Raw genomic sequence first — 72,089 nt, forward strand, 5'->3', positions numbered from 1 at the left:
CTTATTTACGTATTCACTTTGGTATCAATATAGAAGGGATGCACTTGCATCGAGTGATTGTGAAGTGGTGGTCTGCTAATGTGCTGCCTAGGATGAAACCTATATTTTATGCTATTCCTCTTATTATAGTCTGGGAATTATGGAAGAAGAGGAACGGGGATAAGAAAGGAACAAGGTTTCCCTCAGCAGGGTCATTTATCAAGCCTCTACCAATATTCAGCATTTGGTAAAGTTGAGGAAACTAGGTATTCAAACAGTGCCTCATAGGTGGTTTGAAATTCTGAGAATATTAGAGAATTATACTCCAAAGTTACAAGTTACTAAGGTTTGGTGGAACTTACCTTCGGATGAATGAAGTGTAACACTAATGGTCCTACTAGAGGGAATCCTGGGAGAGAAGCTCATTTGAATTTTGTGTGAGAGATTCTAAAGGAGATTTGGTGCATGCAAGGGAAAAGGACATGAATGATAGTACAAATACTGAAAGTGAGGCTATGGCACTTCTTGAAGCTGCTAAGTACTGCTTATCTCAACATGTTTACTCATTCATTCTTGAGACTGATTCACTTTTAATGAAGAAAATATTGGATAGGGAGTGGAAGCCTTCTTGGAATATAGCATTTGTTGTTAAAGAATTGCTAGAGATTATAGAGAATGCCAATGTACAGGTTTTGCATATTTTGGGAGAGGGCAATCAATTAGCTGATCACTTAGCTAACCATGCTCTTGATCATGATGAGATTGTGGTGAATTCATTTGCAGAACTTGATTCAAAGGGTAGGAAAATTCTCAATAGTGACAAATTATAATGTCCCTACTTGAGAATCAGAACTCAAAAGAGATATTAATGATGTGTGCTAGTGGTGTAAAGGGGAGAAGGATGTGCTATCACACTCAAGTCCTATGGGAGGAGAGTTTGGTGGTACAGGTTTCTTCTAACTATGTTTGTTGGTTTGCAGGTTCTAGGGACAACAAAAACACCAGCAGCTCAGAGTTATTTGCTGATGTTTGTGCCAAGGGTGAATATGACTTGGTGCAAATATGGCCCATAGTTGATAATTTCGACTGTTTCATTGATCCTTTGTGTACAGGAGATGATATGGAAATAGAAGTTTTAGTGCATTTTGAAGATTTCAGGAGTGTTGGCAAGTTGGTTTTTACTGGTGTCAATGATCCTCATCGCCTTTGGAAATGAGTTGATATCAAAATGTGGCACTTCTGGTTACTACGATGTGTCTGCAAGTTGTTCATGTAAAGCTACCCATAATCTCTTTATTGACATTTCTCTAGTGTGTGGTATCAGTACATAGTACTCATTCTACTGAAGTTTTGTCAATAGGAAGAAAGTGTAGTGGCTATATATGGTATAAGGTAGTAGGACTAAATATCAGGCTTATTATGGGATGCTCCCTGGTGAGAAGGGTTATATGGAGAAATAAGGACACCAATTTCCAGGTTGTTGGTGTGTTTGAAGGCACCAGGGATGTTATTGGAATCACATAGTTTGTGTTGGCTGCTGGTAATTTGGAAGACAACAGGACCATGTATATGTTGTGCACCACTGAGCTGCTTGTTGAATTGGATTTGGTGACTACTTGGTTGATGATGGTTGATTAGGAAAATCAGTTCACTAAATCATTCATAGCTTCAGGCTTAGTTCCATGGTTGTGCAGAATAATATATGGTATTTTCTGGTATACAACACGAGTTTGCGGTTTGGTTTACAGTTCTTGGTGTGGAGGGTGGAGGGATCGGTGTTGTACTTGCTGGCTACAAGTACATTTGGAAAACATTTTGCAGACTTATTTGGTTTGTTGATGATGGTTGTCTATGTACCTTGGTAGTGCATGTGTAAGCTAAGACAATGGTTCATTGATCCTCTTACAGGAAATGATATAGAATCAGTTTTTCTGGTGCAGTTCATGATGGAAGCTGGTGGTTTGAAGCGGAAAAGGGACTTAAGTATCATCATACTTAAGTCCTTTTGGAGGAGTGTATGGTGATATTGATTTATACTAATCTTGTTTGTTCTTTTACAGGTTCCAAAAAGACTAACAAATATGACAAGTACTGATGTTTGTGTCACTGATCCTATTTCTGGAAATGATGTGAGGCAAAAAAGGCTCAAGGAAGAATTACTCATTTTTCTCATGGATCCTAGATGCATCACACAGATTACAGGATGGCTGCAAACCTCAATCCTGCAGAATCCACAGAAAGTAATTTATTGGCACTGGTAATGGTTAGACAAGGAAATGATATGGGATGGGCTAGTGCAGCGCTTCATAAATAATTCAAAACATCAGGTCATTTGGTTGATACAGGTGAACTTATGCCTATAAGAAATGACCTGATGCATGATTGGTCTTGGTTTTACTTCATTGATCCATTTTCAAGTGGAAATGATATGAGATTGGAGTTTTTCATGGAAACAAGCATTATATGGTATTGGTGCAATTCAGTTTCTGCATGGAAGAAGGAAGCCAAAGCTGCATGGTTTCACATATGCAGCAAGTTTAGAGGCAACACAAGGATTAAGAAATCAGGAATTAGGAAGACTGTATGCATCACTGATCCTACTATTGAAAATGATTTGATGCATTCTTGGTTCAAGATTGAATACATAATACATCCTATTGGTCTTACAGATATAGGACATGATATGGGATTTTCAGGAATCATAGCACAAGATGTATCAAAGGCTGCAGGTGTTGGTATTGATAGCAAAATGCACAGTTCACAAAATCTGCAATTGGTCATACAAGCACTAGTGGCTACTAAGGCACTCATGATCTATTTTTTGGTCTTGTTCAGTACTATGTACTCATTCCTACTGAGGAATCACCAATACATAGAAAGTGTAGTGACCTTGGAAGAGATATGATTTTGATACAATGCAGAATTTAGAAGTATGCCATAGGTCACTTGCACTGTTGCTGGTTTTCTGTTGACTTTTTAGTGAAGATGGAGGAAATATGGTGCACCAAGGGATCAAACTTGAGACACCATTTGATTGACAGAGGTTCTGATGCAGAATTAATCTGGTTCAGCTGCATATTTACAAGAAAGCATCATTTGTTGCAGGTCACACAACTTGCGATTGGATCACATCAAGGAACATATTATGGATCATTTTGTAGATTTGAGAGTCTAACACTAGCAGGTCTCAAGTTGCATTATGAGTGCTATTTTTTGGCATCTGGTGACATGAATTTGCAGTATTATGCAGAATTGCATATCTGCTGCAGTTCATAAGTACCATCAGGACATGAGCAGGACAAAAAAAAAAATAGGGTCATGCATGCAAATATTCATTAAGTGCTTTTGACATGCATAGAACCAGCTCTGGTTGCTGCCTTGCAGGACTTCAATAGTGTCATTGCTTTTATAATTTATTCTTTTCAAAGTTTAGATCAGGGGTTTTATGCATTAGCAATTTGTAGTACCAACTTAAGTCCTCATATAAGACTTAAATTGGCCATTAGTTTAATTATTTCTTTTTTATTAGCCATTTTGGCTACCTTGTATATATAAAAAAAAAAGTCTAATCTAGAAAAATAGCTAATTTCTAAGTCCCCGACAACGGTGCCAAAAACTTGTTACTCCCAGACGCACATGCAAGCATACGCGGTCATACAAGTAATATAGGATTTAAGTCCAGATATCGTACCCACATGGACTTATGATTAACTATTTACTAAATTAAACAATCCTAATTATCAATACAAGAAATAAAATCCAAAAATATAATTATCAACTAACTAAAATATAAAAGAAAGAAACTAATGAACTTCAACCAAGAAAGAAAGGATTTTTACCAGAGAAAAGATAGATGTATGGCTATGACCACTAACAATCCAGTTGAGTCTTTAAACCGTTCTACCTATCAATTTCCTGAGTTACTAGTTGATGGGTTTATGTTAACTTTATGATATTCTTTCGAATTGTTCACAAGCTTGTAGATGCTACCCTTAACGTCTATATTTCTATGATCGCTAGAAGTACCAAGAACACATTTATATCTCCGTATCCAACTAAGTAGGGCTAAAGGGTATATTTCTATCCGCAAGTAGCGAAACGATAAATCGAACAAACTCTATTTGTCTTATTACGTACATGAATTCTCTGTTTCGAGTTCAACTCATGCACCACAGATAGTGTTTAATTAGTGATCAAGTAATCAAACAATTAAGATCAAGAATAAATAAGCAACTCAAAGATTGAAATCAATAGATAGCAACAATAGTCAAACAACAACTTTCATGTTTGATCCAAAACCCTAGAACTAAAGAGTTTAGCTCCACATAGACATGGAGGAAGAACAACAAATCATCCGAATAAAAACGTAAATACAAGTAATACAAAGGAGAGAAGGTAAAACCCTGTAACTGCGACCTCCACGGTGGCTCCCAACTCTCTCTAGGTCCAAAGTTCTCAACTCCCTTGAAAAATAAGGTCTTTATGTATTTATAACTGTACGAAATACTTTAATCCAATCCCAAATCAAATAGAAAAACTTGTCCAAGACACAATTAGAGATTTCCTCACAGGAGCACACGCGTCAGAAATCAGAATAATGCCACACCACTGGAATGTGCACGCTTCTATATTGCTACATAGATTAAGTCTCCACATAGATAAATTTCAAATGCTGTCCTTTATTCATGAGCAATCCCAAGCCAAATCACAATAATATCACGCATCAATTTTATTCTTTCTCCAATTCTATAACTTCACGCCTTTTGTCAAATTTTTGCTCCAGAATTTCTCATCTTACATCGCTTTATTCCTACACATCAAAATATACTATTAAGCATAAATCAATATAATAATACTAAAAAGACGATTAAAAGTACTATGATGTGAGGCAAATATATATATTGCTATGCTTTTGGAAAACCTCAAATAACCCTAAAAAGTGACTCCGGGCCCACAAGGGTCATATGAGAAACTACAAGTTGAAAAAGGTCAATCTGAAGTTCAAGAAGTCCAAATACTAATCACCAACACCAATCAGTCCCCAATTAGCATTAACTTCATCAATAACAGAAAACTCCCAATTTCCATAATTCAAACCCTAGAAATTAAGAAGAGATTCAACTTAGCAACTACATTCCCCAATGATTAGAAGCTTAGAAATTAAGAAACCTTCCTACAAACTCATGACAATAGATAAGAAATCATAAGAACAACTTAGGGTTTCTACCATCTTCCCTAACTTACCAAATGAAAACTAGCATGTATTCCAATCCTAAGTCATAAATAAACCACAACGGAGTGCAAAGGAACTTACTTCAAGTTATAATCACCCAAAAGCTCTTCAACTTCTCCCACGCACTCTCTAAGTTAGGAATTTAGTTAATGGAAGGAATGGTTCGAAGCTAGGAAATAAGAAAGGTTTTCTGATTAGTGATTGCCGTATCTGCGGAAACCTTATCCGCAGATGTGGACTTGCCTCCACAGAGAGGCCTTCGCATCCGCGGAGTCGCTTACCATGTCAACCTTTCACATCTGCAGGCCAAGTCCTGCATAGGTAGGACACAGTAGCGAAGACATGTCCACATAAGTGGGACATCAGAAACCAGCGGAATTCTATTTTTTCACAAAGTCCAACTCAAAACCTGACACTCATCCGAGACCCCCCGGATACAAACCAACTATACATATCAACATAAAAACAAGCTATGAATTCACTCGTGCCCTCGGAATTTTCAATGGAGGTCCATTTGACCCGGTCAACCCCCGAAGTCAAGTTTCCAACCAAGTGACCAAAATGCTCCCGAGCGCCTCAGGAACCGAACAAACCACTCTATCAAGTTATAAACGACTCTCCAAACCTCATGAAATCGATGAAATTCCCAAAAAGATTCGTTTACCCAAAAGTCAACTATTGGTCAACAGTTTTTCACTTTAATTCTCTAATTCCCTCAAAACCAATCCGGATCACCTAGGGAGCTGTGCTACCCATCCCTACGAGTCAAACATGCTCTAACGGAGCTAAGGGAAGGGTCAACAGGGGTAAAAGGGTAAAAAATCCTAAATGATCAGACGGGTCATTACAATTGTATAACATTGCATAGCATGACATTGTATTGCATTGCTCGCTTGATATTTCATGACCTCTTATCGACATCTCATACATTCTTTCTAATCTTATACTTGGACGTGCTTCATGACTATACTTGACTGCTTATCTGTTTACTTGTTGATTTCTTTCCTTTTATATGTGTGAACTAATTGTTGTCGGCCTATGATACCTACGAGTACTTATGTAACACTCATACTACTCTTGTTGCACTTTTTCTTGAGTGCAGAGTTTATCACCGGTTCTAATTCCTAACCTCACGAGTGAGTCCGAGGCCACTTCTAGGAGATCTCGAGGGTGAGCTACTTGCCGGATATGCAGCCCTGGATTTCCTTCCTGATTATCTGTCTACTTTCCACTATTCAGACAGAATTATTATGTTCTATTGAGGCTTGTACTAGTATATAGACATTGTGATAGTATTAGTATTAGAAGCTCTTGTACGAGTTCAAACCTGGTTTTGGGGTGTAGTGTTTCATATTTCCGCACTGAAGATATTTATATATCTATTGTGACTTCGATATATTTCAGTATTTATTTCCGTCTTTCTTGATTAAAATGACGTGAATTAAGGGAAGGGTTCGCCCACTAAGGGGATAGTGTGGGTGCCCTCATGACTCACGAAATGGGTTGTGACAAACAACAATTGAAAAATGCTCACGTCATTGATTAATAACGTTTATGGGAAACCCTATTTATAATTAATAACTTCTGGTTGGTTGTTTTCTAATTTGTAAAACTCCATTAACTGGTTATGACTGAAATTTTATTGAATTAGTTAAGTACATGTATTATAAGATTGTATTTACAAACTGCCACTTTTAAAAAGTAATCTTCTAAGTTTATCCTTAGTAAAATATATAATAAAACGATTTCAAGACTCGTGAGTAGCTTAAAATTATAAAAAAGATTTTTTGGTCTTAAACTATTTACTATCAATAACAAAATATATTTATCAAGTGTTACATCAACTAGAAATCAAATTAAATGTTGATTGCATGTTAAATTTGATAAATTAATTTTTTTCCTTTTAAGCTTTTTTGCTTAATTGCACAAGTGAAAATGACGATTACATCAAATGGTGCAACTGAGGAATTTTGATTAGAGAAGATGGGAAAAATAAAAAATAGTACCCAAATTGAGATTTATGTGCATTAATGAGAGCATTCGACCAAAATAATTTCTCCTCTATTTCACCCCAACTTTCATTACATCCTTATAATATTTCACTTAACCAAAAATATTTTTTAAATTTCCCAAAATTGACTAAAAACATCCCATCTGTTGAATTTCCATCCATATTTAACGGATTCTAATATTTTCACGTAACTTTCTTTTTCCAGAAGGGAGAGCCGTCAACTTTAGCTAGCTCTTCATTCTTAACAAAAGTTTGTTACATCTTTCTCCGTCTTTGGTTTTTTTCAATCTATTTCTCGTGAAATCAATTACAAATTGTTTTCTCTAATTTGCTATTTTTATATCCTTTTCATGTTTTAGATTTCTGATTACTGATCAATCAAAGCTTCTCATTTCTTTTCCTACAATTTTTTTCTTTTTCAGAATGTTAATCTTTTGAATGATTTCAGTGTCTTTTTCTGTATTTGGGTAGAGAATCGTATGCAGAAACTGAAAGACATGCCGATTTTGGTCTGCAGAAACTTAATAATGTATAGTTTTGGTGTGCAGAAATTGAAAAATATGATGTATGATTAACCTATATGTTACACACTTATGTTATGATTTACATGATGATGAATTATGATGACTATATGATGTATGAACTCATGACAGGATTCACGAAATTATATAGAATTGAAGAGACGTAATTGTGTCGATTGACAAACATGTCTAAATTCAAGAATGCCTACTATAACATGAAAAGTGATGTGTAAATGCTCTTTTGTGATAGATTGCTTTCTAGGGCCATGAGTGCTGGTTGAATCTCACCTTTATATATATATATATATATGAAAGTGGGTATAGAAGATAGCACATATATAGTCTGGTAGTGGATGATGCTACCCACCTTATTATGAACCATGGCGCATGACGATATGATATGTAGCATGGTAGTGGATGATGCTACCCACCATACTATAAACCATGGTGCATTGCGATATAGCCTGGTGGTGGATGATGCTACCCGCCATGTCACGACCTGTGACATATTATTCTCTATGATGAAATGAATTACGAACCCTAGTATTGTTAAGTACATAACAGAGCCAATGATAGGCCATGATCAGTTCCATGATAAAACACATGGTATATTATAATAAGTCGACAATTAGATGGCTCCCCCTGTTAAAGAATTACTATGTTTCATGATACTCATGTTTAGTTATGTCTATGTTTCGGTTACGTTATCACTGCATGTCCTTATGTTATTGATTTGGGCTTCCCATTCCCTCGTGCATCCCATTACGTTTATTTCATTCAGTTGGATTTACATACAAGTACTATTCTACAAGTACTTATATCCCTTTTTTTGGGGGCGCTGCATTTCATGATGTAGATACACAGACTCAGGATGATCGGACTTCTCGCTAAGAGTTACTCGTATCAACTTTTGGTGAGCCGCACTTGACATTTGGGACGTTATATTTTATTCAACTTATTTAGTATGTCTAGATACTTGTCCCGGTAAACAATTTATTCATGTCATGTTATAGAGGCTTCATAAATTAGACTAGCATGTCATGTCACATGTTTCAGATATTATTTTAGCCATGGTGGCTACGGGTATTTATATATTGAAATTATTTTAGTATTGAAATTACAAGACTTTACTCAGATTTTCAACATTTAAAACTATGTATGATTTATATTCCGCACAGTCATGTTTCACGTAGTATGTCATGCATATGGTTTGCTCGGTCCAATTCAGGCATCGAGTGCCGGTCCGCCCAGACCGATATTCGGAGCGTGACAATAAGAAGTAACGTCTATAGCTAAAACAAACCAAGATAAACTAAATGAAATAAGACTTACTATTTGAAACCCTAGTTAGGCACGTATCACATATTCAAATTATGAAGTCGTCAAATTTACAATGAAAGGTAGAAACTTCACCAAAGAAGAAGTTGTTCAACCATTAAAAACCGTATCTCAAGCTTTCCAAAAGTGGCTTTTTCTTCTGTCAAAAGGAGGAAGCAGGGAATATTTTGTGAGAAAAAGGGTGGGGGGGGGGTGGGGGGAAGAGAAGTCAAGTGAGAATATAAGATCCGTCAAATATAGACGACAATATTAACGGAGGGACATTTTAAATCTACTTTGGAGAATTTAAAAGATGTTTTAGATTAAGTGAAATATTATAATGATATAGTGAGAGTTGGGGGGAAACAAGAGGGATGATTTTGGTCAAGTTCTCGTATTAATGAATATAAATCTCATCTTACGAATATAACTTATGCCTTGTAATAACTAACCGTTTCTATCTAGTGTTTCTGTTACGCTTCATACTTAAATCACATCCTACAAATGCGTCTTTGCATATTTTTAATACTAGTAAATTTATCCGCGCTTCGCGTGGTGATACTATCGACATAGTCTCTGGTCCTTTTTCTAATGCTCGGAGATAAAAAATAAAACTTTTGATTTAGTGACTTTTTACATTTATATTTTTCATGCTTTAGGCTCTGATTAAAATTTAAAAATCAGCTTTTAATTTGGGACTCTCTCGCTGTCTCGTCCTCTTCTTTCAACATTATCTATTTTCATTTAGCTAATAAACATTACATGCCAATAAATTACATAGCAAAACACTTTAATATTTCTTGAAGGAGTCTTTTCTTAATGATCTTTGTTCTTATAATTTTGTACGTCTTTTTTAGATTTGTTCTCCTTTTATATACTTTATTTTTTACATTCACCCACAAAATAGCCTTATAAATTCAGAAAGCTCAGAGCACATCAAATTTTTTATCATCCTCTTTGTCCAATAAATATAATTTTGAAACATCTGTTATGGATTTACAATTTAATCTTTATCTATATAAATCTAATTTTAGGAATAAAATTTAGATATTTAAATATTTAAGAAAACATATTATATGTTGTACACCATAATACACATTTTTCATTTTTATGAAACTATTGGCGAAACAACATCTTTAAAACACAATAAAAAAATTCTATATAGCAGATTTTGAGGAAGTTAAGTCCTTTTTGTGGTTCCAACTTTTTTCTATTGTTTGCATATGCGTAGGAAAACAATCACATACTTTTCATGTTATCATTTGTTTGGGGGGCATGTAAAGATAATTATACACACTCTCTCTCTCCCCCCCTATTGTGAGCAATGAAGAGATAATGAAAATCAATTTGAATTTAGAAAAATATCACCCCTAAAATTCAAAGTTACTAAATATGAATTAGCACTATAACTATTAAGTTTGGAACAGACTAAAAGAGTAACAACACGTATATAATTTATATACCCTTTTTTTTAAGCTCTTCAGGAGTGAATACCTTTCTCTCTGATGTTGTCGTCACTTATCAGAAACTCAAAATCATTTTAAAAGCAAACACAATGAATAAAATAAAACATAATCTACAACAATGTGCATCACGAAAAAATACCTCGAAAGATTATTACCTTTGTTTTGTAATTCTCACTGTCTTGTGAATTTACCCTCCAAATCAACCTACATAAAAAGAAATTCTACAACAATGTGCATTACTTCTATCTTGTTTTGCAAAATTCATTTTCTCGTGTGATTTACCCTCCTACTGAACCTACAACCATTTTCGTTCGCCTAAGAAGAGTACATACTTTTTGTATTTTCAAAACGAAATACATGAAAAAGCTCACCATAGTATTCTCATCTTACGAATATAACTTATGCCTTGTAATAACTAATCGTTTCTATCTAGTGTTTCTGTTACGCTTCATACTTAAATCACATCCTACAAATGCGTCTTTGCATATTTTTAATATTCCCTTAAAACTACGACAAGCCAGTAGAATTGTTGAGCCAAAGTGCACACCCTGATTTTTTTTTTTTTAATATATATTCTACATCCACTAAGTTTGGGGAATCATTAAGGACTCGTTTGACCATGAAAATTTCAAATACAACTTGAAGTAGTATTTGAAATTTGGAAAACACCTAAAATAATGTTTTTACTTTTCTCTTTTTCACTTTCAGTATTCAAACAACCAAATATTCTATAACCAAACACAACTCTATCTTTAAGTCCAACTTCATAAAGTGAAAAGTATTTGATCTTCCTGGCCAAACGCCGACTTAATAACTCAATTGGTTGGCTACAAGAACTTATCACCTTATTAGTGACAGTTCGAATTCCCACCTAATTTTTTTTTTTTTTAAAAAGCATCCACTAAGTTTTTCTATAACAATAATAAAATAAAAAGAAAAAGGTAAAAAATGAAAAGGGGAAGAAAATGAGTAAAGAGTAGAAGCGGTATGGAGAATTGAATTCGAAAAGGGGCGGGCTAGCTTGCTACCTTTGAGACCCCACGAGGCCACCACTCAATGGTGAATGAATGCTCTCTCTCTTTCCATCTCCAAAAACACACTCCATTTCAAAAACCCCTAGCAGTCCAATCAATTTGACATTGTAAGCTGAGCAATGTCCAAAGACGCATCTTCTTCTTCTTCATCTCTTAGATCGGCTACTCGAAGCAACTTGGAGTCCAATGAGAACGATGCCGACACCCTATTTCTTCCTTTTCCACCTCCTCGAACACCTCTTAATTCCATTACCGATCCATCTCAATGTCAAACCCATCCCACTGCTTTAAATAAATCTGAAACAACCCGAAGTCTTAGAGGAAAATCTCATTCTGAACCTAATTCAGCTCAAACTACTCCACTAAGGAGAATATCTAATGTCTTTACTTGTTCTGGGGCTCGGTATTCTATGAATACAGGACCAAAAGGGGCAAATAAAACTTCAAAAGGAACACCAGTTATCAACTCTGAACCTTCTGTTCAAGTTCCGCATTTTGAGCTGGCTGAGGATCCTTCTTTCTGGAAAGATCACAACGTCCAGGTACATCAAATTTTCTGTCTTTTTTGTTCAATTTGAATTATTAGACTGCCTCATTAATTGAGGGTGTACTCCATCTAGTCCATTTTACTTGTCATGTTTTCTTTTTGCGCGCCCCTTAAAAAAATTAACTAAAAGGATAATTTATCCTTATTTATTTTTGGGTTAAGGGTAAAAAACATACCTCAAGTACCGCCTTTTTTGAGTTTTCTACCTGAACTATCAAGTGTGAAAGTTTCCTACCTAAACTATCACCAATTAGTTTGCAAAACACACCTCAACTATCAGTTGTTCACTTTACCTACCTGAACTATCACCAACTAGTTTGCAAAACAGACCTCATTAAAAGTAAACAACTGATAGCTGAGGTGTGTTTTGCAAACTAGTTGGTGATAGTTCAGGTAGGAAAAGTGAACAACTGATAGTTGAGGTGTGTTTTGCAAACTAGTTGGTGATAATTTAGGGTGAAACTCTCGCACCTGATAGTTCAGGTAGGAAACTCTCACACCTGATAGTTGGAACTCAAAAAAAGGTGATACATGAGGTATGTTTTTTACCATTATACCTTTATTCTTTGATCTCAATTTAATACTACTCTCTTTTCACCACATTAATAATAATAATCTCTCTCCACATTTAATGAGTAAGGGTAAAGGTGAAAACTAATATTCCCTCCGTCTCAAATTATCTGTCGCTTTTTTGTGTTACACGCCCGTAAGAAATATTAATTAAGAGAGGTGTTTACTACTTTACCCTTATCTACGTCTAAGTTATGATATCTCTCTGTCAAATGTTTACTCTATTTATGTGTCATCTTCATTAATGACAAAATTCTACCAAGGGTGAAATAGGAAAAAACTAATAATTTTGCCTTGAACTGCTAAAACGACAAATAATTTGAGACTTATGTTGCTCGGACTCTTCACTTTCAGTGCAACATCCGTGCCAACACGATATGGGTGTGGGATCCGTACCCGATCTGGTCAAACAATTTGGTACTTTGACCAAAATTGAGGGAGAAATTTCGGACAAATTCAATGATTTATGTAATCAAAACAAAAGCTATGGTGAAATTGAAGAAAATGGAATAACTTGTATATAGAAATTTCTATGTCACTCCTTTTCCTTTTATCTCCTTCCGAGATTCTCCTCTTGATCAATATTTTCTCCTCAAGTTTTCCACATAATATCTCATAACTTAGGTTTTATAACTCTATTTTTAGAATTTTGAATTATTTTTTGCCGAATCCCCGCACCAGTATCTGTACCCACGAATCTTAAAATTTAGATCATGATGATTCCGACCTCTAGATGCGTACCCGTATCCGACACCCGCACCCGAGTCCGAGCAACATAGTTTGAGACAACTGCTTTTAGTAATCACAACAGATAATTTGAGACAGAGGGAGCAATTAATTACATCTTGGTTTTCTAAAATGACAATTATTTTGGACCATCTATATTTAGTAAGTACGACAACTAAAGTGGATGGAGGGAGTAGTAAGTAGTCTCTTATATGGTCTTGGACAGTCATCGAACTAGTTTTTGGATTGAGTTTGGCCCAAGGTCCATCTTTTCTTTTAACAGGAATAACAAAAGTGAGTACTTTATTCATGTAGGTATTGATACGTGTTAGACCATTAAATAACACGGAGAAAGCGTCACAAGGATATGGTAGATGCTTAAGGCAAGAGAGTGCACAGACACTGGTTTGGCTTGGTCATCCTGAAACCAGATTCACCTTTGATCATGTTGCTTGTGAGACTATATCACAGGTTCGAAATACTATTTATTCTTTTCTGCATGCTTTTGCATTCACAAAAGCATGAATACACTGTGTGTTGTGCAGGACGAGATAACTCAAGGTTAATAAAATTCTGATATGAACTCTTCTCTTGAGCTTTGAGCAGGAAAAGCTTTTTAGAGTTGCGGGGTTGCCCATGGTGGATAACTGCATGTCTGGTTATAATAGCTGCATGTTTGCATATGGTCAGGTGTGCAACAATGCTAATTCCTGGTGTTTGATGTAATTTACTATAGATGATTATTGCTTTATAGGTTTTGTGGTTATTCCATTCTTGCAGACTGGAAGTGGAAAGACTTACACAATGATGGGTGACATAGGTGAAATGAGTGGAAAGCTATGCGAACAATGTGGGATCACTCCTCGTATATTCGAGTACTTATTTACTAGAATTAGAGAGGTTAGATATGAAAAAAAAAAAAAAAAAAAAAAAAATCATTTAGCTGTCCTCACTACTTTGCGTGACTAGTTTCTAATGCATTTTGGTATTCTAATACGTTTTAGGAAGAGGACAAGCGAAAGAATGAGAGATTGAAGTATAGTTGCAAGTGTTCTTTCTTAGAGATATATAATGAGCAGATAACGGACCTACTTGAGCCTTCATCAACTAATTTGCTGGTAAGTTCAATTTTATTTTATGACAATTTTTGTTGCGTTTCACATTCATACAGAATCAGTCACTACCTATGCCGACATATGATAGCTAAGAGAAGACTTGAAGAAAGGTGTATATGTTGAAAACCTCACTGAAATTAGTGTCAGCTCTGTTGATGACGTTCTCAGAATTTTGTTACAGGTGAAACTTAATGCTGAACCTTCATCTCTAAGCTATGTTTTCTCGGATCCTCCAAAAATGCCGGTGCACCCGTGTTGGGTCCTCCAAAAATGAGTTACTTTGGGAGGATTCGACACACATCCAATCTCATTTTTGGAGGATATAAGCAACATAGTCTCTAAGAAATTTTCATAAGAGAATTGCTTTGATGATCTTGTCTTCCACAGGGGGCTGCAAATAGGAAAATGGCAGCTACTCATATGAATACTGAGAGCAGTCGATCTCATAGTGTTTTCACTTGCAACATTGAGAGTTGCTGGGAGAAAGACTCGATGAAGCACTTTAGATTTGGAAGGTTAAACCTAGTAGATCTAGCCGGTTCTGAAAGGTAATTTTCGACTTAAATAGCATATAATCTCAGTCAATTGTGTTTTCAGGCTTACACGATTTCCGATTATCTAGGCAGAAAAGCTCTGGCGCAGAAGGAGACCGTTTGAAAGAAGCTGCAAATATAAACAAGTCTTTATCAACTCTGGGGTAATGAACTCATTAGATAATCTTGAGTTAATTGGTGGCTGAAATTAATATGGCATGTCGATTTGTTTTCTTGATTGTTTATCAAGTGCCCCCTCAGCGGGTTGGATGAACGCTCAGGATGACCCGTTGCATGCTTTGATTTACTCCATCTGGATCATGCATTCTTAATGCTCATCATTGTACTATTCTTTAATTTATGTGATAAGTGCTTTACCTTTATTTAATAATGTGGGAAGTGTAATTATGATTCTTTTCTGGACATTAATGAACGATTAAGCATTTGCATGACAAAAGGGCGTGGGCTGCCGTTGAGTGACTTTAACTGGTGGATGAACGTCCTGTCCAAGATTGACATCAATTTGAAGTCAGAATTATGCGGTGGATTTAACATGGCGAGGACAATTGAGTTTCTTAATAGTGGCACATTGCACTCATGAACTCTGAGGAGTTGCACAACATTACGATAGAAGATAAACATCGTCCAATTAGTGATCCTCGTTGAACTACCAATTCTCCTCTTGCTGTGAATTACGATAAACCCTACGTCAGATGTACATATATCAATCGATCAATTACACTACAATCCCTAGCTAGCTGGGTTTGGCTATATAATTGATCAAAAAATAATATGAACCTTTAGAAAGTTTTTAACATGAAACGGACTGCTAAAACTCAAAACGAGGGGTTGTGTTGTTATAATTTGTGGTTTTCTGGGCAGTTTGCCCCCTCAAATTCAAGTTTAGTCTCTTTTTTAACTTTAAGGCCAACTTGACATAGTCTTTTGGCTTTGATTAATGTGATTTACAATGTCACAGAGAATTATGCAAAAACAAATATGAATACAGTCGTTATCATTTACTAGAATATTAAGCATATGCTTTAGTTTCTAGTCCTCTTTTAAGCATAATTCTCTTTGAAAGAGTTAGTTAGCAAGTAAAATGAGTTTATTTAAACTGCTAAAAGTTAACAAGTCGGAGGAGCTGGTTCATATTTCAAAAGGAACATTGTAGACTGCACGGTCTCATTATCCTGTGTGAAAAATGCTCTTATGCTTTATGTTACTGATCTCTTTTCTACTATATGTTGAAGTGATCTTCAAGCCAGCCTTGTGGTGTCCTACTTGGCTATGTTTAGTTCTAAACCGTGCCTTGTCTATGCATGCAGACTTGTTATCATGTCTTTGGTGGATTTGGCTCATGGAAAACATAGACATGTTCCGTACAGGGACTCTAGGCTAACTTTTCTCCTTCAGGTCAGAATTATCTTATGATTATTTGGCATATAGAATACTGGAGTATTAAATTATTATTGACTTTTTAAAAAGAGAAGGCGATAATTTTCTTCCTCCCTCGATGTAGGATTCTCTAGGTGGGAACTCGAAAACAGCAGTAATCGCCAACATCAGCCCATCTATTTGGTAACAGGATAATCGCTGCTGTCATTTTGAAAACACAATTGTAGTGTTGTAGTAACTAGTTTTTATTCTCTCCAGTTCTGCCAGTGTGATAGTGTTGTAATAACTAATAACTAGTTTTTATTCTCTGCAGTTCTGCCAGTGAGACATTGAGCACTCTAAAGTTTGCTCAGCGTGCAAAACTTATTCAGAACAATGTATGAACTTCCAGATATGTGCTGACTTTTGTTTGGAAAAACCAAAACTCTTTAGTTATTAAAATTCTGAGCAATATTTTCTAGGCTATGCTAACTTTTGTTTGGAAACCAGAATCTTTAGTTTTTAAAGTTTGACCTTTAATTTTCTAGGCTAAAATAAACGAAGATGCTTCAGGTGATGTTTCAGCGCTGCAGCAGCAAATCCAAAAACTGAAGGCATGTAACATGCTCTGTTAAAGGTGTATAATATTATGTGGTATATGAAACGTGAAAAAATAGTCAATGCTCTGAAGCATACTTGAAAACTTGAACAGGGTCAGTTGTCCTTTCTACTGAAGCATCAGGGAGCTGAGAATTATTTTACAGAAAGTGTCCCATGTTTAGATCGATTCAGCTTGGGTGACTGTCCTGAGAGCTTTGACCTGTGTGAGGAATTGAATATGCACACTGACCGTGATCCACAACATGGAAGAAGTGACTCGGTAGTCTTCTACTCCTTCCATTATTTCGCTATTTAGCATCAAGACCAAATATAATATTGTCCCATGAATTCAATGGCAGTTGCATTATCCGAAAGCAACTTTGTTCAATGCTGTGAGGAGAGCGAAATTGGCTGAGATGGAAGTTAGGAGATTAGAGGCTGAAATTGAAGAGATGAAACATTTGGTACGAATAATTATGACATCTCTTATGCACCTTGTGTTATTAGAAAAGTACACCTTAGATGAAATTGATATTTGTAGGTTGTAGCCATGTTTAATAAAAGTTGAGGAGTGTTTTACAGGTTCATCAGCAAGAAGAAGAGGTTCAACTTAGTAAAGAGATAATGAAGCTCAGAGACAAAAAAATTGACCGACTGGAATCTCTTGGAAATGGAGTGATTTCTGCAGACAGCTTTATCCTGGAAGAAAATAATGCTTTAAAAGATGAGATTCAGCTACTTCAGGCCAGAGCTGAACGAAATCCAGAATCGGCTCGACTTGCATATGAGAATATTAGCCTCCTTAAGCAACTCAGATGGTAATAACTATGAACATCTGTCTTGCCATCAATGGATGCTCCCTGTTCTATGTTAATTTAATCTTGCATCTGTCTTTTCAGGTTTGAAAACTTCTATGAGAACGGGGAGACAGAAAAATTGGTTCCTGAAATGTCAGAATTACGTGAACAGGTCCAACTTTACTCTGATGACTTTTTTTTTCTTTCAATATGTCTGTTGTTTTTCATGAAATTTACTCTAGGTCGAGTTTTTGGAATTAGTCACGGTTTCCTGGGCTGCGTGTGCCGGCTTAAAGAGAAGAAGATCAGGTTAGTGATAAGGTGACTGTTGTGTATCATCTGACATGTGTGAACTGCATCCCAAATGCAGGAAAGAGTCGCTGCAAGAGAGTTAAAAGAATGCGGAGAAATGAATTCAAAACTAATCAGGTAAAGTCTCTGCAAGTGAAAATCCAATAAGCAGATAACGGTGTACACAACTAAATCTTCAGCTCAGCCTGCAATTACCCTTTACATGTATGCGAACTTGCAATAAACAATTTAATACCGCTTTTTATTTATTTATTTATTTATTTATTTTCTTTTTTAAAATAGTGTGGTCATTGTAATTTCCTATATGTAGTGAATTTTGTTGGTAGACCTAAATAAATACCAAGAAAAGAATCAGGGCTGGCACATGAGGGGCGTGTTGTAGATAAATAAATAATATAAGGGTCTCTCTAACATCATAACTTTTAAACGAGGTGTTTAATTTTATTCAACAAATTTAATTTCTTCCAGAGCATAAAGACTGCTTATATCACTTACCAAATCAGTGGAACTTATATATATATAAGTATATTAATTTTACCAATCTAATATCTGAGCTTCAATTGGTGTGACAAGATTGATACTTTCTTCCTTGACACCCAAACAGCATGCCAAACTTCTCTCTTACTATTACCTCAGTGAATTGAGATTTCAAAAGCATAACTGTTCTTATCAAAAGCTTCTTTTCCTCTTCTTATCCGTCTTTTGCTTTGCAGGGAAGTTGATGAACTGCAAGGAGAACTGGGAAAACATGTGAACTTTAACCAAGCTGCATTTGATTCTGTAAGAAGGATCCTGGATTTTTTCTATATGAAGGATTAGATCTTCCTCCTTGACATATAGATTGTTCCTTTCTGCTGTTGACTAACCGGTACTTCAACAGGTTGAGACCATGTCAATTGAAGCTGATAAAGCAAAGAGGACACGACATGACCTGCCAGCAGGTGGAGAATCCAAAAGTAAAGAAGTTCAGGACGCTTATGGGGCCTCCATTTCGCAGCATAAAGATATCATGAAACAGTTGATTGAAGCAAGATCCTTGATGGAAGCAATGGAACAGGAACAAGTTCAGCTAATAGAAGAGCTCGAATTCATGAGGGAAGAAAATCAAAGGCTGTCTAAGCAAATGCGTGACACTGAAAGGGCTGGGATACAACACATGCCTATACCTGATACCCATGAATCAAGAGGCTCTCTTTTTGAAACTCAAGATGGTAATGGAGACCTCTGCATGGTTGCTTTGCAAGCTAAGTTGGAGAAAATGTCCAAGGACCTTGAGGAGGCTCGCTTGCTTAATAGCCAATATCTGGAGGATCATGCATTAAAATTGTCGCAGGAACACCAAACTGAGTTAGTGCGTGAGGAGGTTGAAATAGAAACAAGTAAAACAATTCTTCATACGCAGGAAGAGATTGTTGCAATGAAGTCAGAATTACAGGAGAAATTATGCTTGATGGCTGATGAAAACATGAGTTTGAAGAACAGTCTGGCAGCTAAAGAGGAAGAAATAAAGGTGCTGCGCATGGAATGGGAAAGAGCAACTTTGGAGCTGACGAACTTTCTCATAGATGGTTCTAAGTCCCTGCGAGACGCTTCCTCCCAGATAGAAAATATAGCTTGCTCATTTCCAGACGTCAATGCTTGCATTGGTGAACATGTTGAAAGAGCTGCTAAAATTTGTATTGAGAAGGAAGAAACAATTCTTTTATTAAAAAGAAGTTTGGAAGAAGCACAACGGGGTGTACTGCAAATGGATGAGAAATTGAATTCTCTGAGAGGTGCAACAATGGCTTTTACACAAGCTCAGCAGCTAGACAATGAGGCAAGCAACAAGGAAGCAATCCAGCTAGTTTCTTCGTTGGATGATCAAATCAATAGGTTGGAAGTTTTAGAAAAAAATCTACTGCACAGGGGGAACCACATTGCTGAAGTTCATGCTGTTTCATTTTCTGCAAACGATGGATCCAATAGTACTGACAGTAACCTCATGAAAGGAGGCACTTCAAGTGAGAGTTTATTGGCATTGACAGCTCATGAAAATAATATTGAGTTGGCAAGGCTAGAGCTACTGGAGGTGGAGAATGCTGTAAATGCTCTCTGCTTTGATGCACAAAACTATCTGTCAGGCCTCCAATCAGATGCCTATAAAATGATTTGCTTATGCAAGGAGTTCAATCAAGAATTTCTGGATCTTATCCATCAGATGCGGAATAAGTTCTACGATCTGATAGAAAATGGCAGTTCTCAGTACCGTGCAGTTGGATTTCCATCATGTGATTCCAGTAAGCTTCATGACCATGACAAACAGCATAAACTGATGCATCAGATTAGATATGAACTTGTTGAAACAAACGAGATATTGAATCAAATCACCACAAATCTAAACAGAATTTTGAATTCACATCTACGCCCTGATACAACTGAGGATCCAAGTGAATCAGATGGATGGACAACAGACAGTTCGGCTTCATGTTCTTATCTTTCATCCGAAAGCGTTGCATTAGGAAAAAGGTCAAATACAGCTTCCCTCAGTGGTAATTCACAAAGCATTCCGAAGAATTTGAACCTAGAAGACACATCACTATTTCATTTGAGGAGGGAGTTTAAAATGGCATATAGTGCTTTTGCCAAAATAAATGCTCAGTTTAATTCAGTTTTCAATGAGAAAGGAGAGGGCGATTGCTCAACCCCAGTGTTGTATCTCTCTGATTCAGCTGAATTTGCAACACTGAACGACCAGCACCCAATCAGCAATCAACAGAATGAAATGACTCGGAGTCACAAAATGATGATGCATGGAGCTGAAGTTAGCTGCAAGTTCAGGAGAGAGGTAATACCAATGTCATATAGTTTTCTCTTTAAACAAAACTTCACATCCTTTATTCTTTGAATGTAAAGAGGTCAAATTTCGCAGTTTTTAGATTGTTGTATCACTAGATAAAGCGCGCCCTGCTCTCATCCCTTTGTTTAAATTTGAGTTCTGAAAATTAACACTATCATTTCCTTGGGGTTCATTCTGGGCGTGCAGGAAGAATTTGGTGACAACATCAGTGAAGAGAAAATCTTCTTCAAGAAGTTTGAGCAAGCCTTCTCAACCATCAAAGAAGTAGATTACACGTCAAATGCTCTGGTTAAAGTGAATGAAAATGAAAAACACTTGACTTCTATGTTGAGACAAGCTGAAGAGGAATTACTGGCACAGAAAGCAAGCTTGGTTGAAGATGTCAAACAACTTAAATCCACCATTCGACAGAGAGATGAAGAAAAAGGAATACTACAGGATGAGGCCTGTCGCAGTTTGATAGAAATTTCAAATAGAATGTCCTTGCTTGAAGGGTCTTTTGTTGATATGCAAAAAAATGTGGAGGGGTTGTTGAAAACATTGTTTGCTGATGCTTCTAGAATGGCAGAAGAGACACTGGGCCACATCAGCAACTCAAAATCATTACTAGAAGGTAACTTTTCTGGCACTATGAAGAATGAGATATCCTCTTCTGTGCTATACCATTGTCAAGCTATTGATTCTATACATGAATTGGAGAGAAGTTGTAAAATTGGTATGATAATGGATGAAGAAAAGTTGGATGGAATGGCACGCTTCAGAAGAATGGAGGATAAAGAGTTGGGTCTAAACCAGATTAACAACAAAAATGAAAATTTGGAGCTCAGAAAAGAATTGGAACGAAAAGAACTTTTGCTGAAAGGTTTGCTCTTTGACATTAGCTTGTTGCAAGAATCAGCTTCTAGCAGAAAGGATATCACGGATGAAGTTGAAAAGTTAACTGCAGCTTTGAATCGTGTTCAAAATGAGTTATCTACTAAAGAACGTCAACTAGATGAAATGTTCATTCAGCACAGAACTATTGAAAACCGGATGCAAGAGATGGAGAGTGCTCTATTTGCTTCAAAAGCTTATCTTGAAGTGACTAGAAGAGAATCAGATAATTTCTCAAAGCAAAACTCTGAGTTGAGAGCTCTCTTAGAGGATCTTTGTGTGAAGAAGTCCCAAACAGAGGGTGAGTTGGAAGAACAACGGGAGATTGTGAAAAGCCTAGAAAATGAAATCCTTCGGCTGACCTCCTCAACAGAGAAACAGCTGATATTGTCGAAGAAGGACAGAGATACTGAAGACGATCTCAAGAGGGTGACTGGAGAAAAGAACCAGCTTCTTGAACAACTTCAGTTCTTGCAAGACAGGCTTGATATGGCATACTCACTAGCCGATGAGAACAAAGCTATTGCTGTACAAGCTCGCCAGGTATGTATTTGTGAAGAATATTTAACCGGCCAAACATTGATGGACATGCTATGCACTGATGACGTATCTCTTAATATACCAGGTATCAGAAGCCAGTAAAATGTATGCTGAAGAAAAGGATGAGGAGGTTAAGATTTTAGAACACTCCGTTGAGGAACTTGAGGGTACCATAAATGTACTGGAGAGTAAGGTAAGCTTTTCCACATTAATTTTCTGTTTTAGTCTTGAAAGTGCTCACTATTCATTGGTCCCTTGCAGAATCAGGTGTAGTGCAACTTTTAAATTCAACTTGAGCTCTCCTTTACTTGTGGAATGGCCTTATAAAACAAAACAATATTTTAACATGCAAACTTTATTCTCTTGGTTTAATGTTGAGGAATTCAAGTCCTTTGTTTTATCCCGTTTTCAAGGTACATGAAATGGAAGAAGAGGTACAAAGAGATCGCCTGATTAGAGATTCATTAGAGCTGGAACTTCAAGCACTAAGAAAAAGATTATTAATGGTTGAGAATTCTCAAAGTATGGACATAAGCTCAGGTGAACTATCCACAAAGGATCAATTTTTGAGGTCAGAAAGTTCATGCGGTCCCTTTTATACAAGATGATTCATACATAACCATGACATGGTATATGATGTGACATTGATCCAAGAACCTGTATGGCAGGTTGATGGAGCCTACGGAGGCTTATTACCAAATAGGAGTTCTTGAAGAAGAAAAAGCAGAGCTAACTAAAGAGGTAGGTTCTTGTGTCACAAGTTGATTTCTTTCATTATAAGATATTGAGCTATCCAGCTGCATTCTCCACATGATATTGAGCTTTGGTTTTTATGCTGTAGATAAAACAATGCAAGGACTATATTTCAGAAATCTTGTTGCACGCTCAAGCCCAAGCATCACAGTATCAACAAAAGGTACTGTAAAGCATAGAAAGTGCATTTAACCTATAGTTGTGCGCAAGCAAAATTACAAAATCAAGTAGCAAAACCTCTATATCTCTAATTCATTTCCCAGGACGAGATTTCAGAGTCCCCATTTTAAGCCTAGTGCTAGGGAATCCATGTAAAACTGAAACTTATGCAGTGAGTTTCTACTTATACACTTAGATTTAAGGAAGTTCTTTGAATATTGCTCAAATTCTAAGAATTAGAAGTTTCTTTGAACTCATAGTTTTTTAAGGGAAATGAGTTTTCTAACTACAATTCAAAAGGAAAACTATTTATAAGCTTCTAGTGTAAGTGCCACACTAGAGACTGCTCAGTCCGCTTGGAGTTATAGCCAAATCTCTGTGCAGTATTTTTTGTCTGGTGGTATGATGCTTATATAAAGTTATAGATCTCATTTGCCACATATGATACAGTACAAGGAGTTGGAGGCAGTGGTGCATGGACTTGAAACCCACTCAATAAACACAATAAATGGAGGACCAACTTCAGATAAGACAGAGAAGTGCTCAACCAGGCTGAGAGGTTCAAGCTCACCTTTCAGATGCATCTCCAGTTTGGTTCAGCAGATGAATAGTGAGAAAGACCAGGAATTGTCAGCGGCTAAATTTCACATAGAAGAGCTAGAGGTGTTATTGGCTCAAAAGCAGAAGGAGGTATGTACTTTTAGATAAAAAATTTCATACATGAATCATTTTTTAGACATGGTAGCTGTGGAAAGCTAATTCATTTGCTTGTGGGGTGTTCCTGAAGATGACATTTAGCAACTTTTGGAGTGTCGTAAATTTAGCAATCCAAATGATCAACCCTTATTCAGAGATTTTATCACAAAATCATTTATGAACATGAATATCAATGTCCATTTAAAAAAAAAAAAGCATGAATATCATTGTCTTTAGCTGCTAAGCTATCAGGGGTGACAATATGTAAAATTTTCTCATTTCCCTAAGCCTTGGTAGTGGCCAGAGTTACGTGGTACTTGTGCTGGTGGAAGGTTGCAAGCACCAGGTGGATTCCTCAAGGTGCATCCCCACTAGACCAGACACCATCATTGATGAAAAGAACCACCATTTTACTGCTAAGCTCTACAAAAAAGGGGAAAGTCAGCCACGGTACATATTTTATATGTAAATCCTCCTTAATAGGAGTAAAAGTTATTGACATAATCATGAACTTGTACAGTATATTAGCAAAGGCCTAATAGAGGCAATCTATCACGACCTTGTTCAATTCCATGAACTGAAGCATCTAAATAGGTAACATGATTTAAGACCAAATCACGGATCTACATGACTGAAGTTGAAAATATCTCCATCGCTTTTGTATTGATATATCTACTTCTCATTTCAGACAACCAACAAAGTTACTCCTTGGCTATCATCTCAACAGTGCTATTGTTATTCCTTCATCTTCTGCACTTCCGTGTTTCAAAGACAATCCCTGCCACTTTTATATTGATAGTTACTCTTTTTGCACATATTTATGATGTATATGTTGTCAGATTTGTATGATGAACAGTAGACTGGCTGCAACAGAGAGCATGACACATGATGTAATTCGGGATTTGCTTGGTGTCAAGTTGGACATGACTAGTTACTCAGTAAGTTCCTCACTAAATCCTCTTTAGTTTCTTGTGTATTTCCGTTTGACTTTTTTCTTTCTGTATGTTCAAGAATTTGATGAACCAGTATCAAGTGCAAAAGTTTGTAGAGGAGGCTCAGCAACAATCAGAAGAGCTCATTGCAATGGTATGCTTAATAGGAAATCACATGCTAAAATTTTAGTTTTGAGCCTTACAAGTGGTTTATGTTGTTACAGGAGAGACAACTTTCCAATCTAAGGAGACAAATTGATGATCTAGTTGAAGAAAGGGAGAGGTAAGTTACTTTGTCGTCCTTATTCTTATATTTAACCAGTGCGGAATAGAGAAGAAATGATGTGTTATATTAGTAAATCTCTTTTTGAAAGAGAAAGCTACCAATTATATGGTGTCTCTTGGAGAAATCATTCAAGTTCTTCCAGAAAATGCATACGATTGAAAGTTCCAGTATTTGAGAAAAGCCAGTATAATTTTCTATTTAGATTCTGATTGTAGGATGTTTTATGATGGGTTCTGACTATTTAACAATTTTTAAGATTCACTTTGGATGCAAAAGAAAGAGAGGCAGATGTGCTATCATCCCAGATGTGCATAGAACAACTACGAGAGCGTGATCAGATGCTGACTGCTCAAAATGAAATGCTGAAAGTATGAACTTTATTCTGTTGCTCATATTAGGACTTTATTCTGTCGCTCATATTAGGAGATAAGTGTTATATTTGGTACATTAGTTATTAATGATATTGCTGTTCGATTTCCCACCGTGTTCCCAGATGGATAGGACCAACTTACAGAGGAAAATTGTGGAACTGGATGATATGGTTAAAAAGCTCTTGGGAAGACACAGTCAAATAGGTGGCTTAGCAAGATTGAAAGAAATTGATGTTAGCCAAAGGCTGGGTCATCCCCAAAAGTTAGTTTTGGGAGCAAGGGACAAACTTTGTAGCCCTCATGAGGCTGATGACAACCAAAATGGCTGTGGTACTGAAACAAAATTCAGGTGAGTTTGACATAGGTTTAGTGTCTCCTTTGTATTACAAGGATAAACATAGAGAGCAAAAAGCCCATCAATCACAGGAAGTCTGCTCAGAATCAAATTTCAAAAGCAAATACCAGTTACAGGAGCTGCAGATAATTGTTAACAATATTTGCTGGAAGGTAACTACCAGCTGTATCATATATTGTATGTAGTATTGGTTTGTTGAGAGGTGACCCGCCTCCTGAATAAGGACAAATAGGGACACAGCTCTTGTCCTAGCACAGTGTTTGTAATTCTTCTGTTTTTCTGATGTGTAAGTAATTACATGTGAAAGGCCACCTATGTCAATCCTAACTACTTCGGAATTGGAGTGTAATTGCTGTATATGAATGAGTATTCACCATGTCCGACCAAATTTCCGTATCTATTTTACAGCATTATCTACACAATTTTTTTGGGGTTTATCGATAATAATAAAAGTGATGTCCAACTTCCAAGGACGCTGGATGGGTTTCTTTAAATGTTGTTTTGTTCAAGTCAAAGACCAGCACTACAAATCCGCAACTGCCGTTACAGATTGTCGCACACCCACTTGATTATTGTTTAGGCAATGGTAACATACACTAAAAGTGATTATCAAACTGAGCCTGAGGCATTGGATTATTTGAAGGAAGAGTCCATATACTCTTTGTCGGCTGATAATATCAAGTAGCTCATCTTGTTGCTGGAAATAACCGATTTACCCCTATTTAATGCATAGCCAAAGTTCATAAATTCTTGTAAGTTTGGTCACTTCGGAATCAAATTTAGACATGCGCAACTGAAGTTGTAAAATCTGCATTTGAAGTTACAAGTTTTATTCTAAAGTTTGGCCAGGCAATCCCAAACTTTAGTCATTTTTGTTTGAAGTTTTGAGTTGACATTTGCAAAATTTAGATTTGTATATATGAAGTTTGAACTATCAAGCCAAACCCAAAATGTCTGAAGTTATTTCGTTTTGCTGATGCTTCTTGTGTTACCGTGAGTCTGAGATCTTATCTCAAACATGATGCCATGGAATGGGAGATGTAGTAGATACTTAGTAGCCGATGCAGCTCCAGTCGAGTTAATGAACCTTTGTTTCTCACCAAACGACACCACTTTTGGTGTCTCTCGTTCCGGTTGCTCGTTTAGTTTTACATCAATCTCACGTTGCTTTGCAACTGCTATAACACAGTTTCTGATCGTGAGAGCTCTAATTCTTTTGAGAATGGTATCGAGTTTTTTATATAAGCTCACAGTAAACTGTGCCAGAATCATATGAACAGAAGTAGGCAGATAAAAAAAAACCTATCCTTGAAACTATTTACACGGCTTCTAGAGCTTCTAGGATAGCTTCAGTATCTACTGACTACTGAGGGTTATTACACCGAAAATGGGACAACAAAAGGGTATTCATCTTGATCATCTGGATTTGGTTACTCCTGCCTTCAAAGCATCCATGTTTCATTCCCTCCAAACAGTCCCCCAAATGCATGGTGGAATCATCTTCCATCTCTTCTTCTGCCTGGGTAGACCTCCTCCCCTGTTCCAGCATTTCAGCGGCTCCAAAGAACTTATAGGCATTACCCAACTAATACCTCTCATGCACACAAAGAAAATTCAGATTTTTGAAGTCACCGCACAATGTACAAAGAGATGGCAGTTTGTTTCAACTTCCCTACCACAAAGATAGCATCTTGAGCATAAAGGTATTCCTGTCTTCTTCAGATTTTCATCTGTTATGCATGCCTCTTTTACAACCAATACCATTGGTTCTTTTGTTTGAGGTTCATTTCTCTTAGTTTTCTGATTTAGCTAATAGACAAAGAGCTCTAATTCATTAACGAAATGCCATGGGACAAGTTCAGACGGTAGAGATACTAATATGACACATGTTAGTAACCATTAACATTATATATACAGAATTAAAGGAAGTTATTCAAAAAGTTTGTTATACAAGAAGCCAACAACTAAGAAGGAATAAGGAGGAGCAAGTTTTATATGAAGTTTGCCGACATTGGCTGCAAGTTAAATATTTTGAAAAAACTGTTTATTAAATAGCAGGGTGCAAGCTCGACAACCCATGAAATTTCAACGAAAATTTTGTTACTTCATTGTTTCCTTTATTTCTTTATGCTTATCGATTGGGTGGAAGAAAAATATCTGATCTAGTCCTTGGAACCCTAAAATTGATCTAACATATTTCCTAGCTAATAAAAAATAAACAAAAAGTCACAACTAATGATATAAAAAGTGATTACATAACCAACTGCAGTAGTGTTTCCACCACCTACAACCCCCCCTTGGTGGTTGAGGTAGTTTTCCACCAGCAGAATTATTTCAATACTTCGATCATGTCAAAAGCCCTTTCTTGGAGGTGAAGTAATACTGCAGCCTGCAGAATTATTTCAATACGTTCCACATGGCTTTCCCTCGCCCCCAGAGTAGGAACACAGACTACATTTTGCTTTCAAATGGTATAGTAAGAATAAGGCAAGCAGCCGTTTGCTATACCGATCAGACTACTACATCGAACAATCATATTTCAACCACCTTCTATAAGATATTTACATTGCCGGCGTATTTACATTTGATGCAAGAATATATTGATACTGTTAACATGATACTTCTTATTTCTATGCTCCCGGTTTTGTTCAGTAGATGGCATCTATTAGTAAGGGTTCAGCCGAAATGTGTCCAACAAGTTCCGTAGCTATACATTCTTTCTTAATATGCTGTACATTTTGACCATTCTAACCTAGTGGGAACTGGGTATGACTGAAACAACAGAAAACACGACGTACATCCTCCTCCTTTCTCTTCCCAGATGACTAAATTTCATACATGTTAGACTAGGATCAACTATAAGCAGTACATTTTGGTGTGATTAAAGGGGTATTTCTACAAACAATTGACGAGTGCCTTTGCTCATGTATTGAAAAGCTAAACTGGTGATGACCTACTGCTCCCTCCATCATCCAACTGCAGAAACAAACAAAAGTCTGTTAGTTGCTTGGTTGCTGGCGTTCGTAGCAGACAGCAGCATTAAGGTGATATGCACAAGTTATGGATAGGATCCAATCATAAGTGATCTACAAGAACATTAGCTTTAAGTTTATCTACTGCAAGAAACCCAGTGATTCTCGTTTTTCACCACTAGATCTACAAGCAGAGTGGAGAGGTGTAGGCTCCTTGTAGGAACTGGGTTTACGTGCAAGAGATCTACCATATCATGCATTATAGAAAAGACAATAAAATCAACACAGGTATAATAATGCGTATATGTATATGGCTCTTGTATTAAAAAACGTATAATGCGTATTTATATGGTTCTTTATTTTAAAAATCATATAAGACCATCGGTTACTTGTCAGCCGTATGTAGCTTGTTTAAGCTAAAATAATTCAATGTAGCTGATACTACAGAGTATCTATTAAGCAGTGGATCATAGCAACAATTATTGCTGGCTTGAATATGAATTTTTTTACTGAAACAAAGAGATTGCAACATTCCAGTTCCTTGCATTATTACAAGAGATGGCTTGTGTGAAGTTAGATTCTAAATTGTCCTACCTGAAGATTAGACTCACCTTAGAACTTTCAAACTTTGCAACCAGCCTCATATACTGGTCTCTTGCCTCTGGATGACGTACCATGGACTGAACTCTTGCCAAAGCCTTCTCAACTCCAGCAAACTTCTGTTTTCGACCAATACTTAGATATTCATACTCGTCGTTCTTCTCAAACTCAAGTGTTCCTTCCTGACTAGTTTTTTCTGGCCGAAATCCTCGTAATCCTGGTTTCTTCCTCCTCCAACGCAGAATGACCTTTTCAAGTATACTGACCGACCAAACAAACTTTTTATATTGCTTACGAACTTGATGTCCACGTACATGAGCCTGAAATCATAACATGATGTAAAATCTTTTTGACTGCACTCTGAAGGTCGAGGGATTATTAACGATTCAGCATACATGTTTGCGAAGTTCAATTGAAGTCACTGAAATAAAAGTCAATTACCTCACCAAATACATGACTGAAGATGTAAAGATTATCTAAACTAACTTCAGACAACAACAACAACAACAACAACATACCCAGTGGAATCCCACAATGTGGGGTCTGGGATCTAAACTAACTTCAGAGTGAAAGATAAAAGAATATTTCAATTTATCCATCAACGATTTACAAAGTCCACCACAAGATTGTGGAAACTTTCCAGCACATAAGGGCCAGTTAATTAAGAGGGCTGAAGTGATATGATTAACAGGGTTCGAAACTGATGTGATGTCAGTGACAATCTAACCATCATCATCTACACACTTGTTTAAAGCATCTAGGGACAGACAATCTTACAATTCCCGCAGTGTCAGTTTAAGCAAAAGCCAAATTATTGGACCAATAGGGGGAGAAAAAACAACTTGCATTATGCAATATATAATTTCTTACCCTTCTCGTGCAGTCTTTAGTAAGAACAACACTTACGGGCAGTGTACTCTTCTACTTCTCAAGTGAAAAGCTAGTCTCTATACAGCACTAAAAAGCAGAATGGTGAAGTTGACAGGCTTAGTACCCAATTGTAAATAATGTTTTATAATTGGCCAACTCGAAATAACAAAAAAAGCTATCTGAAAGCTCGAAAGTGTTAAAAATGGGACATTCGCAATGGAAATATACCAAAAGACCAGTTTAGCTAAGGCAAAAACTTAAACAAAAGTCACACTTATTAGCAAACACGTAAAAAAGGAAGAAGAAAAAACAAACATGTCAGTTTACCTGGATTTTCACAATCCGGTTACGTATCTTCAAAAATTCTCTCCTCCCTTTCCAGCCACGATATTTCTGCTGGATTTTAATGGCAGCTGAGTGTAAATAGTCCTCAAAGTGATTCACCTTTTGGACCTTGCTCAGGGAGCCCAGAGCAACAAGGTCAAGTGAAGCTTCAGAAACATCAATTCTACTCTCTGTAAGCTGTCTCTGACGGAATGAACGAGCTCTAAAAGTAGCTTGAATCAATGCTGCAGCATGAGCTGATTTCCTCAAAGAAGCAAGAGATACTTTCAAGGAAATTTCATCATCTATCGTTCCATTCACAGGAACAACCTCTTGGGCTGCAGATTCAAAAGCCTTTTCAGCTTCAAGCCCAGCACCAATATCGTCTAGAGCATTATTATTCATAGCCAATGACTGAAGATGAACAGTAAGATCTGATTCTGCCAAGTATCCAGCAATCCCTTTGTGACCTCCACTAGAAGCCAAATCAGCAGCTGTTTGCCCACCAGGGGATGCAGCTGTTGGATCTTCAACGGCACCAGCAGCTACACCAAGCTTTACAAGTGCAATCACCATATCCTCCCTAAAGTAGATCATTAATACAAGTAAACAGTTAAGACGAATGACTGAGAAATGTATATCGATTTTCTGTAAGACTTAGCAAGTTAAGATGATTTTTCTTTTCTATTATCAATAATTCAACTGCTCAAGTAATTATCAGGATATGCAGCACATAGCTCCCTCATGAAGCCTCTGTGGCAGAATTCTTGGGATGTGCTCAGACGAAATTCACTCTTACACAAGGTGAATTTCAACGGCAAATGCATGATCAAATGGGAGAGCATACTGCAAAAAGAAAAGAGAACTTGTAGTCTTCTTCTTCTTTTTTTTTTTTTTATTATTATTATTATTATTATTATTATTATTATTATTATTATTATTATTATTATTATTATTATTATTATGACAAGGAACCCGCAGCCGCTACCCTTTGGGTGCGCGGGGTAAACCTGCACTCGTGCAATAGCTCACAAACCACACCGAAGAGGTAACCCGCACTAGGCAAGCCCCGTGCGACGAGCTCGACCTTAAGGCAAATCCCTTGCTCGTCGGTGGGGTTTCGAACCTGAGACCTCCATTATGAAAGCCCCATGCTCAACGAACTGAGCCACCCTTGCGGGTATTATTATTATTATTTTGATAAATCCATGCATATTCAATTATCTATGCCGCACAGGAAACATAAAACAGTGACATGTCTCTAAACAACAAATTATCCTTTCATGGAAGAGTGGTGTTCTTTCCCCTGACAGGAGGGAGCTGGTTGGTTTGGACCTGCCTTACAGAGCTGCTATTTAACGTAGCCTCGCTAGGTGACAATGGAGAAAGAAGTAACTTAGAAGCAGTGAGCTAATAAACACTAAAAGGTTCCTATATTGAGAAAAAATTAGTCCAGACACCAAATTTTGATAGGGGCACTCACCTCCCATATTGTGCGGCCCAGTGAAGAGCTGTCCTACCACGTGCATCCCTGAAATTAGGACTAATACCAGCAGCAATTAATGGAACCAAACCCCATTCATAACCAAGGGCAGCCACTAGATGAATAGCCCCTTGTCCTTCATCATCCAAAATATTTGGACCTTTATCTTCTTCATGTGCTCTAGAGACTAGCCATTCATAAAGTTTATCCTTCATGAAATTCTGAATCAACATATCTCTAAAGTTGATATGATTGCCTTCAATAATGGCAAGTAAGTCCTCTAATCTTTCAGGAGCGTTGCCAGTGTTGCATTTCAAAGAACATAGTAGAGTCTTCAATTTACATTTTTCACACTCTCTCCTAGAGCAATCCAAGAATTTCAAATTTAAGCCAGAATATAGCAATTTAGCTAGTCTCACTTGCAGACGCACTTCATCACTTGGTCTAAGGGCAAGAGCTAGTTCTGATGGTCTTTCGCGATATTCAAACTCCCGCACCTCACTGCATGCTAACCTATTGCTGCAGGTTACATAAAAAGGAACACGTCCAGGAGCATGAAAAGGAACTTGACATCGAAGGATACTCTCAGTCAGAGCTTCTGCAGAGACCTCAACTTCACCAAACATACAGCTCCATTTCTGACAGGTCGGATGCTTCCCGTGGCCAGGAAAGGTACCTATGATCAAAACCTGAAGAGAAATAAAGTCGTATATCTGAATTTTAACATTTCTAACTAATACAATATCTTTTCATGTGATTTCAAAGCTAAGAGTAGGAAAATGGACCATTCTATGAGATCAGATAAGTTTACCTTTGTTTCCACTCCTGAGTAGACCCAATCTGGAGCAAAATCAGAGATACTGAACAGCTGCGCTTGGGATGGAGAAGGGCCTAAAGAATCAGTGTCCAACTGCATGTCACGTGATAAACTGGAAACTTCTTTATCCTCATTATCAGTATCAAGGGTATTCCAGTAGTTGCCAGAATCAGAGGCCATCAGGGACTCGTCGCAGTCTCCACCGATCTCTCTATCCATCCATCTTCCAAAGCTATCAAGTTTATTTAGTCTTCCAGCTTCATCACTGTCGAGTCCACCTTCCAAGGAACTAGTTTGAACTGTAGCATCAGAAGTCACAACAGTCTGAGAGCTGGAAATGTTCTGAATCTGAGATGGAGCTACATGGATATTCTCCTACAATAAACAGAAATGGCAGTACCGTTAAATGGCATGCTTATAATAACTACATGGCATATCAACAACAACAACATACCCAGTGAAATCCCACAAAGTGGGGTCTGGGGAGGGTAGAGTGTACATAGCAATATCAATATTCTAAAAACCAAAAGCATGCCACTATTTTAGAATACCCCAGTTCAAGCCTATGGGCAAAAGATAGAAGATACGACAGTGTTAATGTGGCCCGTAATAGGTTAATAGCATTTATTTTTAGAAAACAAGAAAGAAGGTAGAAAGGGAGCAAGCGAAATTTCGAGCCACATCTGAAAGTGAGTTTGCGTTTGAAAGTGAAAATTTGCATCACATACGCCAAAGGAAGAACTGTATTGCATTGCAATGCATCATTATGTCTGAAGAATAATTCTAAGAGGGTGTTTGGATTGGCCTAAAAGCTGGTCAAACCAACTTATCAACACTTTTTAGCTTATTTTTGTGTTTAGATAGATAAAGAAGTGCTTTTAAGCCAAATACTTTTAAGCTGAAGTAACCCAAAACAAACCAAAAGCTATAAGTTGGTCTACTCCAACTTTTTGCTTAAAAACAGTTGGGGTTTGAGCATTTGGCCAAGTAAATTACAATGTTATCCCTACTAACTTTTTTTATAGCTCCTACAAGATTACTGCTTTCCTTCCGCCATGTTTGCTAGATTTCCAAGGCATCGTTGAGCTTAACCAGTATGTGTGTTGCCTACTATCTGAACATTTTCTCCAGAGATGTCTCCTTGTATGTATTTAGCTACCATTTCAGGAACATGAACAAAGTCAAAGCACTGTCCTTTGCAATCTCAGAGAAGCACGAGTCTCTAATTTTGTCAGAGACGAAGAAGACATGACTAGTTCTTGATTTTTTATCTCCTGTTATTTCCAATTCATTCTGAATTTGGGAAAACCTTTAATTTTCAATTGCCAAGTAATAATCTTATCTGAAAAGTTTCCCAATTGCCAAGTAACTTTTCAATTGCTCAGTTTAATAAATTGAAACATAAATTAATTGTACTGAAATCAATTTAAAATTTTAAAAATTAGCTCAATTTAGCGTTAACAGCTTCAAGGTCATTTCTATCATTTTACTGAAAGAAGTGCTTATCAGCACTGTTCACCACAAACATCAACTGCTTATTTTCAGTTTCAGCACTTTTAGCCAAACACACAACTACTTATTTTTAAATTGAGCTCCAGTACCTAGAAAATGCTTTTAAAAGCTACTTTTATTCAGCTAATCCAAATGGGCTCTAAATCAAGATATGCCAATCATTATGTTAAATACTTCTGTATATATCTACTTTATAAAAATCTTGTACCTTAATTTGGTATGCTATCAGAAGTTCAGAACCAGCCTATGGCAAATAATAAAATACTGAAAATGTGTTTGGAGCATGTTAGTCCTACAGATGAAACCAGTAACAAAATACTGAGAATTTCTCTACTACCTTGTATACAGAGAACAGAAGCTTAGCAGCGACTAAGCACAATCGCATTGAAGATATGTACCAAGAAGTTACCAATTTCCAATATCTCAATTGTCTTTAATGCTTTCAATATTGCCCTGCTCCTCTCCTTGAAAGCTACATTGCTCGGACTCTTCAAAAATGTCAATGGGTGTGTGTCAGATTCTCCAAAAGTAGTGCATTTTTGGAGAATCTGACACGGGTGCGGCATCAAGAGTGAAGAGTCCATGCAACTTCGCTTGAAAGTAAAACAAAAAAGACGGGCACCAATGACAACATAATACATCTATAGCACAAAATATAGTACCTCAAATGCTTCCCCGGAAGTAATAGCCAATCTGTTTCTGTTGTTTGCCACATCTTTAACGGCTTTACCAACATCTAATCTTGCATAAGTGAGTTTATTGGACAGCAAATCGGCCACATTAAGGTGTCCCGAGTAGAACTTTTGCTCTAGCGTAACATTTAAATTTCTCTCTGAGCTATGAAAGTCAGTAGACATGAATGAGCTAACTTGTGGATTGAGCTGAAAGCTGTCCCTCGAGAACTCCACAAGTCCTGACAAGACAAAACACGGTCTTTAGTTTGTATTATATAAGAACAACTTATGAAGTGCTATACTACTGTACAAGCTTCGTTATCCAAGTATTATGATTTAAGGGAAGCATCAAAGAGAAAACTACCTTTGGAATCACCACTGTGAAGTTCAGAAGAGAGTGCCTGTTGTTTCCAGTCAACTGAGGTTGGACTTGATGTATGAGATTTCTGAACTATTAGGCCAGACTCAAAGCAAGGCGTGGAACTAGTTTGAGGATTTTCAAGCAGTGGCCCTGGATGTACTGGTTGCACACGGAAGGCACCTACTTTGTAACCCTGCATGCCACATATCATTAATATATGTTAACCTACCATGATAGAGACTAAGATTCATAAGTCATCTCATAATAAGCCAGTTTGCTAAATGCCACTTGATAAACTGCCTGTCCTCATCCACAGAAAAAAGGAACTGGTGACTTGATTTTCTAAATAATATTTCCCCGATTACTTCAAACATAAAGAAGAAGCTATACTCTATGCAACAACTTTCTGATATACCATTGTGTTTCCAGGAGTAACGGTAGATATTAGCCTAGAACAACTAAGTGGATAAAATATTCTGGTAATTATTAGATTAACTAAGCACAATTAACCTAATTAATATGCAAACAGAAGGATCTTTTCCTGACATATGAGCCGGACGAAAAAAGAACATTGTATAGCAAAATCGGTCTAATGCGTTTCCTGTTATTGACAACTTCTCCCAATCTTCAATAGAACATTGCAATGTTTTTAAGATTGACTGACTACTAACCATACACAAGAATACCAGTAAATCGGGTACACACACTTTAACTGATAATGAAATCCTCCTTTCTTGATCATACTACTTTTTTTTTTTTTTTTATTTTTTATTTTTTTTTTTTTATAATAAAATTTTGGTGGCCGGTGGCCTTTTATTTATATGCAAAATCTAGCCCAAAATAGCTAGTCCAAAAGCCCATACTAATTTTGTTTCGATTTAAATGACACTTTTTTCTATTTAGGGACGTTTCAAAATGTTATGACATTATTCCCCTCATAATATTACTCTATAATTATCACAACTTCCAAGAATTAAAATTTAATATATATATTCAAATTTTAAACTTTGATGTGACGTTTTCTCTATCAAACTAACTTCTTAACCACACTTCAATACTTTCTTCCACCACCACTAACATCATAGACATGTCAATTAACATCTCAAACTCCAAGTGCAGTCAAACATCATCATATAATCTGAAATGGAGGGGGTACTACTCATATTCCTAGTAGTTATAACTTTATAAGACATTCATCTCACATTCCCCTTTCCTCTACCCTAGAAATTTCTTCGCAAATCAGGGTCTAAAAAAAAGAATACAATGAATGTAAGCCACCAGATCTGCAAGTTATAAAGTAGAAAACACAGACAGACCCATGTAGAGATATATGATGCAGGACTACATAAAACAGAAGACAGATATTAAGTGAAGAATCAGAGAATTAACAAACAGAAGCCCATCCCCAGAACAACATACACAAAGGACTATATGATTAAACCAATGTGGAAATACCTCTTTTACTTCTCTGTAATGTACAAGGACGATGTGCTCCAACTGTCTGTAAAAGAAAATCAACAATAGCTATGTTAAAATCTACAAAAGAGAAACAATACTGAGAACATAGAATATTTTTTAACATCTCCACTTTCATTCTTTTTTCTCTAGAAACTGTAGGGTTTCAAACATAAAGTATGTTGATTGTATTTATCTATGAAGCACATGAATTGTTGTCGAAAGCCCTTGCACTTAATGAACTAGAGAATATACTAAGTCGCACAAAGGAAGGAGGACGTAATTATCTGAGGAAACTCAAGCCTTCTAATAAGCCAATATTACCACAAAGCTTGATGATGGAGCATTTCCCTAGAGCTCATTTATTTATTTTGGTAAGTCCCTGCAGAACACCTCTCTCTGCTACAGCCAAAACTTCCAAGGCATAATTACTAATTACGCATTCTCATTCTTTTAGCTCTAATATACAGCACAAAATCTAATTAAAGTTTCGAAGCTTGACGATAAAATGAACAGTAAGGACTATTCAGATTACTGATAAACATCAAAACAGATGCAGGAAAATCAAATTATACGTGAGACTAACCAAAACTGATAAGTATTCGTCAAACTACATACTCTATTTCTGTAATAACCATCTTCCCCTACCACACGTCTTCGACCTCAAAGAAACATCACAGAACAAGCTAACAGGATATCATAAAACAGAGACTCACTGTTCAAGCATCCAATAACTTCGCCTCTGAAAGTTCTCGTTGTCCTCCCCATGGGCATAGTAACAGTGAAGAACATCAATGCTGCCTGCCTGCAATCGGAAAAAAAGTTGATGATTTAAATGAAAAGAAATTTACTAGATGCACAATCGGTTGGTCAAGATCTAGTCGACAGCACATACAAAATGTAAAGAAGTTATTGCTCAGTGAATTTGCAGAAAATTGGATCGTCTAGTCTTCATTTAATTCATACAACTTACTAAGTTTCTTCTGGTCATATTAATTGCCTTATTGTTTAGCAAACATTACAGTAACCAGAAGAGCAGCTTGGATAAATATCCATGTTTTTTTCTAAATACAATAAGCTTTTGTATTCTTTGTTCAAACTTACTGTAAAATTAGATCGTCTAGTCTTCATTTAAGTCATACAACTTACTATGTTTCTATTGGTCATAAAGGCTGCCTTATTGTTTAGCAGAAATTACAGTAACTAGAAGAGAAGCTTGCATAAATATCCATGTTTCTTCTAAAAACAATAACCGTTTGTATTCTTTGTTCAAGCTTACTGTTAAGTCTCACATTGATTGAAGAATCAGATCGTGGTCCCCCCTCCCCTTTTGTGGTCTTAGGCAATCCTCCCTTCATGAGCTAGCTTTTGGGATTGAGTTAGGCCCAAGGTCCATTTCTACACATGGTATTAGAGCTAGACCTATCGATCCCGCTTGTTATGTTTCTCAATGTTGAGTCCCGTGTTATGTTATCAATGCTCCAATTGTCTAGTACTGGGTATGCAGGGAGTATTAAGTCCCACATTGATTGAGAGAATGGGTTATGGACTCCTTATATTGTCTTGAGAAATCCTCCCCTGATGAGCTAGCTTTTGAGGTTGAGTTAGGCCCAAGGTCCGTTTCTTTGCACTTACCATGGAGGGTGCTTTCAGGAAAATTCCAGGTCGCATTACTTTATAGAAAATTTATCTGGTCGCAGGGATTTTGAACTTCAATTACATAATCAACTATGTCTTAATCCCAACAAGGTGGGTTGAGTTGACTATACAAATCCTCTATATCTAATCTTTGCTATGTTGATTTGCACCACTAAATATGTTAGAGGCCTAAACATCTGTATCCAATTAAAAATAGTCAATTCAAGCTGAAAATGGTGCTTTTTCAATTGGTTTAAGCTAAAACCAGCGTAAGGTAACCTTGGTATGGAAATATTACCACAAATTGGATCGAACATTTAACATGGTCTCTCATGGATGGTTCTTGACTTCCTTTGAAACTCAACTTGATAAATTTTGTATACCAGAAGTGGAACACAACTTTGCACAGCATAAGGCATGTCTCTTGCTTTTGATTAACTTTTGGTGCACTCACAAGGTTCTGGTTAGCCTACATGTGCGGGTGGGTGTCTTTTGTAGAGAACTGCATTTTGTGTAGGTTCTCTACTTTTTGGTATATTTCTTGTATATGGGGGTTTTCCCCACAAATTTTTTTAATAAGGAGGGCGTTTTCCCCTCAACATCAAGGCTAAACATTGATAACATTGGTCAGTGCTGTTGACCAAGTGAGCTTAAGGACAACAGAATGAACAGCATACCTTCAACTTTTCATGAGCTTCTTTCACAGTTTTACCATCCTTCTTCTTTCTCCAGTTGTGACTATCTTTACGGAAATATCGTACTACTTTCCGATCATATAGAAACACTGAACCGCCTGAAACCCAAAAGCTATATTAGTTTGACTGAATAAAAAAAAGAAAATCCACCATCCATTAGTGAGCATCCTCCAATGCCTAAACCACTACATTCAGTGTAGATTGCAATTTGTTTCTATTAATTTCTCGACATCTATTGCATGGAAATGTTAATGAAAGAATATAGATGAACGGAAATAATCATGAACCTGGAGGTTTGACTGGGGGCTCCTTATTCAAGTAGAGCTTTAGATGATTGCGCAAGATTTCACAAATTTCAGCTGGGCGAAGCCAGCGGTGCTGGGCTTCCTTCAGTATCTGTTCAAGATCTACCAGAAACACATAATAAAACTATGTAACTAAAAAAGAGAATGTGTTGTATGATACAAAGTATCAAATGTAGTATTGTATTATAACAAAGAAATGTCACTTCATCACTTTATGAACTCAAGAAACATGTGCACACGAGTTCATATCTGCAGATATTCATAAATCTCTCACTAATTCAAGACATCAAGTACATTGGCATTAGGAAAGTATTGGTGACAAAGAAATATGTATATTTACTCCTTTTTTTTTTTTTTCATTTTAAAAAAATGAAAAGAGTGAATTGGTGAGGAAGTAAGTAAAAGAAGAGAAAACTTGGAGAAGAAGCAATTGAAGTTGATGACATACATTAAGTACTCCAATTAAGTAACAAGATTTTGCACTTATGAATAAGAAGAGTATGAATCACTTGAACTTGATCAAATGCACATATTAATGGAAAATATATTAATAAGGAAAGAAGAGAGGAAGCAAACCTAAAGGTTGATTGGGAAGGTAACGTTTGGTATCAGCCATGACTAAGCAATGGAGCGAACAACAAAGCTTCAAAGTTCGTCTGATTAAATGAAAGATTTTAAACCCTAAAACTGAAAGGCCAACGCAATAACCGTTTTCAGGTAGCCAGAGATATTAAAGTCAAACTTCTGTTTCAGTTTTCACACTCACCTTTTCTTTGTATTTCAGATGTGGCATTTCGCTTTTGTTATTCACGCTTCAACACATTACTTTCTTTCTTTTTCAATTAATTTTTCAGTTATATGCTTGACTTCGTGGCATTTTGATTTGGATATATACAGTGTATTGTTGTTTCCTATCACAGTCCCTGCTGGAGCGCCCCCATCTGACTAGTTTAATTGACTATTGAATTTTGTTTTCATTTTATTTTTTTCCGAAATGTTTGATAAAGTTGATTCCTTGAATTAGTTTTTAGAAAACATTATATTTGGATTGAAATACTTTTACAAAACTAAAAAAATATCAATGAATTCTACTACTACTAATAAAAATACAATATTAGTGGACATATTTACTCATATGCATATTTCGGTAAGAGGTAGGAGGTACGCTATAGATTAATCGTAATGCATGCTAACTGAGCTAAAAGCTACTATTCAATATTATTACTATATATAAGGGCAAACTTAGGGACTTTTATAGTCCTCACAAGAATTTTCCATTTTTTAAAAAACTTTTTAACTAATTATTTTTAGGTCCTAATCTTATTTATTTAAGTCAATTTTTTTTTTTTTTTTTGTTTTCAAGGTCTACTTTTCAAAAGCTATCGAACCTCCTACCTCATTTTCCATGTTCTTTGATTTTCTGTTTGGTGCTCGATATCCGCATTTGAGCCCAATTAATCCAGATAATTCGCACCGTATCGCGCCCATTCGGGGGGAAGCGCTCCCTCAAAGATTTTTTCCATATCCATGTTCGAACCCTAATCCCTAATTAAGGGAGAGCGGCTCATCCGTGAACAAGTTAAATTATGTATTTGTCTTAAAAGTTCATTAACTATGTATAGATTATTTATTTAGAACTAAATAACTTAAAAATTAGGATACATAACTTATAAATGTCAAATTCGCTCCCGCATTTGATTTGAAGTAAATAATTTCATCAAAATGAAAGTTAAAATATTAAAGAAGTGGAATGAAAGTTTTGCTTTCATATATTGAAAATATACTTATATGAAATTTTATTATTACTAACGTAATTACCCACTTGTGGGGCTATAATGGGTATATGGTTATTGTTGTTGTACACTTGTACTAACACAAATTATATTTCTTTAATTAAAATATCCACTTTTATATCTTGAGTTTGGGCCCGGGCTTAGCACGGGCCTCCCGGGCCTCACATAACTAGTTCATACCATACATAAGTACATCTATCTATCTATAATTTATATCTATAATATATCTATATCGATATCTATATCTCCTATAGTAGGAAGCGCCATAGTTGTAAATTCTATTACAATAATACCCTTCAAATGTTGAGTGACCATTTCGTCCTTGAGTAAAAAATGAAACCTTTGTTATAAATCAACTGAATGTGGATGTGCTTCATGTAACCTTTCTTGGCCATTCATGTATCAATTAAATGTAACCATTAATTGTTGTAGTTTGAAGAACGCTTTTCTACAGTGTAAAAAAGATTGTCATAGTCTGATGAATGACATACTTGAAACACAGAGAAATAAAAGAATGACATACTTGAAACACAGAGAAATAAAAGCTTTCTACTTATCTCTCAGTTCTTGTGTCAAGTTTTGGAGCTTTAGTTTATAATTGGAGCATTTGTTTTACAACACGTTATCAGCACAAAACTCTAATCAACTGAGAAGGTTTCAGTATGATTTTCAATTTTGTGTTAAGAACACCAAGCGAGGTATGTTTTTCAAAAGATTTACTTTAATTTGGTTCTTGGAATACATAATTATCATTCTGATTACATTCAAATGCATGTCAGCCTTGAACTTAATTATAGCTTGAATTCTCAAGACATAAGCATGAAATAATACTAATGACAGTGATTGTTATAGTAGCTTAAATAAATTTGATATAGGTTGATTGTCTTTAGTCTTATTACAATCACATGCCTATCATTAAATAATTTTACCTTGATGACTATTATGTGTTTGAATATATGTGGTACAATATGAGAAAATTACCGCTCATATTTGGTATTATTTTACTATTTATTAAATTCCAAAGTTATATAACACAAGTAAAACAACGACAGTTTACGATATGAGATTGCATATGTATTATTTTATTTGGTAGCTATATAGCTCGTGAATTAGCTGCTCAATTTTTATTTGGTAGCTATATAGCTCGTGAATTAGCTGCTCAATTAACTATCACATGAAAACTTTGTACGAAAAATACTTTTCTCTATGATAAAAGACTCTAAATATGTATGACTAAAATTTTCATTAATTTGTGAATGTCAGCAACTAATTGTATCTTGGTCATTATTCATATTAGGGGAGTGATGATCATATTCATATCTATGTGGTTATCAACATTAGATGCATCTTCAGTAAAATTTTAAAGGTTATAATATATGATACATATCTATTTCATTACTAAATGTTACTTACGAAATTGTAAAAAATATATAACCATTAGAGTGATAATAAATATTTTCATAAAGGCATATTATGACTAACCATTTAACTTTATAACTGTTAAATTAAGTGATAATACGTTCAAGCTATTATTAATTGTGGTTGGTTATGATGATCAGTAAAAGTGAAAATATTTTCAAATGCTCACTATGTTTATTACTGATGAACTATTCTATTGCTTGTAAAATATTATTCTTTGTAAGTTTTCTAATAATGTGAAAAAGTTGTAGCTCACAACTGTACAATGGAAAAAAATAAGCTTTAATTTGAAAGCCCTCATCAGGTAAGCAGCATGTTGTGTTTTCAATATTTTATGACTTTCAATTATTCCACAAGATTGAAACTACATGAATATTGATCTAACATATTTGAGATCAATTACAAAAGTGTAAAAAAAAATTCTCTATTTTTATGATTTTAAATGTGCTCCTGAAGTAGTATTAACGAAAAAAAAAAGGTTATGAAATATTTATTTTATGCCTACTTGTGACTAAATAAAATTATGTTACATTCCTTGGAGTGAATGAGACAAATTGTGATAAACATTATATAAGGGTAAGATGGTGGGTTCAAGTCCCAATGCACCATGAGGGTAAGACATCAGGTTCGAGTCCTGATGCACCGTAATGATAAGATGTTGGGTTAGGTCCCAACATATTACTGCCTAACACGACTTTATAAGGGTAAGACATTGAGTTCAAGTCCTGGTGCACAATGATGATAAGACATTGGGTTCCACTCCTAGCACATTATGGCCTAACACGCCTTTATATGACTAAGGCATCGGGTTTAAGCCCCAATGCACCATGGTGATGATAGAATGATGACTAAGGCAAAATAATGTGCTTTTGATGAAAAATCTTGAATTCCATCCCGCTGTATATGCTTCATTCCTTGACTGTGGGAGCAGCAGATCAAAAGTTTGAAAGATGACAAAATAATTATTGTGATCGTATGAATATTCGTGGGCGTGGCAAGGTACAAAATAATAATAATCATCATTGTGGTAATATAAAAGGAAGAACATTATGGGTTCTTAAAATGGTCCTTCAAAAGGCGAAGGTACTTTTTGCCATCAATGTGGTATGAAGGTCATTGGGCATGTGGTTGTCGTGCGATCTAATTTGATAAATTTTATAAATACTCTGTCAAAATTAAGGAATATAAAGCACTTGGACTTTCAAAAAGATGTTGAGGTGGGTCATATTTATATGATAAATGCCAAGGCATGAGAATAGTTTACAAGAAAAATTTATGAAGCACGTATAATTTTTTTAGTCAATTCCTTGAAGAGAATGTGACTTGTGGTAAGCATCGTGAATGCTCGACCATTCTTGAAGGTGAACGTGTCAAGAGGTAATAAAAAATATGGATAACAATGTGTCCATGTATGGTTGAATATATATTACAACTCAGCTCTACGGGAGGTTTGAGAGAAATAAGAAAATATTTTGGCATAAACTATCATTGGTCACGTACTTTTAGTACAACAAAAATATTGTGGTATGTCTTATGATGAATCACAGAAGGGTAAAAGTGAGAAATGAGTCTTTCCTATAAAGGAGATGTTCACCATACGGATTGCATTTTGAAATATGTGGTAGTACATAATTAACTGGGAGTTTCGAAAGAGCTAATGTGTTACTACCCGGAGGAATGAAATTGTTCAGAATATTGGGGTTGTAGTAAGTCTCAAAAGAAACTTATTATGCTTTAAAGGCAATTAATTATATTGAGACTATAAATTATGGGAAGATTTAATCTTCATTTACTACAAGCAAAGCGGGTTATAAATAATTATGTGAAGGTTTACCCAGCTTTTCCTCCTGTTTGAACTACACAAATATGGGCATGATGGTGGAATCGCATGCTATAGTAAACTAGAAGTTTACTGAAACAAATATAAGTTGGCATGACCTGTTGGCCACCCCGGTTCAAATATGATGCGAAAATAATTGAGAATTCACGTGGTTATATATTGAAGAAATATGATATTCTTCACGAATTCTCTTGTCTTTGCTTGTTCTCATGACAAATTAATTTTGTACCAGCTAAGGTTGTGGTCGTATCCCCTGATTTTTGGAACATATAAAATGTGAATATGGGCCCATTCACCTGCCATGTGGACCGCTTATTATTATATGATTTTAATAGATGCATCTATGGTATGGTCACATGTGCTTTGATATCAACTTGCAATTTGATTTTTGCAAGGTTGTTTGCTCAAATTGTTAAATTAAGAGCACGTGTTCCAAACTATGAAATTATGTGGATAATGCTGGTTTATATGCAAATTGGTTTAGTAGAAATTGTATGATAGCTAAACCATTGGTTATGAGAACAAAACTCCCGAATGAAAATTTGGTATGAGATGTGTTATTTAATATGTAGCAGCTCTTGTATACCTCAAGCCAACATGGTTCCCCCCATATTGTGGATTCAAGGTTAGGAACCAAATAGTTCCCATCTAGATATTTGAATGTGCGGTATATGATTCCATTGCTCTACCACAACGCTCAAAGATGGGTCCCCAAAGAAGATTGGGGATAAATAATAGATTTTCTAACATTAGGGGAAGAGATGATAAGCGGTTGGAAGATGTCATGATCCAAAACGCCGGTCGTGGTGGCACCTACACTATTCCCAATAGTAGGCGTACAATTCCTAAATCATTTACCTCTTTATAGAAAACAAGTGCAAAATTAAAATAATTAGAAACATAATCCCAATCATAACTACAATACAAGTGACGAAACAAGACTTTTATCAATAAATTTCCCAAAATCTGATTTTACACGGTACAAGAGCTTCCACATCGAATTACAAGAATTGAAAAGACATACAGACTCCAAAATAGTAAACATTGTCCGTAAGAGTAGAATAGACAGAGTACATGAGAAGAGATTCGGAATGTAGGGCCGGCTAGTGGCTCATCTATAACAGCTCTGTGAAAATCCTCGGAATCTACCCGATAGCTCGAACATTAACCTTGATCAACTCTATACCCTGGAAAAGAGTGTAGCAAGAGTAGGAAGAGTAAAAACACACGTACTCGTAGATATCATAGGCCGACTAAGATTTAACATATATGAAATACAAGAATCAACAAGTAGGACATATAAGATAGTCAGCAACAACAATAAGCACAATAAGTCTTAATATCTTCCGGTCATAGCCTAGGTTAAAGATTCTAAACCACAAGTCTTCCAAGTTTCTAAGAAATCACTCAACAACAGGCACAACAACACAAGGGAATCACTAATGAGAATCCGATGGGGGAAAAGGGCCATACAATGGTAAGAAGAACAATAACGATGGGATGCAATGTCATGCAATGAAATGCGATGCCATGATCAATATCTCGAACTTGTACACACATGCTATAAGCATTTTTTGCTTCAATAGTCATGACCCATGGGGCACCCACGATTTCCATATACTAGCCACTCCGGAATAGACCTCGGATCGTGGCTCTTCCACTATACATCCCGTACAGACCTCAGACTATAGCAATAACAGTGTTACTTTTCCTCTTTCTCTTTCTTTCCATTTTGAATCCATTTTCATAACACTCTCATCATGTATGAATATATGAATGCAATAAATGAAGGATCACATGTAATCAATGCCGGTTAATATGCTATGGAATTCATAAACACCACAATAAAAATTCAATCCTTGCACGGATTATCAAGACTATCATGGGAACAAATCAGATATTCCATCCCAATCACAACAAAAAGAACTAGCACATCCCACATGACCACAACCATGTAATCAAGAACCACACATGTCAATAATTGCATAAAGTATGGCGACAAGCCCAAGTAATAAGAAATCATACCAAGCTAGTGGATTTAACACCACAACCATGCCCGAAGGCCTATCATGCTTTCCCCGTTAGTAACTGCATAACACATGCGATTCTTTAATCAAAGTCTAAGAAAGGTAAGACGTAACCTACCTCGATTGCCGAACACGAACCATGAACCTTCATGTCAGATTCTTCCCATTCGTAATGTCTCCGAACTGTTTCGAGTCTAACCAATAAGTCATCTGTGTTACAAAAAGAGTTCAACGATACCCATGCCCCTATTCTTGAAATAACCCCAAAGTGACTCTAATAGTGACCCCGGGCTTGCAAGGGAAAAATTGAAAATGTATGGAAAGTAAGTCTACTAGAAGCCTCAACGATCAACAACCTAAGTTTCATACTTTTCTAGCCCCACATGAGCCTTCAAACCTTATAATTTCCTTAAATTCCCAAAGTTCAAGAACCCTAGATTTACTCATTTGAAAAATCCAATTAAGTGTTGAGATTGGAGTTGGAAGACACTTACCCAAGCTAAACACTATGCTATCATCCAAAATTAAACCATGATTCTAATTTAAGGAAACCATTTACCCACCTGGCATTTTACGGGTCAAGAACTCCCCCAATTTATAAAACCTAAGCATTAATTTCCTATTTAAACAAATGAGAAGATTAAAGAAAGATAAAGAAACGAGGTTTATGAATCACCCTCCCAAGGCCACAACTGAAATCCTCTGAAATTTCTCCCAAACCAGCTCTAGAAATGTAATTGGGTGAAAATGAGGTCCAATCCCGATTTGAGGGAATAAAAGCTAGGTCTGTTCAGCGATATTTGCTGGCGCGAAACTTTCCTCACAGAGGCGAGGCTGCATCTGCGGATAACATTCCATAGATGCGAGTCTACTAATCCAGTCAGATTCCCGCAGAAGCGAAAGAATAGCCATAGAAGAGGGCTCGCGGATGCGGCCCAAACATGCGCAGAGGCGAACCGCCTGAAACAAAATATGGAATTTCCCACCAATTCCATAGTTGCCTAGAGATCAAACCTTACCCGCATAATTAACTTACGGGACTCAAAATTTCTCAGGACCATGCCACCTATTCTTGCCAATCGAAATACATGTAAATAAAAATAAATCTCGAGAAGGTGTTTCTCCGAAGTAAAAAGGGGAAAATTCCATAACAATCAGATACCAATTAAAAAATCATTCGTCCTCGAACCGAGGGTAGCGAGAAGATAGTACGCAAAATAATAAAAGTTGGAGTATCTCGACTCAAAAGATAGGAGCGATCACATCATCTTTGAATTGTAACCTTTCAGAATGAAAAAGATCTGGGAACCTCGGCTCAAATGTTAGAAATGAGTACAACATGCTATCGGTCACCCCTTCAATGAAAGTCCTTACCTTTTGCTTGAACTATAGAAGATTTGATCCGCAAATCCGTTACGTCATTGGTTTTCCATGCCTGTCCCAGTGGCCTTGAATTGTGCCATATCCTTGGTGACTTCCTCAAACTATCCACGGCTGTCTTCTCCCTATTGATAACATCATTGCAAATCACGATGCATCTCTCAGTGCTGGAAAAGTGGAATGTGTAGGTGGTGAATTTTCGTGGTAGTTTTGTCGCATATCCTTGTCTGTCAAACTTCTGTCATCTGAAAGTCGATTGTCTTGATGGTCAATAAGGTTGGTGCTCTTGAATATGCAGCTCCATCCTTATAGCCTTGAAAACTATGACTAAGTTGGTCGAACACACTATAAGGATCTCGATGACCTGATATGCTCTACAAGAGGAACACACGAGTCTGGGATGTGGGCTTTAGTCAAATAGTGGCAGATCAGTGCTCCTCGGAGAAATAATTCTATGCAGTGTGCGCATCTACGGAAAGACCTGCGCAGGTGTGCACTCGCCGATGCGAGTGACAATCCGCACAAGCGATAGTCGCTAAGAAGGGAAGTATTTGTAGAGGCGGATGTAATTCGCAGAGGCGCATTCGCAAAGGAGATCAAATTTGCCACACAAACAGCTTGGCTAGGGATGGAAAATCTCGTGAAGGCAGTACAGTTATCCGCGCTTGCGGATGCGGACCTCGGCCCGCTTAGGCTATAGTCAGCAGTTTAAAATTTGGGTAAAAGGGGAGTCTCTTCCACTCTCCACACCCCCACAAACTCTCCACCACCTGAATCCCACTCCCTAAATGTTACACCCCTTTCCCTTTCCCACTTTCCATAAAACTCTTCCCCACACCCATCTCTCTCTCATTCTTAAAACATACACACAAAAACATAAAGAAAATCCAGAAAAAACTCACAACAAAAAGGGATTTTTCAACAACACTCACTCCTTCCCAATCTCTACACACGGTAAGTCTATCGCTCCCCTTATACTATAGGACGAATTCTAAGTTGCAAAACTGAGTTTATTTATGCCTATACGTTAAGAATTTTGGGTAGGAAATTGAAATTTGTGATGTGGGTTTGTATGTGGGTGGTCGTAAAATCCTTAGACTTGGTTGTTGTTTATCGTAAGATCATGTTTATCACTGCGTAAAGTACTAGAATTGCTCGAAATTGGGGTGAAAACTGGAGAACAATCGGGTGGGGTGTTCAAAGTAGTTGTTTGTAGGATTTATTAGAATTTTGGGGTGTTTGTTGCTTGAAATCGTAGTCCATCATGTTTAATCACCATGCAAGCTTGATTGATTAAGAAGTTGGGAGTAAAAATTGAAATTTTGGGTCCAAAATCAGTGGGAAAAATTGAAATTTTTCTGGGTTTCGGAGGTTGATGACGATCTCGCCTCTGTGGAACGTGGAACCGCCTCGGCGCATCATATTGCGCAGGTGCGGTACCCAACTGAAAATGCGTTATCCGCAAATGTGGACAAGTTTTCACAGGGGCGACCTTGCTTTTGCAAGTCTTTTCTCGCAGAGGCAGCTTCGCCTATATGATACTTTTATTACAGGTGCAAGACCTGTACAAAAAAACTAAAAATAGTAGCTTCGCAATAGTACCTTCGGTGGTCTGTTTCTTGGTTTCTTTGGCTCGATATTGTTGAACATGAATCAAATGCCCGACTAACTTGATTTTGATCAATGCAGGTACTATTTGGTTAAAAATTGGATCTAAATGAGAATGAAAACATCGCCCCGGTCCAAGATGATGTCGAAGGGGATGATGAGGATCAATATGACAGCGTCTGGCTCATGTCTCTTATAGCTAGTGCCGTTACTATGAGAATATGTTAGACAAGAAACCCCTACCCGAAAGGGGAATCAACGAGTGCAAAGTGCCCGAACGCCTACCTAAATTCTATGAGCGCCTCGTTAATATTGGCTGGATTTGTTTTGCTCCCGCCCCTTGCAAGGCTAACGAGGAATGGGTGAGGGAGTTTTATGCGAACCTAAAACGTGTGAGATTGACTGAGCCTAATCTAGAGATTATTAGTCGGGGTACTGTGGTGAAGTTCGGTGTTACGGTGATCAATGCTCATTACGGCTTTCCCGACCATCTGGTGGAAGCTATGGAGGCGAAAGATGTTTATGGGAACAGGCCTTGGTTGGTTTCAAAGCTTATTTCAGAAAGACAGAGGAACAAGATTACTTGGGTCCACAAGAAGATGGGTATCAAAAAAACATACTTTACCGCGGAGGCGAAGATGTGGCAGTACATTATCACCTCTAGGCTACGCCCTTCAGGTAATACTACCGACTGCAGTTATGTTCATGCCCTGATGATTGCCTGTATTTTGGAAGGCGTTCTGGTGAACGTTTGTTATCCCTTGATTTAGGAGTTGAGGGAGTACCTGTACCAAGGTGGGCCGAGTCTGATGTTCCCTTCTTGATTACTGATTTGTGCGAGAAGGCAGGGGTTCTGAGCATCCCACAGATCATTGGATTTACCTAGATAGGGCGTTCCACCCATTGAAAATCACTGGAGAGGGTAGCGCGGTGCAGAGTAAGAAAAGGAAAATTGATGTGACCACTGAGGATACTGATGCTGATGATGATGAGCCCCCCTCACATCCGAAGGGAACCTTTGGTTCGATTGACTCCCAGTTGAAGGCCATTTGGGATTTGGTGACTGAGCTTCCCAAGCCTCCCATAGAGGCCAATCCCTCAGAGGCTACTTCTTGCCAGTTCACCTGGAGGAGATGAAGCAATACTTAGAGGTGCAGAAAGGGCCTAAGAAGTCTGTTAGTTTCCTCGAGATAGCTTATGGTGACATGGCTAAGGCCCACGATGAGCTTCACCGACATTCGACTCCCAGAAGAGGAAGAACAAGTCAAAGGGCAAGTTCTTTGGTGAAGATGTAGAGGGGCATCAAAGGAATCTTCATGTGGGTGATGGGAATGTTCCAGGTCGAGGACCAGGATGATGATGAAAACTACTCCTTTACCCAGTGCTCGAGGGTGGTTCCGATGGTTCAAATAGAGAGGACGAGGCCAAGAGTATAGCTCCTCAGGATTGAGCTTTTCAGAATCTTTGGTTTAGCTTGTTGTGGTTGGTTTTTATTTATGGACAATTTCCTTGTTTTGCTTTTGGGTTGTTGGATAATTTGGATATCATTTTCTTTTTATTTGTTGTTTTCTTTGGTTTTGGGATGATGGATTTGTGACCTTGTCGGGCTTGGATATTATGCTAGACTTGCGCCCTTGTCGGGCTTGTTTTATATGCATGAATTGTTGGTTGAATGAATTTTGGTAAAGAGAATGATGTTGAACAGGTTTTGAAATTAGGACAAAACTTTACTGGTTTCTGCCCAGTGGTTTCGCAGATGCGGACCCATCGTCGCAGATGCGGTCCCGCTTCCACGCGAGCAGTTCGCACATGCGAACTAGGACTTATCGGTTAGGATCCGATTCTGCGGACCAAAACTCCATAGATACGGTCTCACACCTGCGAATAATGTCTCACAGATGCAGGCCCTGGCATGCAACTTTACTTCGTATGTCTACATACCATTCCACGAGACCCTACTAGACACTGCTCTTATACTCATGAGACTGATAATCTAGGGCTCTGATACCAACTTATCACGGCCCAAAACGCAGGTCGTGGTGGCACCTATATTATTCCCTATAGTAGGCGCACCATTCCCAAATCATTTACCTCTTTCTAGAAAACAAGTGCAAAATTAAAATAATTAGAAGCATAATCCGAATCACAATGATAATAAAAGTGACGAAATAAGAATTTTATCAATAAATTTCCCAAAATCTGATCTTTCACGGTACAAGAGCTTCTACATCGAATTACAAGAATTGAAAAGACATACAGACTCCAAAATAGTAAACACTGTTCGTAAGAGTAGAATAGACAGAGTACATGAGAAGAGATTCGGAATGCAGGGCCGACTAATTGCTCATCCATAACATCTCGGTGAAAATCCTCGGAATCTACCCGATTTCTCGAACATTAACCTGGATCAATTCTACGTCCCGGTAAAGGGTGTAGCAAGAGTAGCATGAGTACAAACACACGTACTCATAGATATCATAGGCCGACTAAGATTAGTTAGCACATATGAAATATAGGAATCAACAAGTAGGATAGATAAGATAGTCAACAACAACAATAGGCACAATAAGTCTCAATATCTGTCGGTAATATTCAACAACAACAATAGGCATAATAAGTCTCAATTAGAATTTTTTGCTTCAATAGTCATGACCCCCAGGGACCCACGGTGTCCATGTACTAGCCGCTCCGGAATAGACCTAGGATCGTGACTTCGCCACTATATGTTCGGTACAGACCTCGGACTATCGCAATAACAATGTTACTTTCCTCTTTCTCTTTCTTTCCATTTTGAATCCATTTTCATAACTCTCTCATCATGTATGAATGTATGAATGCAAGAAATGAAGAATCACATGTAATCTATGTCAGTTAATATGCTATGCAATTTATAAACACCATAATGACAATTCAATCCTTGCACGGATTATCAAGACTATCACTGGAACATATCAGATACTCAATCCCAATCATAACAAATAGAACTAGCATATCCCACATGACCACAACCACGTAATCAAGAACCACACATTTCAATAATTGCATAAAGTACGATAACAAGCCCAAATAATTAGAAATCATACGAAGCTAGTGGATTTAACACCACAGCCATACCTGTTACACCTCGGACATTTCATATCATTGTGCTGTGAATAGACTACCGCAAGATTAAGGTGAACATGAAGTCCTTATGACAACAGGGAGAGTATTTAGTAACTTTAAAGTGCATACGACAAGATTTTAAAGCTAGATGAATTGGTGAGATTAAGTTCGTGAAGGATGTGAAGCGTAAGGTGTGTTTGTGAAGGTTTAGCAATTATCGAGGTAACGATTGTTCAGTAATGTCTTGAGAGGAGAATCTATAGGGCTCCCTAGATGGTTAATAAAGTATTATACAAGTGGCAAGAAGGCTCTACAAGGATTGGAAGTCAAACGAAGCGACGGGAACAATTTCAAAAAATGTGAGTTATACGACCACTTATACGGTCTGTATAACTTATACGGTCCATATAAGGGTCCGTATAACCTGTCCAGAGAAGGGTCACTCCCTGATGGTATTATACAGTCACTTATACGGACCGTATAATTTATACGAACCGTATAGGTGTCCGTATAACCATGTCGGGCAGCTTTATTATTTTTTTTTTTTTATAAAAGAGGACCCAGTCCTTATTTTCATTTTCCCCGTTCTCACTTTCAAGAGGCTCTAGAACATTCTCCGCACCATATCAACATGAATTCAAGAGAAATCAAGGATTAATTAGCAAGAATCAAGTGAAGGGAAGCTCACTAGGGTTTGTAGAAGTCAAGATTTTCTTTGGTATTGATGTTGGGTTTTTTTCTCAAGTGAAGCATCTTGTAACGACCCGTTTGGTCGATATGGTTCTTTTGGCACTTTCGCCCACTCCCAAGCATTGATTAACTCCCTTTTGATCCGAGGGGACCGTTGACACTCTTCCCGAGGTGTCTAGACTATTCGGATAACTTTGGTGAAAATATAGGCTTAAAAGTTAAAGTGGTTGACCCAAAGTTGACTTTTGCGCAAACGAACCTTTTTCAAAATTCTGTCAATTCCGAGAGGTCCGAATAGTCGTTTAGAACTTGTGTGTGCATTGATTCGGTTCCCAATGCATTTGAATGCATTTCGGGATATTGGACGGGAAATGGAAAATAAGGCATCAGTGGTTGACTCGATCAACGAGGCCTTCATTGGGAATTCCGAGGCCACAGACGCGTTCTTAGCACGTTTTTATATGGGGCTAGGTATCTGGTATGTGAGCAGATAGCCTCGGGAGTTCGTTGAAGAATCGAATCGAAAGAAAATATTGGGCCAAGGTTCTGGTGTCTGATGCCCACTTTGGCGGCACCAGATTCACGCGCGCTTTTCCCAAAAGCAATTGATATCATAGCAATATAGGGGCAGGTGAGCCCTACGGCATTTGGAAGTGGTCGCGGCCATTTAGCCGGACATTGAAAGCGGTCGTAGTCGCCGGGGCGGTCCGGAATTGCCGATTGACATTACCTGACGGATGTGTATTGGGAAGGATGTTTGTGCATTTAATGAGTCTTAAACCCTCATTATTTCATATCTCGATATTAGGGCTTGGAAAGGCTGTTCTTAGAGACAAATTGAAGGAAATCTTGATTTGTTTGATCAATTGCAGGGTGCTAAGTGGTTTTCAAAGATAGATCTAAGATCAGGGTATCACCAAGTGAGAGTCAAAGAAGAAGATATTTCGAAAACAGCTTTCAGAACTAGATATGGTCATTATGAATTTCGGGTAATGTCATTTGGGTTGACTAACACTCCAGCAGTGTTTATGAATTTGATGAATAATGTGTTCAGGCCTTTCCTACATCTATTTATAATTGTGTTCAACAATGACATCTTGGTGTACTCTCGATCAGACGCAGAACATGCAGACCATTTACGTATTGTCCTTGGGATTCTTCGGACCCAAGAATTATATGCAAAATGTTCAAAATGCGAGTTCTGGTTGAATTCTGTGACTTTTCTGGGCCATATTATCTCAGCTGACGGAAAATTGAGGTCGTGAAGACTTAGCCAAGACCTACAATGCTACAAAAGTCCATAGCTTTCTGGGATTAGTAGGCTATTATAGAAGATTTGTGGAAGGATTTTCCTCTATTTCGGCACCATTAACGAAGCTAACACAGAAATCAACAAATTTTCAATGGACCAATGCTTGTAAGCGCAGTTTCCAGGAATTAAAATATAGATTAACTTCAGACCCAGTCCTGACATTTCCAGAAGGATCGGAAGGCTATGTTGTTTATTGTGATGCCTCCGGTGTCGGGTTGGGCTGTGTGTTGATGCAGCACGGTAGGGTTATTGCCTATGCTTCCAGGCAGTTGCGGAAACATAAGAAAAATTATCCGATCCATGATCTTGAATTAGCATGCACTAAAGATATGGAGACATTATTTGTATGGAGTAAATATTGATATTTATACCGATCACAAGAGGCTTCAATACATTTTCAAGCAAAAGGAGTTGAATCTACGGCAGAGGCGATGGTTAGAAGTATTAAAAGACTATGATATGAGTATCTTATACCATCCCGAAAAAGCGAATGTGGTGGCCGACGCTCTTAGCCGTAAATCTATGGGCAGTATATGTGATGTTCAGTCAAAAAAAAAAGAATTAGTCCATGAGCTCCACCAGTTAGCTAGCCTAGGAATCCGCTTAAGGGAGTCGGGCAATGCAAGGGTTACTGTTCATAACCCAACTGTTTCATCCTTAGACATGGAAGTGAAAAAGCGTCAATATGAAGATCCCAAATTAAGTCACTATAGAGATACACTTCCCCAGAAGGAGAAGTCACCATTTGAGATTTTTACAGATGGGGTTCTTAGGTATCGAAGCAGGCTATGTGTTCCAGATGTTGCAGGATTACACCGCTAGATTCTGGAAGAAGCCCATTACTCCCGCTATTCCGTTCATCCAGGAGCAACAAAGATGTACCATTATCTCAAGTCAATGTATTGATGGGACGGCATGAAGAAAGATATAGCGGAGTCTGTAGCTCAGTGCCCAAATTGTCAATAAGTGAAAATTGAGCATCAAAAGCCAGAAGGATTGCTGCAAGCTATGGAAATTCCAACTTGGAAATGGAAAGTGATCAACATGGATTTTATTGTAGGTTTTCCTCGTTCTCGGCGTAAGTATGACTCCATATGGGTAATCGTGGACAAACTTACAAAATCAGCTCATTTTCTTCCAGTTAGAACCACATACTCAGCGGAAGACTATGCAAAGCTGTACCTTAAAGAGATAGTGCCACTTCATGGTGTCCCAGTGTCCATTATCACAGATAGAGGGGCACAATTTATAGCTAATTTTTGGAAGTCCTTTCAAGAAGTTTTAGAAAGTTAAGTGAGACTTAGCACCGCATTTCACCCACAGACTGATGGACAAGCGGAATATACTATTCAGACCTTGGAAGATATGTTGCGGGCATGTGTATTAGACTTCAGAGGTAATTGGGATGATAATTTGCCACTTATTGAATTTGCAGATAACAACAACTATCATTCCAGCATTCAGATGGCCCCGTACGAAGCTCTATATGAAAGGAAGTGTAGATCGCCAATTGGATGGTTTGAAGCAGGAGAGGCATAACTAAAAGGTCCCGAATTGAAGCAGGAGAGGCATAACTAATAGGTTCAGAATTGAATCAGCAAGCAGTGGAGAAGATCAAGCTTATTCGAGATCGGTTATTGACAGCCTAGAGTTGCCAAAAATCTTATGCAGACAACTATCGACGAGACTTGGAATTCCAAGTTAATGATTGGGTATTCCTGAAAGTGTCGCCAATGAAAGGTGTAATGAGATTCGGCAAGAAGGGTAAACTTATCCCTCGGTATATTAGACCTTACAAGATTATACGCAAAGTAGGCCAAGTGGCTTATAAACTAGATTTACCTCCAGTGCTTAAATCAGTCCATTCAGTTTTTCATGTGTCGATGCTCTGTAAGTGTGTTGGAGATCCTTCCAGAATCGTGCCTATAGATGATGTTCAAATTACTAAGAAATTAGCTTTTGAAGAAGTACCCATTGCCATATTAGAAAGGCAAGTGCGGAAACTCAGAACTAAAGACGTAGCCTCAGTTAAGGTCCTGTGGAAGAACAATAATAGAGAGGAGATAACTTGGGAAGCAGAAGAAGATATGAAGTCCAGATATCCGTATTTGTTTCCACCCCCAGAAGAGGCTTAGGACGAAACGCCATTGTCCTCAGGTATGTAATGTTTCTTTTGATGCTTTCTTGGTCGTGTGTGGCCATGCTTTCTGTTGTTGTTGTTTTTGTAGCCCTATGAAGCAATATATTTTGGGTTGCTATGATAAGATGGTAGTGCCATATTATAGGGTAAACTCTGGCGAAATTTTTGTAGAATCCCCGAGAACGTAACATTCGAGGATGAATGTTCTTAAGGGGGGGGAGAATGTTACACCTCGGACATTTCATATCTGTTACACCCCTCGTTTTCGTAGTGGTAGAACTTATGATTTTCTAGTTGGGTAGGCCTTGGGAATTGAGACCCGAGCCCTAGTTTTGGAGATAGAAAGTGTCCTACCCCGTTTTCAATGGTACCAGCAGGTATTACTGGTGATTTACAGGATTAGAAGTTGAACGAATCGAATCGACGCGATCTGAACTGAATTGGAAAAGTCTACAGACACCAGTCATGATCGACGGGTAATCGAACCTGTCGACGGGCCATCGTTGTGTGGCATCGACAGGGTTACGCGCCCCGCACTCGTAGGCGCGAGGTCGACTCAGCACGTCGACGGACCGTCGACATGTCGACGGGTCGTCGACCCGCTCGTCGAACCGGACCACTGAAGCAGTTAATTGTCCAAGTATAAATATGTGGATCACGACTTTATTTCATATTTTTCTCCTTCCAAAAATCAGAAAACCCTAATACATTCTGTCCCAATATTTTCCATCACATTAGTGAAGATTTGACAAGACCCGAACCCGGTAAACCCGAGATGGTGAAGAAGAAAGGTTGCTTCTCGGGTTTCTTCAAGTTGTGGAGCTTAGGGATTTAAAGTGAAGTGATTCTTGGGATTCTTGACCCTCAAGGTATGTAAATGATTTCTACCTTTGTATTTAAGTTGAGTATCAAGAGTTTTAGTGATTCTAAGTCAAGAGGGGTAGTTGTGAAAGTGGTAAGTGACGAAAGACAAAATAGTAACTTAGGGTTATTTTAAGAGATGATTGGGAATGGATTGGAATATATATTTTGATATATAAGTGTTGTTATGGTTGATATTAAATTGAATGAGAAGTTGAAGAGTTGTTAAGCTTATGAGAGAAATGTTGTTCATGATTCGTTAAGCTCTCTATCCATCTAAAGGAGGTTAATAAGTGAAGTACCTAGTCTAATGAAGTCTATGTTATCTTGATTGTAGATTTACAAGTCGAGAAGAAGGAGTCGATTGATTTGATATACGTCGAGGTATGTTAAGGCCATCCTTTCCTTCTTTTGGCATGATCCTATGATGTGATCCAACAAGTGAGTAAGCGAGGTTTCATATTACTCTACTCTTAGAAGTATTAGGAGTATTCTAGTCTTTGATGTTCATGTACCCCCTTTATGATTATTCCTTCTGTTCATGGGTCCAGTTTTATGTATACAGTTATTCATGCATTACATTCATTATATATATATATATATATATATATATATATATATATATATATGTTAACCCATGACCAGAAGGCATTATATACGCAAGTGTTATATGTATATGGGGTGTGGAAAGGAGCAGGCGTTATATACGCATTACCACCTGATCAGCTGGTGCACTATTATGATGATATGAGAATCAGGCTGCAAGTATCGCATCAATGTACATGATGATGGCCGCAGAGAGGCCGATATGATATGAGAAAAGAGACAGGCATTATATACGCGCATATATCAGGCGTTATATACGTACCTATATACAAATGTATGACCTTCATTGATAGGCACGAGCATGCATATTATGCGCCCACAGAGGCATTGTTAGATATACAGATTTATGCAGATACTAGTTCATATAAGTACATGCAGATACTAGTTCGTACAAGTACATGCAGATACTAGTTCGTATACAAATTCATGCAGATACTAGTTCATACAAGTACATGCAAATACTAGTTCATACAAGTACATGCAGATTCTAGTTCATACAAGTACATGCAGTCAGTCAATTCAACTTATGAGTTCAGATCTTATCTATGATTCCCATGTGTATATATATGATGTTGCTCTTATGCTTTATATGCTCAGTACATTATCCGTACTGACTCCCCGTTGCTCGGGAGGCTGCATTCATGCCCGCAGGTACAGGGAGACAGACGGGCGGCCCGGCTCGATGGGACCTCAGATTTAGCGGTGGTCGATATGCTCCATTCGATCCGGAGCTACGGTCGTTTTGGTATGCCCCTTTTGAGATGTGTATACATATGGGTATGACGGGGCCCGCCCCGTCCTTTCTACGGCCTTTTATTCGTAGAGGTACGAGACGGTTGTATGTATTAGTCAGATGATATAGCCTTGTCGGCCTCTGTTCTTTTATGTACAGTAAATGTAGCAGCCTAGCTGGCTTGCATTGTTCTTCCGCATGATTGTGTATATATGTATACAGATTTCACAGAGTTCTGATGTTTCCTTTTTATGAGATTAGTTGTTCCATTCATGGGCCTTTGATGTTCAGTATATTTCAGATACGAGTATAGGGTGTTTGGTTGCTAGAGGTCAGACTCCCGTCACGGCTCATCGGTTGGGTCGTGACAATATCGTTGTCTTTGTGAATAGACTACCGCAAACTAATGGTGAACATGAAGTCCTTATGACAATAGGGAGAGTATTTAGTAACTTTAAAGTGCATATGATAAGATTTTAAAGCTAGATGAATTGGTGAGATTAGGTTCGTGAAGGAAGTGAAGCATAAGGTGTGTTTGTGAAGGTTTAGCGATTATCGAGGTAACGATTGTTTAGTAATGTATTGAGAAGAAGCTATAGCTCTCCCTAGATGGTTAATGAAGTATTATACAAGTGCCAAGAAGGCTCTACAAGGATTGGAAGTCAAACGAAGCAACGGGAACAATTTCGAATTCTCTTAAATGTAGAGTCGTGAGCTTGGAAGGAGAACGATTAGTCATTAAGAAGACATAAAGGTATGTTAAGGCTAGTCCCCTTTCTTTCAAAGGCATGACTCCTATATTACGATTTCCTCTCTATGTTTCCATGACCTTCTTACATCCCAAAAGTTAAAAGTTAAAGATTCTTAAGAGTTTCTTATGAGAAAGAGATAAGATGTGTTCTATGATAATGATGATGATTTTATTTCTAGAGATTCCAAAACTTATGAATTTGATAATTATTACGAGCTTGATGATCTTATGTCATAATTTCCTTGATATTATTCATTATTGGCCATCTCACCTCATGATACTAGTTCCTTCAAGGTGAGACCTAGCGATGATGTTGATCCATAATACAATCGGAGGTTACCGACCTTATGTCACTTTGATAGAGTTATAGCTTTACTTGAGCTATCATGCATGCTTTATGTTATGTATATGATGATGATTACACCGTGCCTAGTTGGCCCGCAGACACCACTACGATGGGCGTAGTGGGCGGCTATAATGATGATTACATCGCGCCAAGTTGGCCGAGCAGTCACCACTAGTGGGCGACGCGAGATGATTGTCCCGCACGCGGGCTGATTATGATAAGCAGTTTATGTACATGCATATGTTTATGATGTTGTTTTAAAGTAAAAGTTTGCATGCATGACTCCGCCTTAAAGGGCAATCAGTCCTCCATTTTATGTTGTCTTACTTCTTGCTTATGCTATTATACATGCCTTACATACTCAGTACATTGTTCGTACTGACGTCCTTCTTTTTTGGACGCTGCGTTCAAGCCCGCAGGTAGACAAGGAGACGGCACAGACACTTAGGAGCTTTATCAGTAGATTTACAGGAGCACTCCACTACTTCGAAGTTACCGCTTATTGGTACATTCTTTTGTTTATATATTTGGGGCAGGGTGGGGTCCTGTCCCGTCCTTATGATTTCAGTACTCTAGTTAGAGGCTTGTAGATACATATGCGTGGGTAGTAGGTGTCTCATGGTCTTCTTAGTGTATATCATGTATATCATTTTGTAGCCTTGTGGGCTTATGTACATATATGTTTTGAGAGATATTTAAAAGATCATTTCATGATGAGCTTATGTCGGAAATGGTGTATGTTCAGGTTGCGTTGATGATAAGTCTGATGGCTGGTGCTCGGTAGTCAGCTTTAGGTACCCGTTATGGTCCTCTAGTTGGGTTGTGACAATACCCGAAGACCTATTATTCTTTCCCTGTCAATAACTACATAACACATGCAATTCGCTAATCAAAGTCTAAGAAAGGTAAGCCGTAATCTACCTCGATTACCGAACATGAACCACGAACCTTCATGTTAGATTCTTCCCATTCGTAATGTCTCCGAACCATTTCGAGTCTAACATATAAGTCATCTATGTTAGAAAAAGAGTTCAATGATACCCATGCCCCTGTTCTTGAAATAACCCAAAAGTGACTCTAATATTGACCCCAGGCCCGCAAGGGCAAAATCAAAAATTTACGGAAAGTAAGTCTACTTGAAGCCCCAATGATCAACAACCTAAGTTTCATACTTTTCTAGCCCCAAATGAGCCTTCAAACATTCTAATTTACTAAAATTCCCAAAGTTCAAGAACCCTAGATTTACTCATTTGAAAAATCCAATTAAGAGTTGAGATTGGAGTTCGAAGTGACTTACTTGAGCTAAACACTATGCTATTATCCAAAATTAAACCATGATTCAAATTTAAGGAAACCATTTACCCACCTAGGTTTTACAAGTCAAGAACTCCCCTAATTTATAAAAACTCAGCATTAATTTTCTATTTAAACAAATGAGAAGATTAAAGAAAGATAAAGAAACGAGGTTTAGGACTCACCCTCCCAAGACCACAAGTGAAATCCTCTGAAATTTCTCCCAAATGTAATTGGGTGAAAATGAGGTCCAATCTCGATTTGGGAGAATAAAAGCAAGGTCTGTTCAGCGATATCCGTTGGCGCGAAAATTTTCTCGCAGAGGCGAGGCCACATCTGCGGATAACATTCTGCAGACACGAGTCTATTAATCCAGTCAGATTCTCACAGAAGCTGAAGAATAGCCGCGGAAGTGGGCTCACGGATGCTGTCCAAACATGCGCAGAGGCGAGCCGCTTGAAACAGAATATGGAATTTCCCACCAATTCTCCAAAGTCACCTAGGAATCAAACCTTACCTGCATAACGTAGGAGACTCAAAGTTTCTCATGACCACGCCACCTATTCTTGCCAACCAAAATACATGTAAATATAATTAAATTTCGAGGTGTTTTTTCTAAGTCAAAAAGAGAAAATTCCATAACGACCAAACAGATTGTTATAGAAGATGAGGTATATGTAATGAATTATCACGAGTATGATCCTCGTTGAAAAGATAATTCAAGTCAATTGCCAGACTCATTTGCTGACCCAAAACTGAACATCATATTCTAGCTGCAAATGCTCCTATTAGAATTAAAGTCCTTGAAGGACAAGTCTATGGTGATAGACTGTCACACCCTTAATCCGATAGGGTGTGATGGGTACCCGACCCTTACCTAGGACCGAGCAAACCGCAGACTCTCATAATACTCATGGCCATACGGGCCCACAAAACATAACATAAGCACGGGGTGAAAATTTTTCGGAAAACATACCCGCCTTTCATCTCTTCAAATCAAACAAAATCCGTAGCCACAACAAATACGTAATATAATGCATAATAATATATCGGCCTACATAGCCGATTACAAAACCGACATATCACGTACACGACATTACGCAAAGTCTCTACCAACATCTCGGATACCACACAAACGCACTCGGACTCGGCGGCACTCGGAGAAATGGAGCTCGCCAATCCCGCCGGAACATCTCCTGCTAGCATCATCTACTCATCCGCGGGTACCACGCGGCATGAAACGCAGCCCCCGAAGAAAGGGGGTCAGTACGGAATATGTACTGAGTATGCAAAGCAACAAGTACAGAAAATGGAGTCATGATCAAAGTAAAGTGCACCGAACGCGAGCATAATAAGCCGAATACCAAGGTACTTACATCTGCCCTCCAAATCATACATAAGCGATATAGAAGACAAATAGAAAAAAAAATCAGAATGTCAAAATGCTTTGCTTTTTTTTTTTGAAAAACATTTCTGCTTCGTATATGCGGAAACTCAAACATACCACATGAGCTGACATTAACCAATTGCCGAGGAACGTACGGCCCAATCCCTATATAACATAATAATCATAAACGTACCGTCATATTGTCACCCATCATATCACATGTCATATTGTATCATCAGATCTTCACATATCATATTATCAAATCATCACATATCACATACCACATATACACATATACCGCGGTCAAATATCCAGCGATCAATATCACACATACACACATACCGCGGCCAGGAACCCAGCGGTAATATCACACATACGCATACCGCGGCCAAGAATCCAGCGGTCATGTCACAGCCCGCGGTCAAGTATCCAGCGGACAATATCACACATACACATGCCGCGGCCAAGAATCCAGCGGTCATGTCACAGCCCGCGGTCAAGTATCCAGCGGACAATATCACACATACCGGCCCAAGACTCGGCGAAAAATGTAACAACAAAATGCACGAGCAGAATCACAAGTAACCAAATACAGTTTAAAACATTTTCAAAGACTTAATAGGTTAATCAAACGAACCATCATTTGTAAGCCAAAACGAGTAGTCAAATCAGATTTCCTCCCGAATATCACTCGGGAATATATCAAACCGAACTTCCGAAACCATATTCACGTATCAAAGTCATAAACATAAAAATCCTTATTTCAAACTCAACAGATAAATAAGTAATCATACTCGGGGGTCGGAAGATAGTCGATTGGATTCTTTCGAAAATAGGTCATTAGAACCAACATAGAAGGTCGCGGGACCCACGGACGGCGTCAATCCAATCCGGCCCGCCTATGAAAATTTAAGTCATTACTCGTCATAAAGTCATTTGCGAAAGTATCAAAGCGATCCGAGCCCTTCCTTGAAAGTTACGGGCGTTCGTAGTTTCGAAATCGTTTAAGAACAAATCTCTTTTGAAAACAAAAATCTTTTGCAACCTTGAAAATTTAATCATACAAAAGTCATAAGGATCATAACTCGACCGCATTAAGGATACGAATATCAAGAAACAAATAAGAATCGTTTCCACAACATTTCAAACTCAATCATATCAAAAACATACGAACCATAGCCCGACCATGCTAAGGATACCAACATCAAAAGCAAATACGAATCACAAACATACTCGAAACTTAAGAATGGAATTACCCCGAGGCACAAATCGTGTCATACCTTAATCCCGTCTAAGACATGCCAAAAGAAAAGAAGGGTAAGCTTCACATACCTCGTCTATTCTCGAAGCTAATCCAATCTTACGTCGCGAACTTCCCAAGCTCTACAATATGCCATTAAGAATCAAATATTAGCTAAGAGCATTTAGGGACCCGATTCCAAACGAATACCAAATTCTGCAGCAAAATTGGGCAGCATTTCCCCTATAAATACACCAACCCCGAGATTTCAACTCGGCTAATTTCAACAACAACAACGCCAACAACCAAACTACAACATCAACAATCAATTCAAAATGCATTTCTAACATTAGTAGCTCTTTTTACATAACTTCACAACATTCATAATATTCCGACATACTTACTTCCATCACTTACATTCAAACCAATATCAATGTTTTCATATTCTTTTGCTAATCAAGATCATTCCAACACAATTCGGAAGTATTTCATGTCCTCTTACAAATTATTTGCTAAATATACAAAAATTCCACCAAAGCCATAATTCATCCGAAACCTCCATTCTTCGACATAAATATTCATAACACGTTTTCATCTCCCAAATTCATTAGCGACAACCATAATTTGCACCTTAGCAATTCATTTTCATAATTACATAAAACTAGAATAAAATCATATAATTTCCTACAACAACTTAACAATAGATTCTCATGCCAACTTAACCATTCTTCTTTCCTTTACATCACAATACCAACGGACGAATTTATATCGCTATTTTTCCCGTTCTAATCCGTTAAAACTTTAAATAAACTTGTTAGCAATGAAAAGGAGCCTTATCCATACCTTAAGAATTCAGCCACCATGTTATCACCCTCCTCCTTGGTTGATTTTTAACTCAAATTGAAGACAATAGCGTACAACACTTTTCCCTTCATGGGCTTGGGATTCGGGGCTCGGATTTTGGTCAAAATTGATTTTTCTTCTCCAAGGCTTTTTTTTCTCTCTATCTCCAGAATTTTCTGGTTGTTCCAGGTCTGAATATGAGGAGGGAAGTGCTAAAATATCACTTATATAACATGGGTCATGGGCCTAACCCGGTTGGGCCCGAGTTGGGCCTAGCCCACTGACCTTTCGGACTTAAAATGTTCATATCTCCTTGTCCAGACGTAACCTTGGATCCTGCGACCTATGGTTGGAAAGCTAATTCAATTATCTACAACTTATATTTCTTGATATTTTTCCAAATTACAAACTTATAATACTATATTTGCCCCTCGAAGTCGTGTCACCCGAAAACATTTTCTTAAAAATATTCGTTTGGAGGGCTTCTACTTTGATTTGGCCCAAGGGTCCTTCGTGAGTTGTGTTTAACTTCACATATGTGATTCATATGAATTTTCAGATGTTCCAAAAAAATCTCGATGTGCGGGCCCCACCTCAGCTTGCAAATAATCCGACGTTCAAAAATACGGGATACAACACTATCAACTTGAGTTTAAATTATGTAGCAACAACATGATTGTCAATTCAATTTTTTTTTTTTTGAGGAAGCACGTGTCACGCTCATGCTTTGAAAATGCGGGATATAACATAGACCAATCAATTCCAAATGTAAACTCCTTGAAGAAGGAGAGGAGCAAATGATCAAGATGGTCATAATAATGAGGCAAGTCCTTTAAAAGAGCACCATGATATAATACTTTATAAAACCTTTTCAGGTACCCGAAGATGAAAAAATGAAGAGATCTCAATAAGTTAGGTCGCATTGGAACCGGTATCAAATGCTCGTCAATGGTATCTTTGATATAATTTAGTGCTCAACATTATAAATGGTGATGAGGATCTTGAATTCAAATTTGTGAAAGAGTGGATAGATAAATGATTGGCCAAATAAAAATACGCAATTCAAGTATATTTTGTTTCATTTGAAAAAGTGATGTTTTGGACCTAATGTCCAAGGACCTTAAGGTATAATGCCATTGGCGGCACAAATGGGTTCTTGTGCGAAAAGTAAAATGAAAAATAAAATCGTAAGATATAAAGTACTGTTTGTGCCTTATGGTATAAAGTTTTTTGCAAAATTCCTGGCATTATTGTATGGATATGGATTCTCCTATGGTGGATGCAATGAGGTTTCTGATTAGTATGACAATACATGATAATTTCAATTTGCGTATAATGAATTCTTGTCACTATGGCTATATAGACAACGAAAAAAATCCTTAAGGAATTTAAATTGTTCTGAAGCATATAAAAGGTTTACGAAAACAAAGCTTCAGCAAATCTTTTTTTTTGAGTACCCCAATGATTGTAATGTCGTTTGATATAAATAATGATGCATTCCGACCTCAAGATGAAGAGCTCATTAGTGATGAAACTCCATATCTCAGTGCAATTGGGGAACTAATGTGTCTTGTCAATAATACCAGATCAGATATATGTTTTGGAGTTAGTTTATTGGAAAGATTGAACTCCTCTCCGACAAGAAGATACAAGAATGATGTTAAGCATATATTTAGATTTCATCATGGAACAACTGATATGGGATATTTTATTCTAATGAATCCAAATCAAAGATGATAGGTAATGCTAGTTATTTTTCTGGTCTACATAAATTAAGCCTAATCCTAAACAGGCTACCTATTTACTAGTAGGGATACAACTATATCATGGCATTCAATGAAACAAATTCTATTAGCTACATCTTCAAATCATGCTGAGATAATAGTCATTCATGAAGCTAGTTTAGAGTGTGTATGGGTGTGATGAATGACTCAACAAATTTTGCAATTATGTGGTCTTTCTTTGCAAAATGAAGATTCCAACAATATTGTATGAAGATAATACTACTTGCATGGCTCAATTGAAGGGAGAATACATCAAAGGAGACAAATAAAGCGCATTTCACCAAACTTCTTTTTCACACATGGTTTTCAACATAATGGTGAGATTGATGTTTAATAGACCTGTTCGAGTGATAATCTTGTATATTTGTTCACTAAGGCATTACCAACATCAATTTTGAGAAGCTGAATCACAAGATTGAAATGTGTCATCTGAGAGATATCAAACGATGCTCTTATCAGGGGGAGTAAAATACGCGCCGCACTCTTGTTCCCTTAACCAAGGTTTTGTCCCAATTGGGTTTTCCTAGTAAGGTTTTTAATGAGGCAGCTCTCATTGTGTATTACCAGATATGTGTACTTTTTTTTTTATTCATAAGGTTTTTTCCCACTAGGTTTTCCTAGTAAGGTTTTAACGAGACACACTATCAATGGACATCCAAGGAGGAGTGTTATAAATCAACTGAATGTGGATGTCCTCTATGTAACATTTCTTGGCCATTCATGTATCAATTAAATGTAACCATTAATTGTTGTTGTTTGAATAATGCTTTTGTACAGTATAAAAAAGATTGTCATAGTCTTATGAATGACATACTTGAAACACAGAAATAAAAGCTTACTACTTCTATCTCCATTCTTGTGTCAAGTTTTGGAGCTTTAATTTATAATTGGAGCATTTCTTTTACAAAAACCTTCCATTAATTGATTACTTTTTAGTATTACATTCAACGTGATTGTGATCAAGAATTGTTTCCTTCACCTATAGTTATTGCAAGCATAAATTTGCTTATTGTTATTCATAGTTATTTCAATCTTTATTGTTAATTTCTTTCATCTTCCACATTGACAGTAATTCTTGCACCGCCTTTTCACATTCTTCAGTGGCTAGACTCTATAAAAGTGTGTATAAGGTGTCTAATCACTTTATCATATCATCTAATTTCTCTTAATTTGTTGATCCCATAAATGCACAATTAAAGGAAATAAACAGTTCATATTTTCTGGAATTATCGTACCCAAAATTTTAGTAAAGAGATGAAAAAGCAAACTCTCCACTTATATCCACTTTTGCATTTCCTGATGCTCTTTAATCAGTGGTAAGTCTTTCACAATTTCTACGACATATTCTTTTTTTGGGCATTTTTGTTATTCTAAGGTCGTTGTTGTCACGACCCAACTAGGGGCCGCGACGAGCACCCGATACTTGTACCGAGCACCCCCTATCATATGTCTTGTTCTTATTACTAAGTGGGCCGTATGAACACTGACATTTTTTTTTTCCTTAACAACATCGTCGATAATAGCATACATGTAGACGAGTAGCAATATCAACTCATCGACATATCATATGGTGACAAAGACAACTAGGCTATGAAACATCTACCTCGTACATATCCGTCTACGAGCCTCTAAACACGATACATATAATTACAAGTAATCGTTTTCTTTCGTGTCCAAATATATACATAAAAGTAGTACCCAAAATAGAAGCTCCGAAACAACCGGAGCGCCTCTCGACGCACAAACAAAAGCCCCTAGGGTCAATCCCGTCAACCCGTCGACTCGCGTGGTACGAGACGCACCCCGAAGAAAAGGGGTCAGTACGAACAGTGTACCGAGTATGTAAGCCATGGAAATAATACAGTGAAGCATGTAACATATGAACAATAACAACATGTGGGACCAAGGATCATATAACGAGATAAAGGGGATAATCATCACTGTGAGTGCCTTTCGAGCGGATGTCATGCTTGCTTATTATATACTTTTGTTCAAAACATATCGTGTTATATACATGTGAAAATAACAAGTCATGTCGCCGAAATACGTCGGCTTCCCACATGTGTCCCGCGTCCGGCATCCCGCGTCCGGATGGAATTACGCCAACCGACTGTGTGGCAATGCGTCTATAGCGCAACAGGTATCCATTCCCCAAAATTCCCCCATTTTCATATACATATCATATACATGTCATATACATATCATATAAGCAGCATGCATAAGAACCCAAAGAAAGTCATGTGTCTATCGGGGTGACGTAAGGTCGGTAGCCCCCGATTACCTTATGGAATAACCACGGTCGCTTCGTCTCACCTTGAAAGAACAACCATTATAAGACGAGACTAGCAATGAATAGCAACACCACAAGAAAACTTAAAACAGGATTATAAAGTTTCAATAAAACAAGTGATGGGAATCCGGTGTGCACGTATATCGAGACTCGAGTGACGAACATGAAAACACGGTCATTACGTCCCATTGGGTCATCCACGAAGGTTTCAAGACATTTCAATTTCATTTCCAAAGGTTTCGGACGTTTGAACATCATTTTACCTTAAAGCACAAGTTTTGGGTTCAATTCTACCGAATGAATAGTGAATAAATTTAGGTGTCGTTTCCGAGGGGTAGGACTTTTCCCGAGGGTCGGATTTTGACCTATACTAACTAGGACATGCCAAATGAAGGAGAGGTAGGCTTCACATACCTTTTACGCTTTGTACACGTCTCCAAACTCAAGCTCCAAGTTCGCCAAAATCTACAAATTGGTCATGTTTACCAAACATGATTAGTGCCTTTGGAATTGGATTCTTAAAAAATAAAACTTGCTACCGAGATTTCGGCAAAGACCTCCCCTATAAATACTCCATCCCACCAAGTTCAACTTGGCCCATATCAAACAACAACAATCCGGGAATTCAAACCCGGCCAAACTATCAACCAACAATACCAACAACAATATAAGCAACATCAACAATCGACTAAAACGCATTCTAGCGCAAATAGTCTTATTTTCCAAATAACCCAACAACTCCAAATCCAACTTTACACTTACAATCCAATATCAATATGTTCATATTCACATACTAATTTAAGGTCATTCGAACATAAACCAAGAGCATTTCAAACTATATATCCAATATTCAACAATTCCAACAATTTCCATACAATTCGATATAATTTAATACAATATAATTCGCATAATATTCCAACAATACCATCAACATACTACTTGCTCACATCTTCCAATTTATGAGACAACAACAACATTTTCTTCCTTCTTTCAAATTCAAGCACGACAATCCAATTTTCATTCCTCTAAACCATTAAATCTTTATTCTAACATCATAAAACCCATCATAACAACAATTTCCATTCTAAATAAAATCAATTCATCACACCCTTCCACAATCTATACCATTCGGCCAACACACCCCATTTGCATGTTTTTCATGAATTTCTATATTTTCCATACATTATAACAACCAACACAACACAACACATACAACCTATACACACACATACACGGCTATATACATCATTCTTACCACACATGAATTTCATCCATTTTCATGCAACAACATACTAAATAAAACTTGCTCATCATTCCTTCATAATTCAACACATATACATGGCTATGCATGCAATAAACACCACACGGCCACCACCCCTATATTCATGTTCTTCATGAATTCCATTCATTTTTCACTTTACAACATGCACAACATACTCAAACATCCATAACACATAAGAAAAGGATTAAGCCTTACCTTTTTCCTTACTTCTTCACTTGCCTAACTCTTGGCAACTTGTATGATTTTGAACCTTTCTTGTTCCAACAACCACTTCACCTTGTTGTGCACCCTCTACTTGGTAGAAAATGATTTATGAAGAATTTTTGCAAATTTTTCTTGGAAATTTCTCTATGGCCGAATGGCCCTTAGACTTTCTCCTTCTTTTTTTGATCTTGTTTTTCCTTGAAATTTCTAGAGAAAAATGAGATGAACAAGTCATCTTTTTCTTTATATACTTAGTCCCTTCCAATGGAAATTGAACATTTTGTCCCTTGCTTGGCTTGCAATTATTTGGCCACATATTGAAAGTGGGGCCCATGGCCAAGTGGCCCCCTTTCAAGAAAATTCTAGCAAATTTCATCTTTTTTTCATGAAAAATATTTTCCCTTGTTCCAAATTTGCCCCTAGCCTTTCTCCGTATTTCCACGAGTCATTATGCAAATTTACCATTTTACCCCTGGCCTTTCTTAATATTCCAACTTTACAATTTTCCATACGCAACTTGTGTCACTTGCCTTGACTTACCCGAGGGTCCAAAATACGGGATGTAACAGTTGTTTAGTTTAACTTTTGTGTTTTCTGTGTGATGTGTTGCAGGTCAACTTATGTTTCTCTTAATCCTTGTCGTCATCAAGTTTAAATCAATTGCCATTTCCTTTCAAGATTAATTTAGGGTTGTGAAAGGTATCTCTTCTTTCTCTTGATTAGATTTTAATACAAGGATTTCTTTTTGGTAGTTTTAATTTTTTCGTCAACTAACCCAAAAAGGTCTGATTAGCACGCATTTTAAATATTCTTTAATTTACTTTGTGGTTCGCATACCCTAACATGGTCTAATTTGCTGCATGGGAAAGCATGCAATCCATGTCCAAGAATGAACCGGAACAATATACTTAATTGTCATGAATGTGTGAAAAAATTTAGAGTTCTTGTCCCTGTATTAGATATTAGTAATCTGTTTATTTTTCATTTCTATTTAGGGATTGTAAGCAGTTCGAGATAATTTGGAGAAAAAGATTGTTGTCATGATTTTATAAGAGAGTAGAATTTGCAACTTGCCCTACTATCATGACGATTGATATCCTGTTTAAGAATATGCAACTAAACCCGACTCACATATTAACCTCCTTCCGATGGGATAAAGAAAATAGTTTAACTAGATTTATTAATTATGTCATCGAACTTAGAATTTGTTTCTTTTCTTTTGATTTTTCATCACTGTTTTTCACCTTATTTTTCTGCGGTATTGGAGGAATTTCTATAGATCAAATGACACTTTTTCATAATTTTCCCCAAAAAGAAGAAATTCACCCAATAGCTGCATTGTTATTAGACCAATATCATGAATTGATTAATCTTTTTTTCTTGTGAAATGCTTGAATTGATTTATCCATTTATCACTGAATTGTCATTAATTGATCTCTATGACACTCCAATTATATAGCTTAAGCCTATTCTTTCCTATTCCTAAATCCTGAACTGCACATATCATCAT

At 37.3% G+C, this 72,089-nt stretch overlaps 2 protein-coding genes across 6 annotated transcripts; one reads left to right on the forward strand and one right to left on the reverse strand.

Annotated features, from left to right (window-relative positions):
• Nucleotides 1-11,496: 11,496 nt before the first annotated feature.
• Nucleotides 11,497-26,318, forward strand: LOC132034495 (kinesin-like protein KIN-12C). Of its 2 annotated transcripts, XM_059424879.1 has the most exons (30): nt 11,503-12,103; nt 13,720-13,875; nt 14,011-14,094; nt 14,185-14,304; nt 14,409-14,522; nt 14,608-14,700; nt 14,907-15,067; nt 15,142-15,216; nt 16,381-16,468; nt 16,575-16,633; nt 16,764-16,827; nt 16,978-17,043; nt 17,142-17,309; nt 17,389-17,493; nt 17,612-17,847; nt 17,929-17,998; nt 18,197-18,255; nt 18,852-18,918; nt 19,019-20,965; nt 21,164-22,393; nt 22,476-22,583; nt 22,804-22,961; nt 23,059-23,131; nt 23,232-23,306; nt 23,753-23,992; nt 24,838-24,936; nt 25,010-25,084; nt 25,155-25,213; nt 25,473-25,584; nt 25,710-26,318. In XM_059424879.1, exons 1-30 carry the CDS (start codon nt 11,681-11,683, stop codon nt 25,938-25,940), a joined length of 6,615 nt encoding a protein of 2,204 aa, XP_059280862.1. In that variant the 5' UTR covers nt 11,503-11,680; the 3' UTR covers nt 25,941-26,318. The 2 variants fall into 2 exon arrangements, with proteins under 2 accessions (XP_059280863.1, XP_059280862.1); XM_059424880.1 differs by lacking the exons at nt 24,838-24,936; nt 25,010-25,084; nt 25,155-25,213; nt 25,473-25,584; nt 25,710-26,318 and adding an exon at nt 24,687-24,831 and having other exon boundaries at nt 11,497-12,103.
• A 2,138-nt stretch (nt 26,319-28,456) lies between these two features.
• On the reverse strand, nt 28,457-40,527 carry LOC132034496 (calmodulin-binding transcription activator 2-like). Of its 4 annotated transcripts, XM_059424881.1 has the most exons (13): nt 40,225-40,527; nt 39,631-39,750; nt 39,326-39,441; nt 37,727-37,815; nt 37,011-37,056; nt 35,559-35,748; nt 35,183-35,433; nt 34,919-35,068; nt 33,003-33,383; nt 32,192-32,880; nt 30,712-31,291; nt 29,526-29,834; nt 28,457-28,918 (listed from the first exon to the last, which is right to left on the reverse strand). In XM_059424881.1, the coding sequence occupies exons 1-13, from the start codon at nt 40,262-40,264 to the stop codon at nt 28,880-28,882; spliced, it is 3,000 nt and encodes a 999-aa protein (XP_059280864.1). In that variant the 5' UTR covers nt 40,265-40,527; the 3' UTR covers nt 28,457-28,879. The 4 variants fall into 4 exon arrangements, with proteins under 4 accessions (XP_059280864.1, XP_059280865.1, XP_059280866.1 ...); XM_059424882.1 differs by lacking the exon at nt 34,919-35,068 and having other exon boundaries at nt 40,225-40,523; XM_059424883.1 differs by lacking the exons at nt 39,326-39,441; nt 39,631-39,750; nt 40,225-40,527 and adding an exon at nt 38,160-38,192.
• Between the last annotated feature and the right edge of the window lie 31,562 nt (nt 40,528-72,089).

Source organism: Lycium ferocissimum, chromosome 10, assembly GCF_029784015.1.
Source record: "Lycium ferocissimum isolate CSIRO_LF1 chromosome 10, AGI_CSIRO_Lferr_CH_V1, whole genome shotgun sequence".
NCBI lineage: Eukaryota > Viridiplantae > Streptophyta > Magnoliopsida > Solanales > Solanaceae > Lycium > Lycium ferocissimum.

Coding starts and splice junctions, on each gene's coding strand:
- LOC132034496 (XM_059424881.1), bottom strand. CDS start 40,264: ATGGCTGATACCAAACGTTACCTTCCCAATCAACCTTTAG. Junction 35,434..35,558: donor TCACAGTGGTGATTCCAAAG/GTAGTTTTCTCT, acceptor TTGTCTTGTCAG/GACTTGTGGAGTTCTCGAGG. Junction 31,292..32,191: donor TGGGCCGCACAATATGGGAG/GTGAGTGCCCCT, acceptor GATCTACTTTAG/GGAGGATATGGTGATTGCAC.
- LOC132034495 (XM_059424879.1), top strand. CDS start 11,681: ATGTCCAAAGACGCATCTTCTTCTTCTTCATCTCTTAGATCGGCTACT. Junction 16,469..16,574: donor GGCTAACTTTTCTCCTTCAG/GTCAGAATTATC, acceptor CCCTCGATGTAG/GATTCTCTAGGTGGGAACTC. Junction 25,214..25,472: donor CTAGTTGAAGAAAGGGAGAG/GTAAGTTACTTT, acceptor ACAATTTTTAAG/ATTCACTTTGGATGCAAAAG.